The 70,405-nt window shown below is 53.4% G+C and overlaps 1 protein-coding gene across 1 annotated transcript; it reads left to right on the forward strand.

The window, feature by feature from the left end:
• The first annotated feature begins 45,536 nt into the window (after nt 1-45,536).
• TLX1 (T cell leukemia homeobox 1) lies at nt 45,537-52,493 on the forward strand. The gene is made up of 3 exons (XM_042960345.1): nt 45,537-46,391; nt 48,402-48,603; nt 50,836-52,493. Exons 1-3 carry the CDS (start codon nt 45,812-45,814, stop codon nt 51,056-51,058), a joined length of 1,005 nt encoding a protein of 334 aa, XP_042816279.1. The 5' UTR covers nt 45,537-45,811; the 3' UTR covers nt 51,059-52,493.
• Nucleotides 52,494-70,405: the final 17,912 nt, after the last annotated feature.

The following is a 70,405-nucleotide window of genomic DNA, read 5'->3' on the forward strand; positions in this document are numbered from 1 at the left end:
AACAGAGGTTACATAAGACAGGCTTCTTGAGGTGCTTAAATAACTTTTCTTGAGGAATTCCTGGGATGAAGTATGTGGTGAAGAACCAGGGCCAAGCTCTGTCCCTGGGATTAAGAAGGAGAAGGAGCGAGGAGAGAGAGGAGAAGGAGGGAGAGAGGGAGGGATAAAAGGAAGGGCAGGAGGAGGAAAAGGAAGGAGTGTTAAAGAGTAGAGAAACATGTTCAGCAGGGAAGAAAGAGGGATGGGTGGAGGGGCCTGGAAGTTTGGAGATCCTTGGCATAGGTGCTATCCTTGGTCCTGACTGACAAAGGTCCCAGGAATATCCCAGAGTCCCTGTCCTGGATGGTCCTCCCAACTCCCTACAATGTCCTTTGAAAGGGACTGAAGGATTTTTAGAGTAGGAACAAAGCTCTGGAGCTCCTCTGGTGAGAACTGAATGCACAGATCTGACCCCTCCCACTCTTATCCCATCTCCCTCTCCTGCCTTTTTCAAAGCAACCCCCTGTCCAGTCAATGCTCCTTGCAGGGGACAGATAGGTGTGGGCCCAGAGAACCCTGGGTAGAGCTCCTGGTTAAGAGTGCAGGCATCTGAGCCCTGGGGACCCTTGGCCTGAGTGGAGGAAAGTGGGGGTGCCCTAGTGTGGGGAGCGCCGGCCTGGTCAGACTTAAAGCAACTAAACCCTACCAAATTCTGGACAGACATTTTGCTTCTACTTTCCCTCACCTCCTTTGCAAAACCCAGATACCAACATCATTTTTACCCTCCTTCAAAAAATTATATGTAACGAGCTGTTCACAGGCAGTACTTGCACAGATGGGGGTTTAATCAGCTGGAGTCTAAGCACACGGGCATTCCAGCCTAATCCAATTCCCATCCGTTCATTAGGGGAAATATTCATCACCCAGAGATTACAGCAGGGCCAAAGCTCTGAATGGATTCTAAAGAGCTGTCACTGGAGCAGTAACCGCACCCGCCGAGACAGGAGGCCAGATTGTGCAGAGGGGGCCTGGCAGCCCCTGGCCATGCCCCGAGACCCCTGGTCCTATGAGGCTACTTCATAGTTTTTGCTTTTGTTTTTGCTTTGAGAATCACTGTTTACAGGCCTGGGGGCCAGGCACCAAGGGGGAAGATAGGGAAATATCAACTGCCTTTGGGAGTCCCTGTTTAGAGGGGAGACACATCATCCCTTGCTTGTAGGGAACCCCCAGTCTAATGGGGAGAGAAATGGCCCCCACTTTCTAGACTGCTCTCCGAAGAGTGCTAACTTATAAGTGACAGACATCTTTGTCCTAAAATCTCTAGCAAGAAGCAAGAAATTACCTCCTCGTGAAGGCAGAGGTAAGAGCATGACTCCTACCAGTCCCTACAGCAAATCAGCGGCAGAAGTTGGGCACAGAAGGCAAGCTGCAGACTCCAGACTAAGGAACACCATGACTTCCCTTCTACCATGGGGGGAACTGGGCCAGGAGAAGCCAGGGAGAAGGGCAAGGGACATCTCCAAGGTTGGCCTCTCCCGAATAGATGAGACTCTCATTGGTGTCAAGTGACTTTCGCCTTCTGGCATTGAGAATCTTGACTATTTCCCTGTGGTACCTGCCCACATCCCCACTTGAAGTTCGGAAAACCTATTTGTTGATCTCCACTGGCTTCCCTGGTGCCACTCTATGTCGCCATTTTTCTCTTATCCTCCCTGGTAGTGTTGGTGGGTGTGTTGCCTCAGGTGGCACAAACTCATCCCAGAGTGTGTCTGACCCAAGGGCAAGGCATTCAAGGGCTAGACTGTGGCCTCAAAGTCTGTAGCGTTTCCTGCCACCTTCAATCCTAGACAGTCCTATGGGCTGAGGAGAACTGTCACCTGCATCCCCTGTCTCCTCTGCCCTTCTGCTCACCTGGCCCAGGACAAAAGTAGGGGAGAGAGAGAATGGAGCATGTGGCCCACCTTCCCCTAGGGGTGAGGGAGAACTTTCTGGACCAAGCCCACTGAAATGGAGACCTGAAGGGTAAGGGGGAAATGCCCAAGTGTGGGGCAGGATGGGGACTGTCACCCTTATTGGCCCCTTCTGCTCCTCACACCTCTTTTCTCCCAGACTTGTGGGACCGCTTCTTGGCTCAGGGCCCTTCAGTCCAGTCTCCTCAAGAGGTCCTCCTCCACTAGCCACACCCTGCCCAGCATCCAGCTTCCCCAGAGACTTCCCAACTCTGGGATTACACCGGGACACTTTCCCCCAGGGATTCAGTTGAAAGACTGAGGACCCAGAGGAGAAGGATCCAGAGAGGGTGGGATCCGGGTATTCCTCAAAGGGAGTACCTGGTGGCAAGAAGGCACGTGGTGCTGCTGCTCCCAGGGCCACGACCTCAGGTGGGGATCAGAGACCTGGGGCAGAGGGAGCTGACAGAGGGGACGAGATCCAGATAAGAAATGAACAAGCAGGTGAACCACAGGGATACCTGAGCGTTCTGGGCTGTGGGGATCTGTAAATACCCTCTCATTCCAGCACAGATGTAACCTACCTGGGACATGGGACCTGGAGCCACATCCTGCTGCTGAATGGGAAATGGCAATACGGTCAGGGGCCTGGCTTCAAACTCTGTTTTCACCCTTCCTAGCCATGGCATCTTTGGTCAGCCACTGCTGTGTATCTGACTCTTGTTTCTTTATTTGTAAAAGTTAGGCTGAGAACCCAGGACAGAGATTTATTACAAGGAATTGGCTGATGTGATTGTGGGGGTTGGCATTCTGAGTGGCATCCTGGGTTCTTGATGCTCTGACTCCTTCTAAGGGGGTGGGCCTGAGTGGGGCGGAGCATGCGTTATCATAATATATGCATATTTTATATGCAGGAGATCTATTTCAAGGAACTGGTTTCCGCAACTGTGGAGGTTGGCTAGGCAAGTACAAAATCTGTAGGTCATGCAATCAGGAAGGAAAGAGAATAGCTCAGGAACAAGTTGGACCCCGGGGCAATGGTAAGGCCATTGTCCACAGCCCATCAGGAAGAGGAGTCTAGCGAGGGGAGGGCAGCCGGAGTGTCCTTCATCAGGAAGTGTGTCCCTTTCAAGGGCTTGCCTGCTTAGGCCAGGCTCACAGGGGATACTCTCCCTAAAGTTGACTAATTAGGGACTTTAATTACATCCTTCAAATCCCTTTGCAGCAGGCCCTAGATGAGTGTTTGCTTGAATAACAGGGAGAGGGTGTGTGTTTGCTACAAAGTGACGGCCGCCCTCTCTCCCGTTCTCGGAGAGAGTGTAGCCTGGTTGACCCGTCAAAGGAAATCACACGGCAAAAATGATTTTTATGAAGATTAACTATTAGATACTCTTTGGGACAGTTTCCCGACAGCTGGGACTCGCTCGGGAATTTACGCACCAAGGAGCTGAGGCTCTGCTTCTCTTAACAGAGGGGACCTGAAGAGGTTCTGGCCATAGTTGTCTTTGGTCAGAAGCGAGGGTGTCTCTGTGGGGCTCCTGAGGTGTGTGGATGTGGCACATCATGGGGAGGACCTCAAGATCAACCAGTGCTCCGGAGATGCCCTGCCCTGGCAGTTGGGGCCACCGCAGCCAGAGCTGCGGCAGCAGATGACCGTCCCGGCCCTTGGTGACCGGTGGGGCTGCAGCAGGTAATTACCGGGCAGAGGCTAGGAACTGACAGGGTAATTATTAGCTTCTAATTGCAGGGCAAACCCAGGCCGAGATCCTTCTCTCCAAAGCAGAGGGCATTACTATTTGCATAGCAATTAATTACTTTGGGAGCTGCGGAATTTAATTACCCACTCGTCCGCAGGAGCCAATAATTAAATTACTCTCAGAAACAGGGTATTTATTTCCCAGTTAGGCTGAGCAGGTAGCTCCTACCTTGGGGAGTGAGCCTGGGTGGTGACCCCTGAACCAATGGTTGGCCCCCCGGCCTGAGCACTCAGAGTGGCAACCTCAGTGCCGCAGGAGGGAGTGTCTGCCCCGTGACACAGAGGGACGCTCGACACACAAAGATGCAGGCCCTCGTGGAGCACGCTCAGACCCCGGGGGCTGGCTCTCACACACGTGGTCGCCGGTGGAGGCAGGGACGCGCGCGCGCACCCACAGCGTCATGTAAACCATGGACGTAGCAAGAAGGGCAAAAAGACCAAACAGGGCACTTTTGCTCTGTCGTTTGGCCACAGCTGCTTGGCCTAACTTGTGTCATAATGTCAAAATGTATTTTTAGTACCGTGTACTGTGGCCAACAGACTGATTCTGAGTCCATCTAGTCCTTCTAGAATCTCTTTTCATCCCCGATTCCTCTCAGGGCTGTGTCGGGGTTGGGAGGGGCTTAGGGCAGCGTGGGGCTTAGGGAAGGATTGAAGAACATCACTTGGTAATAATTTAAAAAGTCGGAGAGTTTAATGTTCCTGCATCAAAATGTCCGTGTCAAGATGTCATATACTCTTGAGAGATGGGGGCCTCTGGAGTCTTCCAAACAGAGTGGCCCTTGGGAGCAGGGCTGTGTTAGGTTCAGTCCTTACTTCTCCCTCTTCATAGAAGGCAAGGTGGGGCTGGGGTCATGGAGGTAAGAAGGAGCTGAGGGGAGGGGGAAGCCACCAAGGGTGTGTCTGGATCAGCTCACCCGCTGACTGGGACAGCCTGTCCCCCAGGCCTGAGAAAGCCTAGAGGTCGGGTGGCATCATTCCCGTTTCCCCATGGCTGTCCCCCAAGTCCACCTGCCCTGTTCTCCACCTCGCTGCCTGGGCAGTCAGTAGCTGCCAGCTAGTTGAGGCAAGGCTTTTGCAGAGTGTGGGGTGACGTGTCTGGCTCCGGTGCTGGGGATCCCAGCGGTAGGACCGCCTGCTGCTGGTGATGAGACGCCCAGTCCTCTGGGCCAGCGGACCTGGGGTCTTTGTGTGCCACCACCCTCAGAGGAAGGATGGAAGAGATCTGGCTCGCTTCCCTCGCTCTTCGCTCCGGGAAGGGTCTCAGGCGAATCAAGTGGGCGCTGGTTATTCTGGCCTTTTAGATTCCCCCTCCCTTTCCCCCAGGTGACATTATTGAGCCCCTGCTCTGTGCAGGTCCAGAGCCAGGCCACCTCCCTGCCCTGCTGCCTTTGGTTGCATTCCCAACTGACATTGGCGCCCAGCCCTGACCTCTTGCACCCCTCCTCCCAAAGCCTAGAGCTGAGCCCTGCTCCGACCCCTCCAGCTTGGCCTCAGGGCCTCCCGGGGTGGGATCCTATAGGCGCTTCTAATGCAGTTCTCCCTGACTCTGTTCAGGGCACCCACCACCAAGGAAGAGCCAGGGCCGGCCCTCAGCCCAGGCTGCTGACAGCAGCGATTCATCTCCATCACAGTAATGGCGTCCCCATTAATCGGCCATAAACTAATAAAGCAAGCACTTTCCACCCCACACACCCCCCCCCAACTTCATTAAGTCTTTAGTACATTAATATGTCTTACTTAGTGTCAGCTAAGCCTCTTCCTCCGTTTGGGGTGGAGCACGGTGGGATGGGCGCCTTGCCCGGTGGGCGGGTGACCATGACCCCTCCCGTGGCCTGGGCAGAGGGTCTGCTGACTCAGGGCCACCCACCCCCCTCTCCCTCCTCCTCCGCCCACCGCCCGCTGAGCGGCCCTAGAGGCCCAGGGAAGCAGGAGCAGGAGGAACAGGAAGAAGTGGGGAGAAGCCGAGGTGCAGGGAGGAAAGAGAAGGAGGAGGAGGGAGGGACTGAGGAGGAAGGGGGCTGGCAGGAAAGGAGGAGACGGGATGGGGGAGGAGCCGTGCACCTCCAAATTAAATTTGTGATTCAGGCATCAGATGGGCCGACAGCCAGAGATTAATTCGACTGATCGAGTTATAAAGAGCGGGAGGCCTGGGTAATCAATCTTGCAGCTGTCAGGCCGACAGGCAGGAGTATTAACCTGGCGAGACGGCACATACCGAGGACTTCTTCATTTCATTCACCCCAACCACGTCCCTGACCACCTCTGGCCTGTCTCTCCAAATAATAATAATTGTGGCTGTTAACGATGACAGAGACAGGCTCTTCTGCCAGGGCCTTCTCTCCAGGAACTCCCGCCCACTGCTCAGTGTGACCAGAAGGCAGAGCAAGTAACAGCCGGTGGCCCTCCTTGAGAGGTGGGGAAATCGAGGCAGGGACTCCAACAAGACCTTCAGACGGGCCAGAGGTGGGGTTCGGAAGGCACTTGGAGATAAGGACACTGTTCTAGATCCCTCTTGCTCCCCAGGGAAGGAGTTGTCCCCCAACGAGGGGGCACAAACCCGTGGCACTTTCAGCTCTGGCTGAGGAAGCTGGGCTCCAGCTGTCTCCTCCTCTGGCCTCTGCCCACCCCGAGCACAGCTCTGAGTGCTGAGTGGGCTGCTTGGGGGCCCCACCCCGGCCTTGGGCTGGGGCCCTGTTCTTGCTGGCAAGCCACCTTTCCTGCTCCCTCTCCTCGCCCGACAGTGTCACTCCGCACCTGGGGTGGGGTGGGGGTCTCCCTGCAGAGACTTGTGGAAACACCATCCCTTGGGCAGAGAAGGGGTGTGTGGGGGGGTGGATACTGCCTTGAAGTTGACGCCTCTCTCAGTTCCGGCTAATTTTCACATCCTTCAAACTCTGATATCTCTTTCTTCCTTGCTCCGGGGAAAGGAAGGGGGAAGAAGGCACAGTGTGTGTGTGTGTGTGTGTGTGTGTGTGTGTGTAGTTTTGGGGGGCCGTGTATAAAGATGTGATGCGGGCATGTAAAAAGATACCTTTAGGGTATGAGGGAAGTGAGCCAGGACTGAGTCAGCCCTCTGAAATCCTCAGGCCAGGGTGCACTGTAAGTAGTGAAGGCCTTGGACGGTCAAGGTGAGGAGACAGGAGTCCTCTCCTCCTTTCTTAGTAAGAACCAGGCATAGCGTTACTTGAGGGGCCATGGTCCCTCTAGTGCTCTAACAACGTTATCTGTTATTATGTTGTGATTATTATTGCCAATCTAGGGACCACCCCACCCTGCAGACAACAATACAATTCTCATTTATTGTGTTCTAAGTATTTCTAGATTCTTGCTAAGCGTTTTATATATGTTACAACTTTAATGTTCACAAAAAGCTCTACAGAGTAGGTTCAATTTTCAGTCGCATTTTACAGAAGAACACTTGAGGTTCAGAAGGGTTTGGGTACTTGCTTAAGCTGGTGTTGCCAGGAAATGGTAAAGCCAATAGTTGCCCTGCCCAGCGCCTCAGTACAGGCTGACTTTGCCCAAGGCCCCCAAATTCACTTGCACTCCACCGTGGCCCCTCCTCAGCATCCCCTATTGGCTGATTCTGGATATCTCCAGCTGAGGTTCCCTGGGCACCGGATCCCTCTGGGTGTGAGGAGGGTGGGGAGGGTGGTGCTGTTTGTTCAGAGGGTGGGGTGGGGGGGGCTGGGTGTCAGAGAACACTCATCCAGGGCAAAGAGAAGAATAGGGCCCCGCCCGGGGAGGCTACTCAGTGCCCTAGAGTAACCCCAGGGAGTAGGATTGCCCCCTCCCCAGGCCCCATGGCCTTTTGGGAAAGGAGAGGGTGCTGACTTACCCACATCCCCCCCCTCCCCAGGGATGGAACAATTGGAGGGATGCCATGCTGGGTGTGTGTGGCAGGGAGGGATCCTGACTTGGATGGATCTAGAGAGAAAGCTCTCGCTCTCTTGCCTGACCCCAGCTGGGACTGGGTCGGGGTTGGGGTGGGGGAGTGGGTCTGACTGGGGAAGCAGCCAGGCCAGCCCCTCTCCCAGGCTCCCTGGGACCCATTTCAAGTGGCTGCTTCCAGGCTGGGCCAGCCAGAGGGAGGGGGAGCGGGAACAGGGAGACTGCTTCCAAGCAAAGGTTCAAGGGTCTCCCTTCCTGAGCCCCTGCCCCCTTGCTCAGGGCAGCCATTGATTCCACGCTGTCAGTCTCAGCGTCTACTCCTTATTCTTTATCCGGGGCCAAGCGAAGGAGAGTACGTGCCACCCCCAGCCCATCTGGAGGTCGTTCTTGTACTTGGGGTGGGGATGGACGAGGTCCCCTGGCATAGACCCTCAGGGACCAGAATCCCCAAGTCTGAAGGCTTTGATCATGGGGGTAGCTGGGGATTTAACCTGTTGTGGCTACCCTCGCACACTCCTGTCCCCACCCACCTTCTCCTTCATGCCAGATCCTGCATTGAGGCCTGGGCTTTAACAGTTCAGGGGCCTCTTGTGACAGTAGTGTTGGGGGGCAGGGGCAGCGTTCTCTGGTTTCTAGCTTTCTCGCCCCATCAAGGCGGGAGTAGAATGAGACCCATTCTCATTCTCAAGACAGTAGAATGAGCTGTCTTGTCATGAGCACCATGATGACCCCTCGAATCTTCTCTATGCCCTAGCTCCCCATCTAGGTAATAGGGAACTGCCTCCATGATCTCTGCCTCTTCTGCCTTGGGAGGGGGAAAGGTGGGTTGTTGGGGAAGGAGAGAGGAGAGATCTTTTAAGGCAAATCATGTAGAACATCTCTTTCAAAACCTGGCTGTCTCTCAAAGCCTCAGTTTCTTCATCTGTAAAATGGGAGAAATAATGCCTACTTCCGTGGCTTGTGGTGGTGCTCAAGTGAGATGGCAGGGAGGGTCTCGCACTGTGTCTGGCACATTGTGGGTGCTGAATAAATATCAAACCCATCAGCCAGAGCAGGGCAAGAGCTAGGGGTGTGGTAGAGGTGTGGGCTTTAGGGGAGAATGACTCTTTCTCGCCCTCTGCCTTCCTTACCTCCTGGCTCCTGATCCCTTACCCGGTGACAAGCCCAGGCAGAGGCCTTGGACTTGGACGCCCCACTCTGAAGAGCTCTTGAACAAGGCTGGGAGAATGTCTGTGTGCCGGACAGGGATATACTCGAGGACTGGGTGTGATTCCACATCCCTGTTTCAAGAATGGAATTGTTTGGACATCAGCCAGGTGGTATATGTGAGTGTGTGTGTCAGTGCACGTGTGTGTGTGTCAGTGCACGTGTGTGTGTGTGTGTGTGTGTGTCTAGGCTCAATGGCTGGCATCAAAATACTTGCTGATTAATCTCTGTCTTCTCGTACCCAGCCCTGGTCCCCTAGACGCTCCAGGCCTTCACTGGTGTCCAATGGGCCTGAGGGGGCAGAATCAGGCCCAGGAAGATGGATTTCCCCGGTCCCCTCAGCCCCAACCCAGCAGGGGAGGGAGAAGACTGCTTCATTATGTTTAATGGGATTATTGGGGGGGATAGTAGTCATGGGGCATTAGCTGCTAATTGGGTCCATAATAAAGTTAATAAAGCTCTTATGGTCTTTGCCATTAACTGTAATTAAGGGGGTGCTCTGTGGCAGGGTGGGGGGTGTTGGCGGGGAACGGGTACATAGCTCTTGCTGGTAGAAGGAGCCAGAACAGGAGCAGGTGATGGGGAAGCTGGCAGCCATGCCAAGGCCAGGAGCTGCACCCTGGGCTGGGCTCACCAGCAGGTCCTCTGGGAGCTGGAGGGGATGAGGTGGACAGGAAGCGAAGGGCGTCCATGATGTGCTGTACATGAGAGCAGGGGGAAATTATTAACCCCAACCCAGATGTCCATACCCTTGAGGAGGCTCAGAACACAGAAGAAATGGCACCTCCAAGGAGAGATGGTATGGACGAGCTATGAGCTTTGGGGCCTGACTCCAGCTCGGGTGTGCTGTGTGACCTTGGGGAGGTTATATAACCTCTCTCAGTCTCCGTTTCCCCCTCCATAACAGAAGGATAATAATGGCGCTGTTCACGCCAGTTTCAGAAGCTGATGTGGTGGGAGGAAACCAGATGAGTGACTGGCGCTGTCGTTATCTTTGGAGCTTTTATTTATTTGATTTTTTAATTATACAAGAAGTACTTAAAGTCTTATGATAATTTTTTTTAACGTTTATTTATTTTTGAGAGAGAGACAGACAGAAGTGAGCTGGAGGGGCAGAGAGAGAGGGAGACACAGAATCCCAAGCAGGCTCCAGGCTCTGAGCTGTAAGCACAGAGCCCGACATGGGGCCCGAACTCTCGGAACCACAAGATCATGACCTGAGCCGAAGTCGGCCACTTAACTGACCGAGCCACCCAGGTGCCCCTAAAGTCTTGTTATAGATGCAAAAGCATACGTGACATCCTCTTCCCATTTTCCCTCTCCCATCAATTTGGTGTTTATCTTTCTAGAGTTTTGGGGATACATTTATGTCATATATATGTACATAGAGAAATATATAGTTTTCTTCCTTCCTTTCCTTCCCCTCTCCACCTTCCTTCCCTTTCCTTCCTTCCTTCCTTCCTTCCTTCCTTCTTCCTCTTGCTCCTTCTCTTTTTTGACACATGGAATATTTTTGAATTGGCTTGCAATTTCCTTTTTCCTCTTACATTTGTCTTTGTAGTGTTCCCATGCCAGTACATGGAGATCTACCTCATTTTTATATGGCCACTCATATTCTATTGTTCAGATATACCATCATTTATTTAAACAGTTAACCTATTCATAAGCATGTAAGTTGTTTCTAGTGTATGACATTTAACGATTTTTTTAAACATTTATTTAGTTTTTTGAGAGACAGAGACAGAGTGTAAGCAGGGGAGGGGCAGAGAGGGAGGGAGACACAGAATCCGAAGCAGGCTCCGGGCTCTGAGCTGTCAGCACAGAGCCGGACACGGAGCTCGAACCCACAAACCGTGAGATCATGACCTGGGCCAAAATCGTGCACTTAACTGACTGAGCCACCCAGGCGCCCCCAGTGTGTGACATTTAAACAGCAGACCATCCTTGTATTATCTTTGTGTAGTTGTTTATTTCTGTAGGCTAGATTTCTGGAAATTGAATAGTTGGGCCCCAAGAGATATGTATTTTATTTTTGTGTTATAATAAACGTGTTTGTTTTTGAAAGGTAAAGCATATACAAAGTTCAAAAAAAAATCATAAAGTACAAAGGAGTGTAACTCCTGACCTCAGTTCCCTTCCTGGTCCTCAGTGCCACCACTGTTACTTCTTGAAGATTTAAAACTATAGATTTTCAAAAGCTGGTGAATGCTTATGTGCATATTTCCTCTTCTTCCACCCCCTCCCCAAATGGTGGCATATACCATACTCCGCTCTGCATCTTGCCTTCTGTCTGCACCTTGCTACCCTTATATCTTGAAGATCATTGATGATGGGAGTATGTGGCTACTCTTGTGAATGGCTGCAGAGTATTCCATTGTGTGGCTGTGGCTTCATTATCAGCCAGCGTCTGGGTAGACACCTAGAATGCTTCCTGTCTTTAGCTCTTACAACACGACCATAAATACTGACGATATATATTTGCCCGAGCACACACGCGGGACGCGGATAGACAAATTCCTGGATGTAGAATTGCTCAGCCAAATGATACGTTCATTGAAAACGTCTGACAGATATTGCCAGATTGCACATCAAGGTGATCTCCCAAGCCCGCGTGCGTGCTGCCTGCCAGGCCCTCAGCAGCAGCCACATCAGTTGTGCGCCTTTGCTCTCAGGCACACTCACGGGCAACGGTTCTTCCCGCAGCTCCCAGGATCGGGGGAGTCCCAGGGTGGATGCAGCTTTCCCTGGGAGAGGCCCGGCAGGAGGGGAAAGGCTCGAAGGGGAACTGGATAAACACAGTTGTCAGACCGTGGAGGAAGAGTTACGGTTGGGGTCAGGGGTTAATGCAGGTGGAGCTACCGGACACGCCACACAAAAGCAAACAAAACAAGTTGGGGGAGGGAGGGGCTGGCCCTGGGGTGGGGGGTGCACCAGCCAGCCCGGACTTGGCTCTCCCCTGGACGGCTGCCTTCACGAACACAGGCTCTGGGCTGCCGAAACCCTGGGGGCTAGCTGCTGGGCTCTGAGGCCCCGGGGGCGGCTTTCCCCTCCCGTAAGGCCTCCCCAGCCCCGAGCCAGCAGGGTGGGCGCACTGAGCAGCCCTGCCCACTTCCAGGGCCTCTCTGGGGGGTAATCCCCCCGGAGCCCCGTCTGGGAGGCTTTGTGAGGTATTAGAGATGAGCCAGGCGGCGGGCCCTGGAGCCAGGCGCAGCTTTTAGAGCATTCCTGGGCATTAGGCTCCCTGTCCCAGCCCAGCCTTACCCTCACCCCCCTCAGCCCCAGGGCCTTCTCTGCCTCAGCCACTCCTGGCCTAATTACAGGTGTCCATGTCGGGGTCAGCAGTGGGGTTAATTTGGAGCTTGTCCTGGGGCGGCCGGGGCTCATTAATGGAGTCCCAAGGAGTCCAGGGGATGAGCCGGGCAAACAGGGGATTAGGGGCCGAGGAAGACAGTTGTCGGGGAATGGTGGGTCAGATGGGGCCGTGAGCGAGGCCCGGGCCGGGGTCAGCCTCAAGCGTGTGTGTTCATGTGCTCCCCACACGGGCCCTCATACAGCCACAACAGGTGCTCAGAAACACAGGCACACGCGGCCACGGACCCAGACGCTTCCCAGAGACTTCTAGAGGCAGACACACAGAATTTCATACCCACACAGGCTCACACACACAGACATACAGCATTATGACTTAGGACCACTTCCCACGAAGTTGCAGGGTGTGCAAGGGGCGGGGGCTTGGGGGAGACGAGCCACAGGCTCTCTCTCCAGCCAGAAACTCTAGCCTGCCAAAACCAGCCTCCTCTGGTGCCCCGTCCCATCCCCTACCAGGGTGATGATGTTCCCTTTTCCTTTTCCCTCAAGCCTCCTCCCACCCCAGACCTGCAATTCTGAAGCATTGGCCTGTGGATAGAATGACTTACAGAAGTCTCCACGCCAGGCTGGGGGGAGGGAGGGAGCTCTTCCTGCACGTCCGGGTCCTCCAAAGGGTCCCAGTGCTCAGCTGTCAGCCCAGCCCCCAGAAGACTCCCCACCCCCACCCTTCATGACAAGCCTTGGGTTCTAAGGGGAGGCAGGGCCATACTGCACAGAGGTCACTGGAGCGGAGGAGGAGGAAGAGGAGGAAGGAGCTGATAGGAGCCAGGGCTGGGAGGGGGTGGGCAGGGGGAAATCATTTAACCCCAAAGCCGCCACTGTTCTTTGGACCCCCCCCCCACCCGCCCCCCGCCTCCCAGCACTGACAGGGGCCAGCTGGAGCCGGCTGAGCAAGAGAGGCCGAGTGTGGGAATGCAGGGAGGGGGCCTCCCAGGGCTTCCTGGGTCAGCTGGGACGAGGGCACCCGGAGAGTTCTTCCCCGGCCTGCCCCCTGCCGCCATCCGCGTCTAGGATGTGAAATTAGGCCCTGGTTCCCTGGCTCTGTTGCTGACAGGGAGCTTTTCCCAGCATTAACCGCTGACCCCAACCCCAAGCTGACTGGCTGATGTTACTCCATTCCCGACTCAGAAATCCAACATTGGACTCCAGAAGGGTCAGATTTGCCCAAGGATACTTCCTGCCATCTGTGCCCCCTTGCCGGGGCACCCTTTTCACCAGTATTTAGAGGGGATCCCAGGGGCAAAGTGACTCCCATCACAGAAATAGCCACTTCTCTGTCCCACTAACAGCCTTTTCATCGGTAAAGGTGTCCACGGGGCTAGGCTGCCACCTGTTGTCATCTCAACCTCGGTCCTAGGCAACAACTATTCCACCCTTGTTTCCTGGTCTCCCCCATGCCATTCCCAGGACCCCCCACATACTCCAGGCCCATAATTGAATATAAAGGCCCAGAAGCCAGTGCAAACAGCAGCATTAATCACCAGCAACCTGGCAGCCTCCTGCCATAGATCTTTCTCACACGTAAAATAGCTCATGTTAATCATTGCTGCTGATTTATTGTCTTCTCCGCCTTGTACATAAATTATTCACCGTTGCTGGGGCACGTGGAGGAATCCTGTGATGAGGGCTTCCGTCCTTCCGTCTGCATCCGTGAGGTGGATCATCGGACCTCTGGGTCCTCATAGCAGCTCTACAGGACTGTGGGTGTTCACTGGTCTGGCCCAGGCAAGGAGCCCCAGGCAAAGGGATTGAGGGGATAGTAGGGAGAAGTGCCCCATTAGCGAGTGAGTGTCTGCTCCGCCTGAGAACACGCACAGGAACTTCTCAGCTCTAGGAAATGGGGCTGTGGCCTCCGGGACCTTTCTAGTCCTGGCCAGGAGAAACGGGGCAGGATGAGAGGCCTGTGGTTGGCCCCTGGGCTTCCTGAGGCTGTTGTGGGTGGAGCAGAGGGAGACTTTCCTGGGAGGTTCCTGCCCAGCACCTAAGAGCCACCGCTGCCAAAGAAGCCCAACTCTTGGGAGCGCGCCCCGTCCCAGGAAGCAGGATGTGGGCGTGCTCACCGGACGGATGGACGTGGAGTCCTGCCTGCCTCCCCCAGGGCCCTGTCTCTCTGGGGTCGGTGCCGCTCTCTCTGGCCACACCTCTGAGAAGGCCAAAGCCTCAGAAGGTGGTGGCAGTAGTTATGGCAGTGTCCGCCAGAGGGCAGACCTAAAACCCAGGACAGCAGCGCTGGAGGAAATGCCTTTGGAAAAGGTGGGCTGGGCAGGAGACAGACGCGTGGGGGTGGGGGGGGAGGTGGGTAGGTGGAGATGTGAGTCTTGCTGAGGGAAAGAGCCCCGAGCCTCAGTGGGACCAAAAGACAGGACCCATCTCACACATGAGACCACACACGGTGCCGTCCTCCAATGGGATCGGCTCAGAAGAGTCGGGGGTCCCAGAAGGCGTGTGTGAGCAACGGGACCCGAGCCGGGGAGGACGTGGCCAGTCCCAACATCACTGGCTGGGGCCGAGCTCCCCTGAAATGTGGCCAGGCTCTTAAGGCTCTCCTTCCCAGGTCCAAGCCCATCGCTTCCTACTCCCGTCTTGGCTGGGAGACCCTGGAAAGCAGCCAAGATAGGAGCTACTGGTGTAACAGCGTCTGTGGGGGTCCCGCACGGCCCAACCCTCAGCGTCTGGAGAGCTCGCTGGCCCTCAAACGGATCGTTCAGACACACGGGCCTGTGAGCTGCGTGGACCCTTTCCACTCAAGGAACCCTGACCCCCCACACACCCGCTCCCTCCTCCATGTAAGTGGTGAGGTGCCCAGAGACACAAATGAGTCGTAAGATTCAGGAGACTTGGGGCTTCAACAACGGGCTTGCCAGAGGCCCCCAGCCTGACCCTTCTCCAAGCCCCTCAACCCCCACATCCCACGCAAGGGTATGGTCTTCTGGCCTCTCCCGAGGCCGGGCAGGGCTGCGGTATGATGGTGTGCATAGCTCGTGTGGCATTGCATCACCACCTAGCCAACAAGCTGTTTCCCCAGAGACGCAGGGCTCTGGCCCTTTAAATGCCTTGAGCCCCAAGGGTGGAGCTGGCAGAGCAGGACTCTGAAGGACAGCCAGGCCTCCTTTAGCCCCAGCTGCCTCAACTAGAGCCCCAGGAAAACAGCTGGAACCATCCGTCTCCTTGGCAGATCTTGCCTAGCTGTCCTTGCCGTCATCTCCTCCCCCCAGCTCTCTGCAGGTATTAGCTGGGATCCTGGAGTGCCCCTCGTGGCTGTGGGACCTTTGGGTCTGGCTGGGAACTCCCAGCCCCAGGCAGGGCCCATCTCCTGCTCTCAGGTTCCCTGAAGGGAAGGTCAAGACGTCCCCCTCAATAAAGGCCAGTGTTTTTCCAAGCGTGACTCCTGGGCCTGAAGACCCACTGAGCTTCAGGCTGTGGGGACAGGGTCCAGGGAACGGAACTGTTAGCTAGCTTCTAGTCTGCACAGCGGACTTCCTTGGAGGCTGGGGAAACCCTCATTAGGCCCAGAGTTTCCTGAGGATCAGCCACGGACCCAGGCGGGCTGGGGGTGGGGAGGCTTTCGCAGGTGCACCTGGGCCCTGACTTCCCTGCCCTGGATGCATGCAGGCCCATGGCTGTCTCTCCACCTGGGCCCTCTCCCTTCCCCGCCTGGCCTTCCACACCCAGCTTGCCTGGCTTCCTCAGCCCACTGTCTTTATGTCTGTCTTCACGTCGGTTCCAGGGCTGCCCCAGCCTAGCTTGTTTATCCTTCAGGGGGTCCGAGTGGGTGTTTCAGCTCCAATTATGTTCTGACCACAGTCACCACAGATACCAAAACAAATGTCCTGGGCGTCAGAGGTGCGGGAGGCTCAGACAGGCTGGTGCCAGGGGGGCTGATAAAGGGGGACCCGCTTGGGCCTGGAGGTGATGAGAGCTCCTGGTGATGGGGCCCTGGGGAGCAGGGGCTCGTGGGTAATTGGCCTCCTCAGCTGGGCTCCGGCCACAGAGAGGGCAGTACCGGTCTCAGTGCAATACCCCCCCCCCAACCCATCTCGGCTTCCCTTCCGTCTTATTTGGCAGAGGCCTGGGGGTGCCTTGGAAAAGTCTTGCCTCTCCCCAGCTACTGGCTAAATCTGGCCTTACCTCCAGAAGATGTAGATCTTGACCCTTCAGTTCAGGTCGGCCCAGGGGGACCTTTTTATCCCCTCCCAGCCCTGGCGGTCAGTGTCTGGGGGAGGAAGTAAAAGTCAAGGATTCCAGCCCCAGCTTTTTTGAATTCTCCCTGTGGCTGGGATTGGGGTCCTGTGCCTCAATTTCCCACCTCAAGGTCAATTGGCAGAAAATGCTTCCCAGTCTGACTCTCCGTGAAGGAGAAAACTCCTGACCCTCTAAGCCTCCCCGGGGTGCCTGGAGAATGCAGCGAAGCTTCTCAGGGAGCAATGGTAAGCAGGAGGTGGTGCTGGCTCGGGGCACTGGTAGCAGAGATAAAGAGGAGGATACCCACTGCTGATGGGTAGACCCTGGTTTCTATCTAGAGCTTCAGAGGGATGGGATACCAGGCACTGAAGCCTAGGGAAGGGCCCCCAGCTCCCTTCTGCCTCTCTGATAGGGCAGGAAGTGCCCTATGAACCAGGGGACACAGCTGGGTCCATGCTCGACACCCTCTCCGGCTGTACCTGCTCCCGCCCGGAAGGAGCCCCCTCACTGCCCTCTCTAGCTTCTGCCCCACGACCTGTTTTACCCCTACCCTTGCCCTTCTGCTCTGCCCTGGAAGGCCACCTCAGCCCATCTGTCCGTTGGCTGATCTCAACGGGCCATCCACGGGGGCATTTGTAATAATGATATTTGAAGATGATAATAGCAAGGATAGTGAAAAACAGCTTCAATGGATGGAATACTTTCCATGTGTTGTGCCAGACGTCCTTGCAATTTGCTTTTCCTATCAGTGCTGCAAGAAGGCAGAACTCACAGCCCTGCTTTACAGACCAGGAAGCTGAGACTTAGAGACGTGGAAGTGAATTGTTGGAAGCCACACCACTAGGAAGTGGTAAGAACAGGATTCAAACCCCAATTCGGTCTGACTTCTGAGCCCCAGGATTTCGCTCCAGGCTCAGAATGGCCTGAGGGGGCTCTGGTTGATGATGGATTTCTATCCTGATCTCCATTCTGACTTCTTGTACATTCAAGAATGAACTGTGTTTGTGCCCCAACACAGTCAGCCCCTTGACCCAGGGCTGGAGGCACGATTCGTAAGGCGGAGGATGAGAGGTGGGCTGTTGGGGCCAGATATCTGCTTCCCTGCCACTCCTCTGAGGCCCAAACCTACCCCTCAATACACACTTTGAATGAGGTCCAGGTGAAGATTAGAGAGTCAGCCTCTGGGAGAGAGGGAGAGCCGCCAGGGGCTCATGAGAGTGGGTATGGATGCATTTGTGTCCGTGTCCGTGAGTGTGCATGCTGGAGGACTGACGGTGTGCATGTGTGTGACTGTGTGTAGGCGTGTGTCTGCGTAAATGTATGGGTGCTTCTGAGTGTAAATGATTGTGCTTGGGTGTGAGAGCGCAAACGTTGAGTGGGAAGGCAGTCATTGCCTGTGTATCTCAGAGGGAAAATCCCAGAAGACCCAGAGCCCAAGCTCTGCCATTGATCAGCTCTGTGGCTATGGACACGTGACTTCTCTGAGTCTGTTTCTGTACCTGCTCTTGGGGAGAAAACCTCCTTCCGGAGTAATCCTGAGGCTCCAGTGCCGTTTGTGATCCTCGGAAGACAGCGCGCTCTCTCCACCCTCTGCCTCTCTCCCTGCTCTCACCCCAGTCGGTTCCAAGCTGGAGTGGGATGTTATCCCACGGCCACAGCCCATACAGGGAGGCTCTGGGTCCCAGCCAGGCTGCACCCCAGAAGACAATCCCCAATCGGTCATATAGATTTAAAGCTCCCTCATGTGATTCGCATGTGCAGCCAAGATTGAGAACCACCGATAATGATTCCCAAACTTCCCTGACGAAGAGAGTCACTTGAGAGGCTTGTTAAATACACAGCTTCCCAGGCCTCTCCCATGGAAATTCTGATTTGGCTGGGCTAGGGTGGGGCCCAGGGATTTGCATTTTTAATAAACATCCCAGGAGATTCTAATTATCAGAGAATTTAGGACACACGAGCCTAGAGCTGTCTTCTCAGACTTTGATGTGTGTGAGAATCACCTAGGGAGCTGGTTCCAACGCAGATTCTGGTTCAGTGGTCCTGAGGTGAGAGCCCGCGGTCCCATCCAGCCAGAGCATAAATTATGAGATGGTGAATGATAAGCGATGACACCACAGAGGAGAGCAGGGACCTCACCAACCCTGATAAGGACCTTGAACTTGAACCTGGCCTCCAGGGCAATGAGGAATCACTGAAGGGTATTGTTGTTGTTTTTGATTTTATCAGAGGCGTAGTTTGTTCAGATAGACAATTTAGGAAGATTATTCTTGTGGCCACGAGCGGTGGATGGGAGGGTGGGACAGCAGCGAGGAGGCCATTGCCTCTGTCCAGGCGGAAGGTGGTGGCCTGGGCAGGGAAAGCAGGGAGAAGGAAAGGAGACATTAGAAATCCTAGGGAGGGTTTCATGATCAGGTGGATGTGGAGCGAGGGGGAGGGGGAGGAAGCTCGAGAGCGGCCCCTGGACGGGCAGTTGGCGAACGAGAGCGCCCACACCTCAGCTGGGCTAGGCCACTTCCTTCCACACTGGCTGCCCCCACAGTCTGGTAACTGTTTGGCCTTAGGCTCCTGTGGGACAAGAGTTGGGGAGAGGCAACAGGAAGCAGCCTGGAAAATGTTATGGAACTGTCTCAGAGAGCCCCTCTCCTTGACCTTGGATGACTCTGGATGTCCCCTATCAGTCGTTGCCAAGAAGACTTGGAGACTGCTTTGGGTATTCAGCCTTCTGAGTCCCTCGGCCCTCTACTTTATCCCTCTCTGGCTCCTTCTAGACACAAAAGCCCCGAGGAAGGGAAATCCAGACCCACCCTGGCTTGTGGATCCTATCTGGCCGACTCTCACTGTGGATCCTAAGTACCCCTAAAACCTGTCCCCGGCCATCCTCCTGGCATCTTTGCTTGGCATACTGGCCCCGTCCTGCCCTTGACCACGGCCCTCCCCCTCACCCTCCCCCGACAATGAGTTCTGACTGCCTCTCAGACCATCCACTCTAAAGACACGGGGCTTGTTTTCCTGTTTGGGGGTTTATTTCTCCCTGTTGGCAGCTGGAGGCCGGCTCATCCTCTCCCGGCCTCAGGTGCTCCTCCGGAGTTCCCAGGCTGCCGTCACACTTTTCTCTGACGTAGCTCCTTCTATAGTGCAAGTGTGCACTAAACCCGAGATTAAGTCGTGCTTACCTGGGCAGAAGGGCCATCCCACCATAAATGTTTGCCGTCAGCGCCTTCAGCGTATTAGTGAGAGCTAATAAAATGCTGGGGCCCAAACCAAGGCCTTTCTATGTATTATCTCAGTGTATGTTCGCCACGTCCTCAAGCGAGATTCTCATATTATTGCTATTTTATGGATGAAGAAACAGAGGCAAAAATGTTGAGGCATGTGCTCAAGCTCGCTGAGCTAGAGAGCCCTGGTGCATCTGGTGCCAAGGGCTTGCCCTTGTGACTGGGTCACTGCACAGTCTTGCCTCTCGTCGCAGTCTTCATCACCATCCCGAGGCCTCAGTGAGGTCCTTTGCCTGAGCTCAGCCTCAGAACTGGATTCTTCCCAGAGCAAATGTCAGGCCGGGGCTGAGGCTCTTGCCCAGAAAAACCGAGGTGGGAAGAAGATGGTAATCCCAGAAGGAATTTTGCTGCAGCAGGAAGAACTAAGGGTAAAGATGCGAAATGAATGAGGATGAGCCTTGCTCTGCCTCTTGGTATCTGAGCGAGCCTCAGTTTCCTCATCTGTGACATGGGGATAGCAACAGGGGCTACTTTTCAGAGCCATGACGAGAACAAATGAGGACATGTGCAAGGCAAGATCCTATCAACTGCAGAGGGCTGCTGGGAGTGACTGTTAGCACCAATCATCACTCAATATTTGTTTTGAATCGCTGGGACAGAAGGCAGTGCCTGTGGCGACATCCAGGAGCCCCCGGGCCTGGATCTGTCTCTGAGACAACAAATGACGAGTCAAACAGGTGTACCGTCAAATTGCCACCCTCTGCCTTCCATTAACCTTTTGTGATCTTTCTGCAGCTACGGCTAGGGCCCCGGCCATCTCTCTCACCTCTGTAAAATGAGGGGCTCTAGCCAGTCAGTCTGGATAGCTCCCCAATTTTAACATCCCAGGAGTGGAATGGAAGGCGAATCCTTGTGACATCTGCCAAAGCATCATGGCTTCCAGAGAGGATCTCCACTCTTCATTCAATGGATAACTCTTGGTGCCTCCTCGTGTGTGTATGTCGGGTCTCACTGCTGCCTCCTTCATTCAGGAAGTCATTCAAAATACCTTCAGTTAACTTTTTATTTTAAATTTCAGAAGTAAGCCATGGATGCATTCTTTTGTCTATTTATTACTTATTTTTTTAATTAAATAAGGTCTATACCCAACGTGGGGCTCAAACTCAAGACCCCGAGATCAAGAGTTGCACGCTCTAGTGACTGAGCCAGCCAGGCGGCCTGGATGCATTCCTGTTGTAAGAAATAACTATGAAGCACCCTTTCAGATTCCAGAACCCTCCCCAGAGATCACTACTGTGGTCAGTTTACCAGGTATCCTTCTAGACAATTTCCTATGAGTTTACATGTATATGTAAATATTATACATGAGAAAACATATAGATTTTTTTGGGTGTGTTTTTAGCTTTGTGTACACATTATTTTTCTGCAATTTGATTTTCTAGTTAAAAATATGGCTTGGGGAGGGGGGGGCTCCCGGGTGGCTCAGTCAGTTAAATGTCCAACTTTGGCTCAGGTCATGATCTCACCGTTCGTGGGTTCAAACCCATGTCAGACTGTGCTGACAGCTCAGAGCCTGGAGCCTGTGTCTCCCTTTCTCTCTGCCCCTCCCTTGGTCACGCTTCTCTCTCTCTCTCTCCCCCTCTCTCCCTCTCTCCCTCTCTCTCTCTCTCTCTCTCTCTCACACACACACACACACGCACACGCACACATACATAAATAAACACTAAAAATAAGCTAGGTTTCTATTTTTAAAAAAATATGGTTTGGAAAAAAATATGGCACAGAGATGTCCTGACTCAATACCTGTAGATCTGCCTCATTAGTTTTTTTTTTAATTTTTTTTTAACGTTTTATTTATTTTTGAGACAGGGAGAGACAGAGCATGAGCGGGGGAGGGTCAGAGAGAGGAAGGCACAGAATCTGAAACAGGCTCTGAGCGGTCAGCGCAGAGCCCGACGCGGGGCTCGAACTCACGGACCGCGAGATCATGACCTGAGCCGAAGTCGGCCGCTTAGCCGACTGAGCCACCCAGGCGCCCCAGGCCTCATTAGTTCTAACTGCGACACATTACGTATTCCATAGCACAGGTTGCCACTGTTATTTAGTTTAGCCATTGCCCCACCAGTGGACTGGTAGGTTAGTTCCAGCTTTTCATTGTTATTAAAAATGCTCAGTGAACTCCCTGGTATGGGGTTCCGTGGACAGACATGAGTATTTCGTTAGGATAATGGATATCTAGACATAGGGCTGCTGAGACAAAGATGGGCCTTGTGAATTTTAATAGAAACTGCCAAAGCACCTTCCCAAAAGACTGGACTGGAGCAATTTATGGTGCTTCCAGTTGCTGATGAGACAACCCACTTTACATACACTCTCTCCAGTATTGGATAATAGCAGTCTTCTGAATTTTGCTAACCTAATGGATCAAGCAAAAATAAATCTTATCTTTGTTCTAATTTACATTTTCCTAATTATGATTGCATCGCTCTAATGTTGAACATATTTTATTAAGTTTATTGGATATCTTGTATTTCTTGTATAAACTGCCTGTTCATATACTTTGCCCATTTTTCAAGTAGGTTTTTAAAACCTTTTTCTTATTGGTGTATTAGAATTCGTTATTCTGCATATTAGTATTTGTTATGCTTTGGTTGCTTTTCTCTCTATGTCATTTTCAATCTTTTATCAGAAAGCAGTTTTAAATTTAGATGAATATTTTTCAATGCTTTTCTTGATGGCTGTTATAGTTTGTGTCGTATTTTAAATTTTCTTTAATGTTTATTTTTGAGAGAGACAGAGAGAGACAGAGGGCGAGCAAGGGAGGCTGCAGAGAGAGACAGAGACACAGAACCTGAAGCAGGCTCCAGGCTCTCAGCTGTTAGCACAGAGCCCGACATGGGGCTTGAACCCATGAACCGCGAGATCATGACCTGAGCCAAAGTCTGACGCTTAACTGACTGAGCCACCGAGGCGCCCCTGTGTCTTATTTTAAACAGCCTTCTCTAATGTGAAATTATTTCATTTTAGCTCATATTGTCTTCTAACATTTTTAGAATCAGATTTTTATTTCCTCTGGAATCTAGTTTGTAACTGGTGCAAGATAGAAATAATCCTCTTGTAAAGTCAAGTTTAGAGAATTCCCCGGCCAGGTATCCAGACTATGAATCTGATTTGCTATTATCAATGCATGCAGCTAGTGTTTTCACAATTTGAAAGTGAGAGATTTTGTAAGCAATGGCAACGGTCTGGCGTGGTGAAGGAAGGGTGTGGGGGAAATGGATGTGACACGAGGGTCACATCCTCCTAGGGCTTAGCTGACTGAGGTACAGACTTTGGCCTTGGTTCCCCCTTTCCCACCCCTCAGTATGAAAATGGCCCCAGGCAAAGGAATGGCAGGTGATCCCCCCAGGGTCCTGAGAAGTCCACCTATGTGTGCCTGTGTCAAACCACATGAATGGTCTGTTTCATTAGCATGGACCCCCACTGAAATGTCAGCCCCCAGGGGGCAGGGACCTGTCCTCTTCACTTCGATCTCCCTCACACCTAACTCAGAGCCAGCATCCTGGGGTGAATGCGCATATACACCCTCATGCACACATGCACCTGCCCTTTTGTGTGCTCAGTTTGTGCCCGAGGGGTGTGTGGGTGAGCACGTGGCTCCCGCGTGCATGGATACGTGGGCACGATCGGCGGGTCGTGAATGCAGGCTGGCATACTGTGCCTGGGGCACAGGAACATAGGCGTGCTTTCCTCCACTGTCCCCTATCCTGTTTCTCCCCCTCCCTTTCTCGGGTCCTGGAGTGTTTTCTCCACGCAGGTGGGAGTATTTATTGATGGGGCCAAAGTGAGGCCCCGGCAAACGTTACAGTTCCCCCTGGGAAAGCAAGCTTCATCCTTTCCCCTTCTTTCTCTCCCTCTTCTTTGCTTTCTTCTCCCCGCTCTTTCCTATTTCACATCTCTCCCCTGCCCCCCTCCGGGAGGAAGCTCATCTGAGCTCAGCCTTTGCTGACACGGCCATTTGGGCCCATTAGCTGCCTCCTAATGAGTGAGTGCCTTCTTGCCCCCTTCCCCCACCCCAGCTGGGAGGGAGGGATCAATTAGCTGCTACACACACACACACACACACACACACGTATGTGCGAATGCACGCTCGCCTACACATGTACTCATGCTCCGGTGTACATATATGTACGTCACATGCACATTTATAAACACACTGATGGCACACACACATACATTCTTTCCTCATGACCAATAATATCCTTTTAGGGGTCCCCACCTTCCACAGTGCTCCCCAGCTCCCTAGACAGAGATCCTCCTCAATTCGACGAGCAGAACTCCCCCTGCCAACCCCACTCACGCCAGCTCATTCCCGGATTTCCACGATTCCAAACTCGGTCCGGCTCTCACATTTCACAGATGGGCAAACTGAGGCTGAGTGGGGAAGTGACTTGTCCCAGGCACTTAAGTCAGTTAGAAGGCAAGCTGGGAACAGACCCATGTCCTCAGACCCCCAGTCCATCACTGTCACTATCAACAGATAGAAGCGGGCTGTCCCACAAATGTCCACCTGGTACACATCAGAGCTGTGGGACTTCACGAGTAATAAGTCCACGTTAAGGCATGTGGACATGATTCCTGGGGGTAACAGGGACCTGGGGACCTCTGCCATGTGCCGAGGGAGAGGGTCGAGCCCTCGGGCAGGCTTACCTGGTCCCTTGGAGTCAGTCTGGCCCAGAAATTGCAGAGAGATGGGTCCACCTTCAGCTTCTCCTCGGGCTTTCACAAGCCTCGTCGTGACTGCTCTCCCTTCCGAGTACTGGCCTCAGGGATCCCTGATATAAGCTCCGTCTTGGACAGATAGGAAGGAGCACCTCACTGAGGATTCTGTCCCAAAGAGCGTCCCACGAGGACTGGGAAGGGGTAGGTGCCAGCCTGGCCCATCACACTCTCACATAGGGAGTGTGAGAACCGGGACGCAGGCCTGAGGCATGCAGGCCCAGGCAGGGACAGCCCAGGCGGCCAGGGTCAGATGCCCCCTGCACCCAGTCCCTTGGGAGAGTCTGCTCCGAGGCCTCAGCGGCTATGGCTGGACCTTGGCAACTCACATCTCCTAAGGCCCCAACCTGAAGGCTCTGTACAAAAGAGGACTTGAGGACGGGTCTGGGAGTCGTTCTGAAAGCTTACCCAGGGGGCAGGGCCTTCCAGAGCCTCTCCTCACAGCCAGGAGCAACAGTACTGTCTTTACCCCCGCTCGGCCTCTTCCCTCTGGAGGGCTGGAGTTCTCATCTAAATGTCCCTCTCCTCCCTGGGAGCCCCGGACCACTTTCCTCCCCGATCCTGTGTCCCTGTCTGGGAGGTCCTGCAGACGCTGGGGCCTGTAGTTCTCTGTAACCCTCAAGGCCTCAGTGAAACCCAATACGGACCCCAGAGGGCATCCAGGGATGGGCCCCTCCGCGGATGTGGACCCCACGGTCATCTCAGTCAAGTTCCTGGGCCTGCTCCTTGCCCTTCCCATCAGCAAGTTCTCCCCTAGATTGAGTCGTCAGAGGGGGCCACCCTGCCCTAAAAGCACAGAGCAGCAGAGTCCCGGCCTGCCCATGGGAATGAGGGGGCTCTCACCTCAGCTGGCCCATCGCGGTGCCAGCGTGAGATGGAGGAGGCAAGGAACCCTGGGACAGAGGGTGTAGAAGACACAGGTTCCAGGGCGTCTGGGTGCCTCAGTCGGATAAACATCTGACTTTGGCTCAGGTCATGATAGTGTCATTCATGAGATCAAGCCCCACGTTGGGCTGTCTGCTGTCAGCCCAGAGCCTACTTTGGATCCTCTGCCCCCCTCTTTCTCTGCCTTTCTCCTGCATGCACACTCTCTCTTTCTCAAAAATAAATAAACATTAAAAAAAAAAAGAAAAGGAAGGAGGAGGAGGAGAAGGAGAAGAAGAAGAAAGAAGAAGAAAGAAGAAGGAGGAGAAGAAGAAGAAAGAAGAAGGAGGAGGAGGAGGAGGAGGAGGAGAAAAGAAGATGACGATGACGACACCAGACCAGGAACCAGGAACCAGTGACGACACCAGACCTGGACCAGGTTCCAGACCAGGAAAACTTGGATGGGCAGCAAACTTCTCCACTCAACACCTGAGTGACTTTGGAGAGCCACCTGCTTTTAAGTTTCATCTGTAAAAGGAGGAGAATCAGGGCTTCTTCGCAAGTGAGACATTGCAAGGATTTGAAGCCAAATAGAATCTCAATACTATTTACTTACATGTGCACTGACCATTTCCAGAAGGGTTACAAAGAAACTGTCAGCAGCAGTTACCTCTGGAAACGGAAATAACTGGAGGAAAGGGGGGGGGGGGAACTTCTACTTTTCACGTTATTCCCGTTGCCCTGTTTTAATTTTCCTACTGAGCCTATTTTACTTTCATTTAAAAAAAAAGAGGGGCGCCTGGGTGGCTCAGTCGGTTAAGCGTCCAACTTCAGGTCAGGTCACGATCTCGCGGTCCGTGAGTTCGAGCCCCGCGTCGAGCTCTGGGCTGATGGCTCAGAGCCTGGAGCCTGCTTCCGATTCTGTGTCTCCCTCTCTCTCTGCCCCTCCCCCGTTCATGCTCTGTCTCTCTCTGTCCCAAAAATAAATAAACGTTAAAAAAATTTTTTTTTAAAAAAAAGAAAGAAAGAAAGAAAGAGAGGATAAACCGCTTCCAGCCAAATAACCGAGCCAGTTAGTGGTAAGTTGAGTCAGTAAGTGGCAGCCTTAATTGACGTCTGTTAACGGTTAAGAGGGCAACAATCCCTCTTTCAGTGGGCATTGTATCTAGGTGTAAAAGCGATTTGTAAATAAATTGCTGTATAGATGTTAGGTGTGATTAGCGTCTGGGTAATGATATGTTTCTATGCACAATTATGTATGTGAGACGGCCTAAGTATGAGGAGGTGTATATATACTTAAGGGTAATTATGCAAATGTTATAAGGGGATGGTTAACAGCACAGGCTTCGCAGCCCTGTTGCCTGAGTTTGAATCTTAAATCCTCTGTTTACTGGAGATACGATCTTGACCAAGTTATGTGACCTCTCCGTGCCTCAGTCTTCCTATCTTTAAAAGGGGGATAAGAAATGTACCTGCTCTATAGGATTGCTACGAAGGTTAAAATGAGCCGAGTTCTATAAAACTCTTTGAACAGCCCCTGGCACATAGTAAGTGTTCAACAAATTGTTCCTTAAAAGAAGAGCCACCGTCTCAGCCTGTCTTCCATCAAGGAAGGGGAGACGGCTGGGTAGGTCTCCCCTTCCGGTCTGTTTGTACACACCTACTGCAGGGATCTAGGGTGCTTGCTGATCCTGAGATCCAGAGCCCAGGCCTGTCCTCAAGGGGGTCCTGGAGAGGGATGGGATGACTCACATCTAGCTCTCATGCTTTCTGTGCTTCTAGGACATTCCAGGCCAATGCCCCATTTGCCCCCCTGGGTCATTCAGGTTGGATGTTAGCTGAGCCAGGAGGGAGGACCGAGCCCTTGAGGGTGGGCGGTGAAGAGCGGGAAAATTCTGGCCGGCAGGAAAGAGGGACCAGGGACCATGGGGGAGGGGGCGCAGCGAGCTCAGGTCAGAAGGATCGAGGCAATTTCTGGCAGCCTAATTTCCCCAACCCCTTCCGAAGGGGTCAGCCCGCCTTCCCACCTACCCCATTGCTGTTACTCTTGCTGCCTCTCCTGATGACGGTGGGATGCCTGTTCCCCCCCTCCCAGGGGGCACCAGAGGCACCTCTGGGAGCCGCTGGCCTGCCAGGCGGGTTGGGCAGGTTTGGGAGAGGGTGGGAGGAGCTCTGACCTGGGGGAGGGCCCTGGGCCAGGGACGGAGCTGACAGGGCCAGGTTTCTCAGGGTGCCATGCCAGGCGCCAGCTTGGGAGGGAGTGAATAAACCCAACCTGGAGAAAGATGAGAGAGTCGAGCCAGGCTCCCCCTCTTCTCTGGAGCCATAACCCCCTTCCCAGTGTAGACCCTATGTCCGGCTCTGATTTGTATCAGAAGTTCTGAACCCCAAATTGAGACATGTGGCAGGGAAGTGTTTGTGGGAATCACGGGGCAAAGTGATTTGGAATGCGATATGCTTATCCTGCCTCCTGCATGGAACAGGAGCACACTCCCTATGAAATCATACAGGACCCCATCTGGTGACACAGGCACAAGCATACCCACAGTCACACGCCTCACCTGCGGGCACGTGCACACAGTCTTGTACACAAAGAGACACTCAGGCACAGATAATCACAGGGACGGTGCTGGAAACCAGAGCGCTTTCTCTCCCTTTACAGATTAACGAGCCAGATTCTGGGAGCCTAAATAGTGCAGCCAAGGCTCACCTTTGGGGTCTTCAAAGAGAGACCTTCAAGGTTTTTCCTTCATAAAAGGCCGTCCTTAACTAATGCCTTGCGGTCACCCACTCCCTCCCATGTGTCGTTTGTCCTGCAGGAGAGTGGCTGACCTTCCACACTGGTGCGCACGCTGGAGGCCTGTCCAGACCCAGAACGTCAGCTTGGGGTCTCCCGGAGGGTGAAGCCAAATCTTCCGCCACCTTCACTCTGCCTTCAGGGACACTGCCTTCCAAGGGAGTCACTGAGTTCGGGGAGAGACCAAGAGATGAGATGGGAGCGAAAAGGAGGGCTGTGGGGAGAAGCCCAGAGGTGAGCTGGGATCCGAGCAGGCATCTCGGCAACCCAGAGACATAGGCCTATTACACACCCAGACAGTGTGTGTGCCGGTGGGCGGGGGGGGGGGGGGGGGGGGGGGGGGGGGGGTTTGAGGAGGGAAAGCAGGCAGAGGGGCCAGTTGGAGAAGGTGAGCAACGCAGGCATGTGGGAGGGACTCAGGGGGGTGTGCAGGGGACGGTCTTCAGGTTAGATATTCTTGGACCAATGTTTCACTGAATTATAACATATTCAGCCAGTAAAATTATACATGTACTTTATGATTTCTCATTATATATGAGTACAGGGGTCAGTGAATTTCCACAAAGTGGACGCATACATGTATACATGTAAACAGCATCCCGATCAAAAAGTAGAATATTATTGGGGCACCTGGGTGGCTCAATCGGTTAAGCATCCCACTCTTGGTTTCGGCTCAGGTCATGATCTCGTGGTTTCGTGAGCTCGAGCCCAGCGTCGGACTCTGGGCTGATAGCGTGGAGCCAGCTTGGGATTCTCTCTCTCTCTCCCTCTCTCTGCCTCTCCCCCACTCACACTATCTCTGTCTCTCTCAAAAATGAATTTAAAGGGGCACCTGGGTGGCTCAGTCGGTTAAGCATCCGACTTCGGCTCAGGTCATGATCTCGCGGTCCGTGAGTTCGAGCCCCACGTCGGGCTCTGTGCTGACCGCTCAGAGCCTGGAGCCTGTTTCGGATTCTGTGTCTCCCTCTCTCTCTCTGACCCTCCCCCGTTCATGCTCTGTCTCTCTCTGTCTCAAAAATAAATAAACGTTAAAAAAATTTTTTTTAATGAATTTTTAAAAAGTACAATATCATCAGTACCCAGGAATACCCTCGGCCCCCTTTCCAGGCACAATACTCTGTTCTGACTTCTTACGCCAAAGATGGATTTTCCTGTTTTTACACTTTATATGAATGGAATCACAGAGTATGTTACCTTCTTTGTCTGTCTTCTGTTGCCCAACATTATAGTTCTGAGATCTATCCATGTTGTGCAGACACATCCTTAAACGATATTTGCACGTGGAGATGCACACACACTTGTAAGAGCTGGCGCACGGGCCGGCTTATGTGCATAAGGTTCTGCTACGAGTATGCACACGCACAGCACGGACATGCCCGGGCTCTCACGCACATATGCGCATTCCCGTTAGGCTCACCTACGTGACTGTCACACACACGCACACACACACACACGTGTACACAAATACACCCAGAACCTCACGCGTCCACACACTCGTGCAAGTTCTCACACACAAACACACACTCACACCACGCGCTCTCAGACCCGCGCACCGTACCCATTTCGCACACTCATGCCCACTCTCACACGCGGGCCAGCCCCCCAGCCTCTCTGGCACAGGCTCTAAACAGACAGAGGAATGTGATCACGCCGACAGCTGAAAACTGTCGTAAGAGCAAAGCTGTACTTTGCTGAGAAATCCGAGCCCTTATTGGAGGGATACAAGTGTCTGTGTGTCTGGAGGCTGGGGGGAGAAGGGAGGTGGCTGACGGTCTCCCAAGGCGCCTGTGGCCATCGGGCTGTTTCCATTATAACAAAATGATGAAAGCACCCGAGCAGTGAGAGCTTGACCGGGAGTAAATAAAGCTGCCACCTTTGACCCCTGGAGGCCAGGGCTCATCCCAGGACGAATGATCATGGCGGGGGGGGGGGGGGGGGGGGGGGTGCTCAGGCCCAGCCCAAGTCCTCCAGCACCCAAGGCTCAAAGCCAGACTCCAGAGGGGGAGGGAGAGGGGACGTGAGAAACTGTGCGATGCCGGGGGATGTTTAAAGGGGTGTAGAGAGAGGAACCGGGGCTATGGAAGGAGGTGGGGTGGGGGACACTGGGGAGGGTGGGATGGGGAAGAAGGCTCGGACTTCGGGCTCTCCCTCCGTGGACTCTTCTCTCCTGGCACCTCTCCAGGCCTCTTCTGCTCCTGGGCTCTGAAACAAGCACAGGTCCCCTTTCTCATGTTTAAGGCTTTGCCCTGCTTGTTTTTCTAATCACCAGGAACTACAGGCAAACAGGGGTTAGCAAAAACAAAAAACAAACAAAACAAACAAACACAGACAAACTACAGAGTCACTGGAATCCCAGAAAGGTTAAGTGGTTGGTTCTGGCTTTGACAGAAGTAAGGGACTTGCTGGGCCTGCCCCCCAGGCCCCCCAACCCCTTTCCCAAGGGGCCTGCCTAGCTCTCACATAGCAGGCACGGTGCCTGGCTTAGAACAAAGCTCAACGAAGTGGGCTACATGGATAGATAAGTGAATACACGCATGGCTAGATGAAGGCAGGAAGGTTTCTTGGTAGTCAACCTCCCGACTCTGTGTGGGTTCAAAACTCTTTGAGCACATACGTGGGGCTGGTCTCACTGGGGAGTCAGGAAGGATCCTCAGCCCTTTCCAGGCCCCCTCCTTGTTTACTCTTTGCAGTTGACCCTTTGGGCAACCCCCCTTCCCTAGGGCTGACACTCACTTCGTTCTGTAGCCACCTTGGCTACTAAAGGTTCACCTGGTCTAGTCCCTAGAAGAAGAAAGTGTTTTTCAATCTGGCTCTCAAAGATCCCTGCCCTCATGTCTCTCTATCCTGTACAGACCCAGTATTCACTTCCTTTGCTCCTCCTAGGGGCCACTAAGTGGCCACTAAGTCGATCCTGGGAAGTCTTACCTTGGCTAATTACAACAAAAGTGACGATAACAAGAAAATAGAGCAATAAACACGACTTCTTGGCCTTTTGGCTAAGATCAAGTGTAGTCAAACAGAGCAATGAACAAAATGTTCACAAGATGAGGACACTCCCAGGTTTGTGTGTGAGGGACATATAGGGAAAGATGACAGAAAATAGACCCACTCCACCTCCCAGCCCTATCACCCCATCTGGGCCTGACTTAGCAAGACAAATACACAGAGACAGTTCAAGAAAAGCACCCCCATTTTCCTGCAAGCCTGGAAACTTCTGGCGGGAGCTCCAGTCTTCAGTTGGAGAGAGTGATCTCTGGAGGAAGCTGAGCAAAAGGAGGACAGAGCCGGCATGGGGGCCAGTCCTCGGCTGGGGGAGTTGCCTCTGGTCAGCGAGACATCGCCTGCAGCCAAGCGCTCAGAAGCTGGCCCTTCTTTATCCCCTAAGCACAAAGCCCATTTTCCCCAAATCCATGACAGAGACTTGACTTGGTCTTGGTCCCTGGGGGCAGGGCAGGGCTAAACTCCCCGGCTGGGGTAGGGAGGGCACGCAGGCTGGAAGAATCTGAGGCAGCTGAGCCCTGTGTGTCAGCACTGGATTCTTGGTCTGCACCGAGGGCCCCCTCTTGGCTAAGACTCTCTTGCTTCGTCAGCTGAGATGAAGGAGAAAGCCAGGTGCCCTAGGCTTCAAAACCAACCAGAGACCCGGAAGACATAAGCATCAGAGAAATTAAACAGGTTTCTGCCTCCTCCCTTTAGAGTTCCCCCAAACCCAACCCAAAGAATGACCAACTGTTACTGAGATGTTACTCTAGGCCAGACACTGTTCTCTGGGTTTCCATAAGTTCACTGATTAAATCATGGCAATAATTCTCTATATAAGTACTACTCTTATTCCACCTTCCAGATAAGAAAACTGAGATCTAGAGAGGTTAAGCTACTGGTCCAAGATCGCCCAGTTTTTAAGTGGAGAACTGAAATTGGAACCCAGGCAGTCTGGCCTCTAGGGAGCTGGTAGCAGGTGTGTCAGTCTGGTTTGGAGGCAGGGAAGTTCAGCAGGGCCAGGTTCAGGAGTCAGATCGGAAGGTATTCATGGGGCGCCCGGGGGGCTCAGTGGGTTGAGCGTCTGACTTCGACTCAGGTCATGATCTCACGGTTCATGGGTTCGAGCCCCGCATCAGGCTCTGTACCGACAGCTCAGAGTCTGGAGGCTGCTTCGGAGTCTGCGTCTCCCTCTTCTCTCTGCCCCTCCCCCGCTCACGCTCTGTCTCTGTCTCTCAAAAATAAATAAACACTAAAAAATAACAAAAAAAAGAAACATTTGATATGTCCACCTATTTACTCTTTCATGTGAATGTCGGAATCTTTCTTTCTTTTAATATAAGAAAATGTCTGCTTTGATTTTTGATTAGTAGGACATTGAGCCTGTACATTTTCTTAGGGAGTTCTGACGTTTTTACACTGTTTGGCATCTTCCCCTAGGAATACGGCATGTCCCACTCCTTACCTGTGCCCTCGTTAGCAGTTTAATGGCTGTGTGCTATTCCTTTGTGAAGCAGCTTTCTAGCTGGCTTAACCATTACCCTAGTGTTGGGTTGCTTCCAAGGTTGAGCTGTTATGAATGGTGCTCCTATGAACATCTTTGTACAAATTGCTTTTTTTATTTCCCTGGGATATGGTCCCAAAAGTGGGATTATCTGATCAAAGGATATGAACAGTATCATGGTTTTTGTTACATCACTCAAGGAGGACGGGATTAATTTACAGCACCACCAGCAACATATAAAGAAATGTCTACTCTTCCCTTAACAAACCCTCAAGCACCTTGAAAACTTAAAAGGGTAACCTGTTCCTAAAGTAAACAAACCACAGCCACGGGAGGACAAAAACAGGAGTTCGAAATCACGGGGTTCTGAAGATCACTGATCATGCAGCCAAAGAGGCAGGCTGCCTCTGGTGTGTGGCTGCCCCACTGAGTCCCCGGGACCAGGTTCCCCGTCAGCATGTGAGCCTGGTTTGTTTCTATTGACTGAGCATACATTCGTAGGCCATTTATTCTGTGTCAGGTACTATTCTAAGCACTTTACAAATAATAACTCATTTACTTCTCAGATCAAGTTCACAAGATAGGTGTTATTGTTATTGTTGTTATTAAACGTTTATTTATTTGTTTTGAGAGAGAGCAGGCACACACGCATATGTGAACAGAGGGAGGGGCAGAGAGGGAGGGAGAGAGAGAATCCCAAGCAAGGCTTCTCACTGTCAGTGCAGAGCCCCATGTGGGGCTCGATCTCACAAAACTGAGATGTGGCCCGAACAGAAATCGAGAGTCAGACGCTTAACCACCTGAGCCACCCAGGCACCCTGCTAGATCCTGTTATTATTATGATGCTCGTTTTATAAAGAAATCAAGCCATAAAGAAATTTGCTGTAGGTCTTATAGCTAGAAGAACTTGAACTCGGGCCGTCTGGCATTGGATTATTAACCACTGTGCGCTGCTCACTTGACCAGGTACAGGCACTTCAACTTGAAGCCACCCTTCTTTTTCTGGGTCCTGCCTTGGCCCCAGCAGCCCAAATCCCCTTCAGGAAAGGAAGGCCCTAAACCTTCTGGTCCTGCGTTTCAGACTTTCTTACATTGGCCTTCTAATTACTTTCTTCTCACATACAGCCCCCATCCGTTGGATCCTGCCATGTGCCAGCCATTGGGCTGAGCACTTTTAGGTATTTTTATCTCTTTTATTCTTCACCACAATCAAACAAAGTAGGTGGCATATCTTCATTTTATAGAGGAGTAGCCTGAGGATCAGAGAGGCTAAACATGTTGCCCGAAACCACACGGCTAGTGGAGCATGGGGACAATTTGAATCCTGTTCCAACATCAACGTCTTTGGTCTTTCCATTATACTTCCCTCCTCCCCAGCCTCCTGAAGCCCCCACCTTTTACCCTAGTCCATTTTTCTTTGCCACGAGTGGCTTTCTTCACGTACGCTGAGGTGGAAACAAACCCTTTTGGTACAACTCCACTGCTTTTCCTGGCCACGGTGAGGCCTGGCTTCACCAGGGCCTAAGTAGTCACCCCCAAGATAAGTGCTAGCTTTACCTTGTGCTTCTTGGAACTGAGGGCCACTCCCTGAGAGAGGCCCAGATAGCTCCTTCCTTTCCTGTTTCAAAGTCCACGCCCTGTGGAGCCCGCCCACAGGGTTCCTTCCTACTTCCTGCCTCAGGATCGGCACCTAATTTACAGAGTGCACATGATGGACAGGTTCGGATTCCAATGAGTAGACCGCATCCCTCTGTTCAGATGTGTGCTCCTCCTACTTTTTCAGGTCCTCCGGAATGACTCATAGCTCAGGTACCTTGTGGGGAGTGGTTTTTACCAATCCCGCCATACAATTCTACAAGCCCCGGATACCCTTGAGCATCTATTATCCTAAATATACCGAGGTCCCACCCAGGATAAAAGAAGGCACTTCCTGGGCACCTGGGTGGCTCAGTTGGTTAAGCATCCACCTTCGGCTCAGGTCATGATCTCATGGTTTGTGAGTCCGAGCCCCTTATCGGGTGAGGGTGAGCTTGAGTCCCACTTTGGGCTCTGCACTGACACTTGGGAGCCTGCATGGGATTCTTTCTCTCTCCCTCTCTCTCTGCCCCTCGCTCACTCGAGCTCTCTCTCTCTCTCTCTCAAAAATAAACTTAACAAAATAAAAAATGAAATAGATATCAAATCTTCCAGAGTTTGATCCCTGGCAAACTCTGGAAGAGTCAATGGCAGCACCAACTTCAGAAACTGTGCTTGGCATGTTGATTGGTTGAGTATTTGTGTTTGCATGAACATGCTAACCTATGTGGCTATATACTTCTCTGCACGGGAGACAGTGGGAGACGGCATTTCAGTGGGGACAGCGCAGGTGCATGTCTGTCTGCACAGGTGGATCCGGGACTTCATGGGGGAGGGGGGTTAATGTTACGCTCAGGACTTTGTTCGTGTGTTTTTGAGAGTAAAGGTCTGCACGCACCTCTCAGTTTGCATGTGCGTTTGTGCGCACACAACCTACGAGTTGGGTAAAGGGGCTGGTTAGGAAGTTTCCCAGACCAAGAGCACTAAGAAAACACTCAGCAGGGAGACTGGACAGGACAGGTAAGCGAGAAAGGGAAAACAGAAAAAAAAAGAGTCAAGCCTAATGCTTCGTAAATAAGCAAAGGGATGTTGCGGTAAGTCCGAAATGCCCCAGACAGATTCAGACAGGTTTGCAGCACTCAGCAAAGTCATTTGTAGCCCAGGGCAGGAATGGCAGGTTAGAGTTAGTGGTAAGTATGCGCTAGCCCCAGTTCTCAGGGGTGAGGGACTGGAAAGTATGGTAAGGCACTGCCCCACTCCCATCCTCCAGGCCCTGGGCCCCAGCCTTTCCCCACAGGTTGGCCTCTCTAGGTAAAGATAGTTTGTCCTTGGTACAGAGGTGGGGGCAGAGGAGCAAGGCTCCAGGAGGCCTCTTTAGGCCGTGCCGGTACCCTTCATCCCTCTCCCTGCTCCAAAGGCAAAGGAACCTTCTTCTTCCCGAAGCTGCTGAAAGGTTTCGCTGACTTCAGAGAGACAGAGGAGGAGGGAGGAAGGAGGGGGAGGCCTCTGAGGTGGGGAAGGTTTTGCTGAACCTGCAGGCTACCCAGCCCCTCCCTGGTTCCTCATTACTGAGGCCCTTGGGCATGAAATATCTTTTTATTTGAAGGCTAGAAAGAACCCAGGGCTGCATTAATGACCAGCCAGCACCGGGGCCTGAGGCAGGGGACTGGCTCCCTTGACCTTGAAATCCTGCCTACATTTTCCTGCTGCACTGATGTTCTATTTTTCCAGAACTTGTCTCTACTGCTTTAGCCCTATCCTCTCAATGGGACCTTAAAGAGGCCCCAAGAGGAGGAAAACTGAGGAGGCAAGGAGAAGGGTTTCTCCTAGTCCCAGGCGCTCATCGGCTGGTTCGGGTAACTGAGCAGGGCCGACAGCATTGAGTTTCAACAGCTCCCAGACAAGTAGGGCTGACAAACATTTTACACAAATTTTACTACAGTAAGAAAGATGGTAAAGCAGAGCTACAGCCAATGAAATAAGAAGATTCCGACAACAGCTTGCTGAAATAGAAGACAGAGTCCGTTGGGTCCGTTTTAGAAACAAAAAAAGTAAGGGCCAGAGAAGTTAATCGATCTGTTCTGATACACATTTATTTTTGATTTTTATTTTATTTGTTTTTAGAAAGAAAGAGAGAACATGTGCATGTGTATGATTTTGATTTTATTTTTTTAGAAAGAGAGAGAGAGAGAGAGAGAGAGAGAGAGAGAACATGTGCATGTGTAAGCAAGGGAGGGGCAGAGGGAGAGGGAGAGAGAGAATCTTAAGCAGGCTGCACGCCCAGCACAGAACCCAACATATAGTAGGAGTAGGGTGTGTGTGTGTGTGTGTGTGTGTCTGTGGTTGGGATAAGAGAGAAATGGATGTTGCCAGGGCATTGCACTGAGGAGATGGCGGTCAGTGGAAAGGTGTGAGAGAATTTGTCTCAACTGGTACAAAATGGTGAATGGTAGACGGGGATTGGGGGAGGGTACTACCAATGAAGCCGCAAGTTGAAGGCCATGAATGGTGGGATAAAGGGCTTGGATTTTCCTATAGGCAATGGAGAGTGGTTTCTAAGCCAGAGAAGAATGTGCCTTGCATGTCCTTTGTGAGGGTGTGAGGGGGTGGGGGGGGGGGGGATTGGGCCTCTCCAGCAGGGTGAATTCCAAAGAGAGGGGTGAGGTGCCAGCCAGGAAAAAGAAGGGAAGTGGAGGAAGCTGGGGTGGCAGTAAGACTCCGGGCGTGAGGGTGGAGGATAAGTAAGGTTGCCTCCTAAGGAGTGTGGAAGGAACTCCAAGCCAAGAGGCCCAGAGAGGAGGGTGGGAGCCACGGGAGCCCCCACCCCCCCCCCAGCATGGAGTGGCCATGCTGTGACCATGCCGAGCTAGTGCACAGCCCTGGGCAGCCCCAGGCTCTGCTTTCTGAGCCTCGCGCCTCATTGAGAGGTTATTAATAGGGAGTTTGTCTAGTGTCAGAGCGCAGACATAAACTGCATTAGCATTACCCCATAATCTTATTTAGTAAATGCTCATGCCGCTCCGTCTCCTGTAATTGCATTGCAAAGATGCAATATTTATGAAAGGGGAGAGGGGATGTCACTGCTCATCTTGGCGCTGCAGTAAAAGTCCCGGGAAATACAGTAAGGGCCGCGGAGGCCTGGCCCTGGGCCTGAGAGGGTGGGCAGTGCTGGCGCCTAGCGCTCTCAGGGTGACCCACCAGGCTGCCCAGCCCGGCCCAGAGCCCCCACCCCCACCGCCTCTCCAGAGCCTTGAGTATCAGAGCAAAGGGGTGTGGGTGGAGACGCCAGCCACACCGCTGTCCTTGGTGTTACTCCTCCAGAGGGTCCTGGTCCCTGCCAGATGCACTGAGCCCTTCCGGTGGGCTTGAAGCCCCAGCTTTGGCCCGCTCCCACCCTCGTCGGATTTCTAGGGGACCTTGCCTTGACTGCATAACCTGGGTGGCTTGGCAGAGCTCAGTGGGCAGGCGGAGGGCAACATCAGGCAGGAAGCCTGAGGGCCAGAGGTCCTTGCCGGGGCAGGGTCTCAGTATCAGTGCTGACCACTGGGTGGCCAAAGCCTGCTGCAGCCCTCGGTTCCCTGAGGTGCGGGTCCTCTTCCACCCTCCTAGGAATCCATGGCTCGGTCCCTAGGGCACCCCCACCCGACACCCACTTGGGGCCAGTACCATGTGTCCTGCTTCTGGGTGAAGGAGGCAAGGAGGTGAACTTCGCCATGACCTCAGAAGCATGGCCATGTGCCCACGGTCTCCACAGCTCTTGGGCGGAGCTCACCAACAAGGAGGACTCACTGGTACTGAGAGCGCCTGTGGGCATGTATGAGTGTTGGGGGACAAGCTGGGACTCTGGTGCGCCTCCAGGCACTTGCAGTTTAGAGCGGGACAGACATGCAGACGTGCTTCCTACCTCAGGGATTTGAGGGCCATCTTGGGCAGTGGAGTTCTTCCCCAGCCACATGTGGGGAAGCTTTCTGTGGTTAGGGCGCTACGAGCCAGACCTCAAAAGACCCGATCAGCGGAGGTGCGGAGGACGTTGAGTGGGAGAAGAGCTGAACGAAAGGATGCCTGTGTTCGGAAGGCATTATCCAGAAAGGTGGGGGCAGGGAGGTGGAGGCCTCGATCAGGAGCCACCCCATCAGTTGCTGGTGGTGGGGATGGGGCTGGGGTCTCGGGTGAGGCTGCTTCTGGAAATCCATTATGAGAGAAGGCAGGTGCCCAGCTAAGCACTTCCTGGGGACCCCGGGAAGTGCCAGAGGCTCAGCGCAGCTCCCTGGCCTTGGGGCTGGGATGGCCCCCAGAGGCAGGAGCACACCCCTTTCATATCTCACAACCCCACACTCTACACTTCAGCCACATTCATACACCGCCCCCCAGCACCCCATTCAGTGCAGAGGGATTCACAGCTCTCAATGCCCTTACACACCCATGCAGCCGTGCCTGCCCACACCGCCTTGCCTCCCTCACTGACATCCAACTGGTCTAATTTCCGGTGGCCCCGTTGGCCTGCCTCCCGGTTCTGCGCTCACTTCCCCAGACCCCAGACTCCAGTGGGGAAGGGGCCCTCAAACCAGGGAGTGAGAAGGCAGCTGAGAACCAGGGAGACGGGTGGGCTGGGCGGAGGGCTTCGCCCCCCCCCCCCCGCGTCCGCTCCCTCCCCGCTGTCCCATTAATCACAGCGTCGTCGCAGACCAGTTGGGGATCCCTGCCGCCCAGTGCCACGCGCAGCCCGCAGAACAATGGGATTATTTCCGGGGGGAGAGGACGCCTCGGGCAGGGGCTCAGGCGGCGGTGCCTCCTTCCCTCAACCCGTCCCTCGGCACCCAACCAGCGCCTGCGGCGGCCAGGGACGTGTGGCAGAGCGGACGCGGGTGGCGCGCGGGTGGCAGGGCCTGGCCGGTCTAATTCAATTAGCGGGGCCGCTGCAGCCTCGGAGCAACTCTGGGCCCGGGGGGCTCAGCTTAGGGCAGCTGCTCTTTGTGCGCGGAACCCATACATATGGATACAGTCCCTCCCCCTTAGCCACCCCCACCCCAACTCCTGGCACCTGCGGCTCCCCCGCCCCCTCCCTCCCTGCCTTTGGCCTCCCCAGAAAAGTTGGGAAGCTGTGTGGCTGCTTGTGGGCCCGAGGTGGCCGGCAGCGTGCGCGCCCGAAGGGAGGGAGGTGGTTTTTATCTGAGCCTGGGGTCTGGGTGGAAGGCGGTGTTTGTAACATCCGTGTGTACTTGTGTGTGGAGGCGTGAAGGAGGCCTTGCGAGCAGCTGCCAGAATTGCACACAGGAGTGTGTGTGTGTGTGTGCAAGGGTGAGTGTGGACCTGTGAGCGCGAGCCTGAGAGAGAGGGTGCTGGATCTGCTCCAACGCTGAATCTGGAAGGCCTCGGGTGTTGGTTGTGTCTGCCAGGGACCATTCGTGTATATGCGGGGGCCATATGCAGTCGGGACAGAGCGTGGAACACATTTCCTCGACAGCAGCTGGGTCTCCCAGGCGGAATCCGTTCCCCTGCCTCCCGCAGCGGGGTTTTCTGATGGAGGAGGAGCTTGGCCAGTTCATTTCAAACCCCAACTCCAGCTCAACTCATTTACGCGGAGGACACTTGCGGCGCCCACTGGGCGCAGCCGCAGCGCGGAGGTAGAGGTGCCGGCAGAGGTGCGCAGAGGTACCGCGGCCAGGGCTTCTCAGCGGGAACGGCGGTCGCGGTCGTCCCTGGCCAGGTTTTCGGTTCGCAGCACAGTGTGGCTGCGGCTCAGGGAGCACCTGCAGCTTCCGACGTGCCCTGAGCGCCCGCGGAAATGTCCAGACGTGTCCAAGCCAAGGTGGCCCAAGCTCCTATGGGTGACCGCAAGACCCTCCCCGCCGCAGCCCAGGACTGAACCCCTCTAGGGGGCCGGGTTTCCGGAGCTGGGAGGTCTCCACCTGCCCTTCCTCTGCGGCCCAAATGTATGCCCCAGGAGGGCTGAGGACCTGAACTGAGGCCAGAAATCTGGTTAGATCTGACCGCTTACAGGTTCGTGGCCCAGCTGGAAAGCCCCCCTCATTTTCAGCTTGACTGAGTGGCTGGAGCCACAGAACCGCACACCCAGAGGTCTGGCCCACCGATCCTGAAGAGCCTGCCAGACCCCACCCTGTCCCCCCCTGCTCCCTGCCCTGGGGTGCAGAGAGTAGGTTTCTAGGAGGTGGTGGTGGCCCCCCCAGGCCCTCCATTCAGCAAGCTGGCACTCCCCAGCTCCCTCTTCCTCCCCCACACCACATTCAGCACACCCAAGGACTGGCTATGACCCTCTGCCTCCGAAATTCCTCGGATCAGCATGGACCCACTTGTCGGCTGGGCAGGGCCAAGGACGGAGGCCGAGGGTCGGCATGCTGGGGTGTACCTGTGGTCCTGGGTCCCAGGCTGGGGTGCTCTACTGGGTCCAGTGGTGGGAAGCTAAACTTGGTGCCCAGGGAGCCCTTCAGGAGCTGTCAACGGATGGCAGGGTCACAGAGCGCTATTCTGCCCCGAACCTCAGCCCACACCCTGCCCAACCCTTTCCCCATCCTGGCATTCTGAGAGAAGACTGGCATCAAAGATCTGCTCTGCCACGGGCATGGGTCTGGATGGTGGGACCTGAGGGTCTCTGGGCTTCCTTTGGGGGAGAGTTGGTCAGAGAGAGGCCTGAGGTCCTAGCTCCATGCCCAGAGGTGATGGGCCAACAGCTGCCTTTGTATAGAGGCCAAGAAGGGGACCCCTACAGGGCAGGGCCTAGACTTAAGACCCCGTTGTTCAAGCAGGCTTTGGGGTAAGGAGCTGGCTCCTAACCCAGGTGACAGCTGAGGTATGTTTTCTAGCAGGAAAGATCTATCTTTCTCTGTCTTCAACCTGTCTGTGGTTGTGATATCTTGTCTCCTCCGTTCCACACCCACAGGCCCGCATATGGCCATTTCCCAGACAACTACACTAGAAAATAAGACATCTCTCCCACAGATACACACACTCACGAGCATGCATACACACACACACCATTAGCACAGCCTCACTTTCACACAGTAGCTGACGGATGCTCTCACCCCATCATATGTGCCCGGTATACAGGAACAGTTAGGGACACACTCTTATCTGTTACAAAAAACACACTCACTGGCATCGCAGGCAAATACAGTTGTAAAAATGACCTGGACTCCCCTCCTGTCCCCTAGTCCCCTCACACACATGCATTTGGCTTGCAGTCGAATGCCAGCAGCCTAACACGGGTGCATAATAGACGCTCAATGCATATTTGTTGGGTAGATTTTAAAAAGTATTCCTCAGAGACATGCCCAGGCTATCATGCCCCCACTGTCACGCACACTTTCACATCTGGGTTTCCCCTCATGGACACACAGTCCCACAAACACAAAGTAATTAAGTTATCACACACACACCCCTAAGCTAAAGTACAACCCCTGGCCCAGGGGTCTCTCCCAGAGGGGGGAGGGAGCCGTGTGGGATCCAAAGGGGCCGCCCTCTAGGGCTGAGCCCTCCCTTTCCTCCTCCCCCAGCCCCAGCCCCAGCCCCAGCTGCTTCTCTTTTAATTGGAGGCACTTCTTCATTCTGCAGGCAGGGGAGAGGGGAGGCAGGGGAGAGGGGAGGCGGGGGAGAGGGGAGCGGAAGGCGCTTGGGGGGTTGGTTACCAGGTGGCTTTAGGGCCGGAACTCACCTAGACACATGCAAGATACTCCTGCAAAGCGAGGGCCACAGCTACCGAGTTTGGTGTTGAGAAATCAGCTTGTAATGAATGGAGTCAGAAAAACAGCATTTGAGTCCAGTCTGTGTCCCTTCCCAGCTTTCAGTGCCTCGGCCTTCTCATCTGTGAAATGGAGATAACAAGAGCCACATCACAGGGTTATTGGAGGATGACACGAGATAATAACTGTGACTGAAGGTGCCGGGACATCGCTGTGTGCTCCTACTCTCTCTCCCTCTCCTCCTCTTTCCTTGTGTGTGTGTGTGTGTGTGTGTGTGTGTATACAATTTATAGTCAAATTGGTTTCTCTCCTCCTCTTTCCTAACAGGGCCACCACTGGGGCCCTGCACTGAAGCTGCATGTCTCCTCCCCACCCCCTTCCGAAAACTTTCTGACCTCATGTGACACTGCTTCTGGAAGGAGTGGGGGCCAGAACCCAGCAACTCCTGACCCTCTTGTCTCAACTTCCTAGGAAAAGAAGGGACTGAAAGGGTACCCTGGCCCTCAGCAACTACCCTATTGGAAAACAAAGGTGGAAAATACCACCCTATTGGAAAACAAGTTGGACACAGAGAACCCCATCTTGGGGAAGGCCAGCACTCAGAACTGGGTTGGGATAAAAGTTGATTCTGATAGGTGGGAGGGGGGGGGCTGAAGCGGGGTATGGAAAAGATCAGTGAGGCAAACACCTGTAAGGGCCGGGGAAAGTCAAGATGTCCCTGGGTTGCAGGATTTTGATGAGAAGAGCCTCCTGACAGTCTGAAGAGGCCACTAGGCAGCTGTGACCTCTGCCAACCTTCGGCTGGTGAGGTCTCCCGCCAGGGACTCTGGCCAACTGGTGCCAGATCTGAGGAGTCCAAGAGGTGAGTAAGATAGATGTCTAAATGGTGGAATAGGAAAGGTCAGAAAGACATAGGTGTTGGAAAGATTCAGCCAGAGGAGGAAGGAGGGAGGAACGGGGAGAGTGTTAGGAACACTCAGGAGGTTCCTGCATGGGCCAGAGAGGGTGGCAAAGGTAAGTTGTCCTAAAGATAAGAGGGTTTTAATTGCAGCAGACAGAACTGTAGTTAATCATGAAAAGGATCAAGGCACTGCAGTCCAGCCTCAAAGGAAGCAGAAGCACCCCTCTCCATACTTCTCAGCCTCATACGGGGAAAACAATTCAGATTTGGGGAACCAGATCAATCTTCTTCTGTCTGTGGGACTTTGGGCAAGTTTGTTCATCTGACCAAGTCTCGGTTTTTGTTTTTTCTTTTTAAAAATGAATATAACTCATATACTATGATAACCCCTTTAAATCATACAATTGAGTGGTTTTTAATATATTCACATAGTTGTGCAACCATTGCCACTAATTCCAGAATATTTTCATCACTTCAAGTGGAAACTTCGTATCCACTCACAGCCACTTCCAAACTTTCCTCCTCCAACCTCTGGCAACCATTATCTGCTTTCTGCCTTTATGGATTTGCCTATCCTGGATGGTTCGTATGGATGCAGTCTTTTGATAAGTGGCCTTTTGTGCCCGACTTCTTTCACTTAGCATCATGTTTTCTAGGTCCTTCCATGTTGTAGCATGAATAATATTCTGTTGTATGGATACACCACATTTTGTTTGTCCATTCATCAGATGATGAACAGGTGAGTTGCTCCCACTTTTTGGCCATTATAAATAATACTGCAATGAACACTCATTTAATTTTCATACTTACTTAAAACTTGGAGGTGTTTCTATTAACTTCACAGAGTTGCGAGTCTTAAATGACATCGGTGTGGTGAGGTGCCTGGCACATAGTAGCTTCTCAGTAAAACACTTAGGTTTATCTCTGCTCTATTTAGTTCCTCTAAGATAAGAGGCAGGGAGGAGACAAATTTAGGTTCAAACAACTGCTGGGTAAGGTTGTAGAAGCTGGATTGGGTGGGTGAAGAGGAGTGAACTGGCAAGGGAATAGAGCTCTCGCCTGTTTCTGCTCAGTGTTTACAAACCACCACCTATTTCGCACATGGCCTTGCCTTGAGCGGGCCTTTGTCCACCTGCCTGGAGCCCAGACAAGATTTTCTCCAGGTTTCCAGGCTAACCCATAAAAGCAACTCAAATCCAGCTTCTCCATCTTGACCAAGTCACTTAGCCTCTGAAATTTGGCTTTCTTACATCTATAAAATAGTATAATTTCTTACTATATCTATAAAAGAGATAATACTCATCTTGAAGAGTTGGTGGTTCATAGCATTCCCCATAATACTTACCACGATCTGACTTATTGTATTTGCTTCTTTGTTTATTGTCTAACCCCCTCTATGGAACGTAAACTCCATGAGGGCAGGACCTTGGTTTTGTTTACTGCTGTTTTCCCAGTGCCAAGAGCAATGCCTGACACATGGTAGGTATTCAATAAATATTTGTTGAATAAGGAGGTTCATTCATTCATTTTTCACCCAACATGAGTATATCCTGTGGTTTAGGGCTATACTCCACAGGAGGGAAACTGAGATGAGTTCCTTGCTTCCAAGGAGGTCTCTTCAAGTGGAAATAACAGACATGACTGAAGCAAATAGACTGTAATGAGACTTGATCAATAGAATGTGCACCTTCATCTTGCCTGATAGAGACAGTCCCTCCCTGAAGACCTGTTGAATCTGAAATAGACCAGAAATAGATCCAAAGTGATCCAACGTGCACCGGTCCCAGAGCTTGGCTCCTGGCAGGGAGCAAACCTTTCCCTACTGGAGAGGGGAAAGAGAGGAAGCAGAAAAAGGGAGTTTCCTCCTTCTCTCCTGGGCTGTAAGCCAGTCAGCCACAGTCAAAACTTTAAAAGGCCTAAATTTGTCCAGATACACTTCCCTGATCTTGGTCCCACCAACCCTAGCCTCCCCCCCCACCACCACTGCCTTAAGTCCCCAGGCCTCCCTCCCAGGATTCCAAAAGTAAGAAAATAACTCCTTCCCCTCACCACAGTCCAAAGGTTTCTTGCTTGGAATAGCCAGCCCCGTGCTAGTTGCTAGGTGAAAACAATCTGATTGAATTCATTCGCATACTGTGGGTACTGCTTCTTTGGGGCGTGTTTATTTAAAAGGAAAGGGGTATCTTGAGGCATGGGCCCCCTGGAAACAAGCCCCAGGCCACCTCTCTTGACTTTTGCCTTCCTCTCAGGAAGTCTTCCTTTCCTCAGTTTCTCTAAATAGGCTGGGTTGGGGTGGTTGTTGATTTTTTTCAACAACCTACAGCCGGTTGTTCATAGGCCTGTGTTTTTAAAAAGGACAAGCCTGAACTCACCTTCCTGCCTCAGGGGCCTGGGCTCCATACCTGGGAAGTAGACAGTCTTCTACTTTCTAACAAGCCAGACTTGAAGTTTGCAGTAAATCCTCTTGTTGAAGGACAGGTGTTTCCCAGCTGAGCCCTTGGGGAGATTCTCCAGTAGCGCAGGGACACCCTTCCCCAGAGGCCTAGTGGGCTGGACCTCTTTGGCCCCATTCAAAGTGAGGGGAGACTCCTGCCACACCGGGAAGAGGGCTCTATCCTCCACCTCCTTGGGTCCGTCTGTTTATCGGTCTCTGGGAATGGCCGCCTCCTGTTCTTTTTCTCCTTTTAAGTCTCTGAATCTCTTCTCTCTCTTCCTGAACTACTTCTCGGTGCCTCGGTCTCCGTCCCTCTGTCTCTGGCTCCTGCATCCGTCTCGGCTCCCGGCCTCCCTCTCCCCCTCTCCGCCCCTCCCCCGCGCTGTCATTCACCCCGCTCCTCTCCACGCACAGCCAATGGAGAGACCCGGCCGAAACGGCTAGGCTCGCTTGCACCGGGCTTTTTCGCCCGGTGATTGATGTCCCAGAGTCAACATCGAGCTAGCAGACGGAGAGGGGAAGGAGCAGCCTGAGAGGGGAAGAATACGGCGCCCCCTCTCTCTTTCCCCTCCCCCCTACTTTAGCCCTCTGCGCACTTCGCTTCCAAGTCCCCGCGCAGCCGGGAGCGGCTGCCGCCTCCGCGCCCCTGCGCGCTGCCCCCCGAGCTAAACACAGCGATCGCCGCCGCCCAGGCCCCCCCCCCCGCGGGGCCGGGGCCGGGGGCCAGCATGGAGCACCTGGGTCCGCACCATCTCCACCCCGGCCATGCGGAGCCCATCAGCTTCGGCATCGACCAGATCCTCAACAGCCCGGACCAAGGCGGCTGCATGGGGCCCGCCTCGCGCCTCCAGGACGGAGAATACGGCCTTGGCTGTTTGGTTGGAGGAGCCTACGCTTACGGCGGCGGGGGCCCCGCGGCCGGGGCGGGGGCCGGGGGCGCGGGGGCCTATGGTGCCGGCGGCCCCAGCGGCCCTGGTGGCCCTACTAGCGGCGGCGGCGGCGCCTGCAGCATGGGCCCGCTGGCTGGCTCCTACAACGTGAACATGGCCTTGGCGGGCGGCCCCGGTCCGGGAGGCGGCGGCGGCGGGGGCGGCGGCGGCGGCGGCGGGGGGGCGCTGAGCGCTGCAGGGGTGATCCGGGTGCCGGCTCATAGGCCGCTAGCTGGAGCGGTGGCCCACCCCCAGCCTCTGGCTACCGGCTTGCCCACCGTTCCCTCCGTGCCTGCTGTGCCGGGTGTCAACAACCTCACCGGCCTCACCTTCCCCTGGATGGAGAGTAACCGCAGATACACAAAGGACAGGTTCACAGGTGAGTCCGGCCGGCGCGCGCCCCGCCTGGCCGCGGCCCGGGCTCTGCGCTACCTTTCCCCTGCCCGGTGGCTCCCGCAGCCCCCTCTACGCACCAGGTTACCCAGCTCCTCTCGGTGCTTCCCCCGAGTTCAGCCGCCTGCCACCTTTCCACGCTCGCGGAATCGTCATGCTCGAAGAGTTCTCCCGTCCTGGGCCCCTCTCCGTCCCTCCCGCAGGACCCCTACTCTGAAAAGCGCTCCCTGATCCTCTCTCGGAGTCGCTGGGTTCAGTGTGGCCGAGGGAAGGGGGATGTAGCTTCGGGACTACCTTTCACCCCGGCTTTTGGGGCTCAGGAATCTTGGAGAAAGGGGCCCGATGTGAACAAACTGTTTTTTCCGTCCGGGCCAACGTTCTCTGGTTGAGGCGAAGAGCCCCAGAATCAGACGCTAGGAAAGAACAGGTTCCCCACCTCTCGTCCCCCTCCCCACACAAACACACACGCTCTCAAACACACCACACACCCCACTTCACTTCGCGCTCCGAGCTCCAGTGTCGGTTGCGCTTGCCGGGCCGGCAGAGGCCCGAAGCCTGAGTAAAGCAGCAGAGCTGGTGGGCCCTCTTTCCCGGACTGCGGGCTTCGTCCAGGTCGGTGGCAGCGTGAGGCTGAGCCTCCCGGTTCATTTTCGTTCGGTCCCGGCCTGGCGTCCTCCCCTCTGGGCCCAGTCCCGTTCCCTCCAGTGTGAATAATGCACCGGCCTGACCGGCGATCGATCGGCGGCGGCCCAAGGACAACTCCTGGGACGATTACGCACTCCGCGGCGGCCGACTGCCGCCCTCTCCGCTGCCTGCTCCGCGCCTTCCACCGCTCGCTCCGGCTCCCTCCGCTCTCGCTTCCGCTCTCGGCACTCAGCTCTCGCTCACGCGCGGGCCCTTTGCTTCGGCCTCACTTCCAGCTACCCCTTAGCATTCCTGGGATCCGAGGCGAGGATCCTCGATCCTTCCGCCGAGCCCAGCTCCCAAGCCCGCTGAGAAGTAGCCACGAGTTGAGCCTGGGTTCCCGGCTGGGCCTTAGAGGCGGCGGGAGGTACTGGCCGCTGCCGATGGCGATGGCGAGGTGGGACTCCCATGGGGCTCGGGCTCCAGGGCCCAACGGTGGAAAGGAGTTAGGGGGTCAGCAGAGGCAATACAGCCATTCTGCCCTGGGCCTCCAGGAAGGACCCTGTACTCAAGGGACCCCAGGACCCCAACCTAAGTCCTCTCAGGCCTGGGGAGGCAGAGCCTGCTGGCCATTCCACTCCCCCTACCCACCCAGGCCAGTCCAGTCTTGAAGGGCCCTGATGGAACCCTCAGCCTGGAACCCACTGGTCTTAGGTCTCTGGTGAAAGCTGTTCCACACAGGGCCTACCTAGGGGAGCCACCGGCGGCCCTAATCTGGCTTCAGGCCCCAAGAAGGTTCTGAGGGAGTGAATGACTGTCACCTTGTGTTGCCCTGTGTCCTGTATGTGTCTGCTTGTGTGCCTGTCTGTCAGGCCGGGTGTATAGATAGGTAATTTGCCCCTTGGTATGTGATGTGTCTGTGTATGTTGCTGTGTTGGTGGCGGCTCAGGTCAGGACCCAGGGTTCCCCCACCCACCCCCACCCCCACCCCCACCCCCGCCTTGATCAGATGCGGCTTCAAGCTGCTGGGCAGCTTCCTGGAGCAGTGGGGGGCTTCGACCTTTAGCTCGCCTCAGACAAGCCCCTCAAGGAGACTGGCTTGGGCACGAGAGAGCCCGGGGCTAGGGAGGCCTCCGTGGCGGCGGCAGCGGCGTCCGCCTGGCGGGCGGGAGGGGGCCGTTTCCCGCCACGGGCTTGGAGCTGAGGGCTGACGGGAGGATCGCGGCCCCGTTCCTGGGGTCTGGCCTCTGCGCTCGCTGATCGCGGGGAGTCGGGCCTGGGACGCCTCCTGACGCTCTGCCGCTTGCCTCTGCCGTCTGTCTGTCTCCCGCTCCAGTGGCCCTCTCACCCTTCACTGTAACACGCCGTATAGGTCACCCCTATCAGAACCGGACGCCCCCCAAGAAGAAGAAGCCGCGCACGTCCTTCACGCGCCTGCAGATCTGCGAGCTGGAGAAGCGCTTCCACCGGCAGAAGTACCTGGCCTCGGCCGAGCGCGCCGCCCTGGCCAAGGCGCTCAAAATGACCGACGCGCAGGTCAAAACCTGGTTCCAGAACCGGCGGACGAAGTGGAGGTGAGCGCGCGCGGGGCGGGCAGTTCTCAGCCCCGGGGTCTCTCCTGGGGCGCTCACGCCCCCTCCGCTCTCCGGCTTCTGATCGGTTCCCTGCTAGGCTCGCCAGGAACCGGGAGCAGCCGAGGCGGATGCCCGGGGTGGGGCTGGAGAGCCCCCGCTCTGTTTTACCGGAGGCTTCTTGGCTTTCTGACCCTAACGCTCAATGCTGGTGTAGACGCGGCTGGTCACCGCCGCTGCTTGGGGAACCTGCGGGGCTAGAGCACAGTCAGTCCTTGCAGTCCGCGCTTTGGGAATCAGTGAACGCTGAGGGACTTTTTGTTTGCACAAAGTAGCGCTTACAGACATGCCTCCTCCGTCCCGGAGACTGGAGGCCGGATGGCCTGCGCCTCGTTTCTGCCGCCCCAGAGAGGGCTCCTGGCGGAGCTGCCGGGCCCCAAACCGGCAGCCTGGGCCCCTCTGACTCCCTCCTCCCCGGACACTCAGCCAGGCCCTCACGCAGACGGTCTCCCACCCTGGAAGAGGAAAATCAATCCCTACCGGCTGCAGCGGGGTTTTGGAGAGTCCCACTGAAAGGGGGATCAATTAGGAGCAGATGGGTGTGTGTGTTTGTGTGTGTGCGGGCACTCGCCACACACACATTTACCCTTCTCCCGTCACACACCCAGTACACTAAAATCCCCCACCATGCATACATCTCTCTCTCTCTCTCTCTCTCTCTCTCAACGTCCCACACTCCTAGGCAGCCTTACTCACCACCAGCACCGCGCTTTCTCCAGCTGTACCCACTTGCACCCCTCCCGCACATCTGGCCCGCATACTTGGTTCCACAAGTTTGGTTCCAGAAGTTTCTCACTAGCTCAGGCCTCAGGGGGGAGAGCGCAGGAGAGTCTGGGCGACGTGCGCGGGGCCGTGGCCCAGTGGGCCTAGCGCTGGAGGAAGGAATTGGAGTTTCCTCTTTTTCTGAAGGAAGGCGAGGGATCTGCCCGGGATTCCACCGGCGTGGCTTCCACAGGAAGCCACTGCCCCCACGACTCTGCCTCCACCCCATTCCTGTCGTTGGGGAAGAAATGGAGTATATGGCTTCAGACCTCTGGGATCTAGTTAAAGAGGTAGCTAGGGCTGGCAGAGTAGGGGTGTGGGCACTAGTGTTCCCAAGGCCCCACCAGGGCTGCAGCCTAGGCGAGAGGAGGGGGCGAGGCAGGTCCCTGGAAGACAAGGGGCTCTGGGATCACCGAGAGTGTCAGGCGAAGAGAAGGGAAGGGGCAAAGATAAACACCCCACCCCAGGGAGAAAAGGAAAAACCGGGCAGCTTGAAGAAGTCTTAGGGTAATAAAAGAAAGCAATGGATGACTAAACCTTCATTTTCGTTTCAAACAAATTCTCTTAATTCTGAGAGAACAAAGAGGGTGGGGTGAGAGACAACAAGAGAGAAGGACACAAAGCCGAAAAGGAAGAGAAAGGCTCAGGCAGTTTGAAATGCAGGAAAGAAGGGGAAGGCGAGACACAGAAAGACGCGCGGAGCTAAAGGCAAGAAGGGGCGGCGGGCAGGAGGCCGGCGTCCACCGCTGGGAGAGGCCCTTGCCGGCTTCGCGCGGCTTCATCGATCGCCTACAAATTGCTTCTGGAGGCCCCCGGGACTCCCATTAGGTCTGTCCACCTTAGAGACAGACGTTTGATCTCAGTTGACGGGGTGGAGGGGAGGCATTAAATGGAATAAGTGAGTCATCGCCTCCCTGGACCGCCTCGGAGAAAGGCGCTGGTCCGGCGGGAGTCCCGGCAGGGCACAGGGCTCGGCCCAGGAGGTAGGAAGGCTGCGAGAGTTTCGCAGAGAAGAGAGGTCTGGCAAAGCAGCTCGAAGGCAATCCACCGGCTCCCGCCTCTGCCCTGGACTGGTGGGGAGGGTGAGGCGCCTCAGGCTTGGCACCGCAGAGCTGGGGAGAGGCGAGATGCCACCCTACCCCTGGCTGCGCCCTCCGAGGCTAGTGGGACACGGGGAGCTCCAGATGCTTGGGCCTGGCGGATTTCCCCACAGCTCCCCCGGGGTTCCTGCGCTCCATTTACTTGTGGGGTTTCCAGTCTGTGTCGGAGTCAGGACCCTCAAGATTAGGGTGTGTGTTAAAGGGGCCCAAGCTGGAGTTGGGGGCTGTGAAGGAAGCAGTGCTCGTCCAGGCTGTTTCCCGGGAGCGCGCTCGAAGCGTCGGTAACGTCGGTAATGGCTTGTCCCCGGTGCAGGCGGCAGACCGCGGAGGAGCGTGAGGCTGAGAGGCAGCAGGCGAACCGCATTCTCCTGCAGCTGCAGCAAGAGGCCTTCCAGAAGAGTCTGGCGCAGCCCTTGCCCGCCGACCCGCTATGCGTGCACAACTCTTCGCTCTTCGCCCTGCAGAATCTGCAGCCGTGGTCTGACGACTCCACCAAGATCACCAGCGTCACGTCCGTGGCGTCCGCCTGCGAGTGAGCCTGCCCGCTCTGCCCGGAGAGAGCCCGGGTCCAGCCGAGGGGTCGCGGAGGCTGAGAGCCGGGACTCTCTCCCACCCCCTCCTGCTTCAGACTGTGCGCGGGAGGGGAACGCGGTGCCCCCTGCGCTCGGCGGAGCTCCTGCCGACGCTGTTTTCTCTTTGGTGGGGGGAAAAAAAGCGCGGGAGACAGGGACACGCGACCTCGTTCCAGACGCCTAAGTGGTCCCGCGCCCCCCTGGAACTGTTCAGAGTCCTCTCGGTTTACGTCTATTTTATTTTATTCTGATTTTTAACGTGGGACTGAGAGAGGCAGAGGACGTTGGGGAATAAGTTTCTGGGGTCCTCAGAGGACAGCAGGGGCTGTCGTTTGAACTTGCTCTGGGAAGAACTCTGTATTCCACTCCCCATCACACGTGGACGCCCGCAGGCCCACACAGAGGTGATTTCACGGTCTCTGGTGGTGTCACCCAGAGCCAAACACAGAGGACCTACGGCAGAGTGTCATGCACACATAGGGCCATCGCCTTCACACCCTTGACTCTCACTGTCAGGCATAAGCTAGGGGTGACCCAGCTGCATTGTGAACAGCATGGCACTTCTCACAAACACGAGGCTACGGCCACACTGTGACACACTACCCCACACACGACAGCGTCACGGCCCTCCAGGCCCCCATCACACATCCTAGCCGCACCCAGGTACGCACAGGCAGGTTTTCACACAGACTCAGCCTGCTTCTCCAGATCCTGTTCATACGGGGAGCTTAAGTTATGCACTTATAAGGTGTTTTCTGTGTAACCATTTTATAAAGTGCTTGTGTAATTTATGTGAAAAAATAATAAAACCCTCCGGATCCGGAGTCAGGGCTACCTGCTCCTTGCTGAGCCCAGCACCTTGCAGCTACTTGGGTTTGGTGTGAAATGGTGCCACTGGGGCAGCTGCTGCTGTCTGGGCATAAGGGACACCCGGGGGCCAGGACCTGCAGGTCCTGGAGAGAGGGAAGGAGGGGGACAGAGAGAAACAGACCTGAGGAAAGGAAGGAGTGCCAGGCTCTCCTGGGACGCGGATGCTTGAGAAGATACACGGTCTTTGGGTGTGAGGGTTGCGCGCGTGTGCATTGTGTGTTTGTGATGGCATGGACCTTCAGGATGTAACTGATCGTGAATGTAACAGTGTTTAAGCGTGTCATTGTGTTGGCAACTATTGTTAAGTGCTTGTCTCTGCTTAAGTCGCAAATCGAAACCAGCATCATACATACGAACTTGCAGTGGTCTGTGTGACCATGTGCGAATGTGATTGTGTCTTCCGGGGTACCGGTGACCACCCACCCAAATCTGTGACTGTGTGTGACTCCCGTGTCAATGTGTGTGAGAGTACATGTGAGTTTCTCCTCGTGAATCCATTTTTGTGTTAAATGTGCGAACGTTTGTAATCGTGAATCACCCGTAATGGTGTGAATACACTTGGGTGTGATATGTAATCATGTGTGACATGTAATCATATATGAGATGTGTATTTTACTATATATACTTGTGTGTGACAGTATATAATGGGGAAATGAAGTAGAGAGTGTGGATCGTCGTGGGTGACTGTCCCTGTCGGTGAGTGCGTGTGATTGGTTGTGATTGAGTGGGTGTAGTTGCGCACTGCTGGTGTGTGGGGGTCTAAGGTAGGGTGTGTGATGCACGGGGGGGGGTACTAACATCTGCTAGGAGTTCCAGGGTTCTAGGCCCTTCCTCAGTAAGCCCCACAGGTTGGAGCACAGTGAGTCAGTAATTGGGCCAGGATCCTGTAGTGCTCTTAGTAGGATTTCCTGGCTCCCAGCACTAGTCTGGCCTAGTAGAGATCCGAGTAAGTGACTTCCTAGGGACCTTCAGGGGGCCCCACACCCACTCCAGCCAGGACAGCAGCCATGGGACACAACACTCCCTGTAACATCCAGTCCTTCTGCCTATGAGACCAATCTCAGGTGCACAAAACTGACTTGTTTTTTCTGAAAGAAGCTAGGTGGTGGAGGCTCTGAGGACATGCCATCCTGGGGGAATTAAGTGGGGGGGGGGGAGATAGGCTCTTTCTTTGGGATGGGAGTGTGACAGAACTTGGTGGCTAGAAACTAGAAGGGAGTGGGTGTGGGACTTGTTCAGGTATACAGAGCTATGTGTGTGTGTGGGGGGGGAGGGTTCAGAGTCACAGAAACCATCGGAGACACTCTCCTTCACCCCTGCCAGGCCGCCATCCTGGACCTGCCATGCCATGGGGGTGGGGGAAAAAGCCCAGCAGCCTCCCAGCCTAGTAGGCCCAAAGGGAAATTTGACTGGGTGGGGCCGTGCTTATCCATTCCTCATCCGTGGCCCCCTTGGAGCCTGATCTCCTCAGGAGAAGAGGATTCTGGGTCCGAAGGACTAAGGCTGGCCCTCCCGCCCCGCCCCCCAGACCCTTTGGGTGACCAGGCAGGGCCCTGACATGCAGTTTGCCTTGGGGAGAAGGTTCTGGCCACAACACGGGGTCTGCAGCCCGCCTCCCGCCTGCACCGTCTGAAACACCCAGGACCTGGCCAGGAGAAATCCGGAAATGGCCTCCCGGAACCACCAAATTCATTTCCTTCTGCCTGGGCAGGTCTAGCTGATCCCTCCTGTCCTGCAGGGACTGGAGCTGCCAGGCCGGTACCTTCTCCGTTTGGCAAGGTATCTTCTCCATTTATGTCTGTAAGACGCACCTTCAGTGCACCCCACCCCCCACCGCCCCCGTCAGATTCCAGAGTCTGTGAACTTCAGCGGAGACTGGGGCCTTCCTCCCACCTCCCAATCCTGGAGACCCCCTCGAGAGGCTGCTGGCCCAGAGGCTACTGGATATTTTCTGGCCACAGACTGTCCAGCTGAGTCAGGAGTGGGGAGCCTCTGCCCAGAACAAACACAACCTCCCCAGCAGGCTCCAATCCAGGTTCTTCCCCAGAACCCTTCGCCCCCTTTTACAAAACAAACTGCAAAATTAGGCATTATACACCCCTCCCCGAAATACCTTCTACCTCCCTGATCTTCACAAACAGCTAGCGTTCACACTCATAACCACGCGGGCGTATGCCCCCTCCGCCATACCGTTCTCCGACCCGGTCCAGCTTGTCCGGGACTCGGGTGGAAGTGGGCATCCCGCATGCCGGGCTCCCGGCCCTGGAGGTCACCCGGCTCCGCGCGCGCCGGCTCCCGGGGTACGCGCTGGCTCTCGGCGCTCGCTGGCCGCGGGAGGCCAGGGTCGCGCTCTCTCCAGGGGCCCCTCCCACGCGCCCAGGCCCTCGGGGGAGACGTCCCTGGGGTGCCAGACTCCCAGGGGCACCGAGGCTCTTGGAGCCCAGGGGCCGCGCAAGACTCCCCCGTCTCCACCGGGAATTCGTTGGGACCGAATCTCCGGCGAATCCCGCATCGGCCGAGGCCGCCGCAGCGGGGAAAGGCCAGGATGGCTCGGGGCCCGCCGGGGGCAGCTGAACCCGCACATCCCGGCCCCTGGTGGGGGGGGGGGGCGGAGGCTGGTGGAGAGGGGGCTGCGAGGGTCACAGTCAGGGCCAAAAACCCGCAGCAGAAAGCTCACAACTCCCGGCTGGCCACCGCGCCTGCCGGAAATGGTCGTCTCTGTTCAGAAATAGGAATGGAACTCAGTGTCCGAATAACTGTGAAGAGAGGTGCGGAAAGAGAAGAGGAATTAACGAACCTGACTGGGCAGAAAGATCGGCTTCCTTCCTTGGCTTGAGTGAGCTCACTGCCCGGACCAAATTGCACGGCGAGTGAGCCCTGAGCTCGGGCTCAGACCAGGCGCAGCCCAGCGGGGTGGCTGAGTGGGTGGTGGCCCGTGGGGCCCAGAAACCCAGGCAGGGCTGGGGTCCTAGAGGCCTGTGTTGTGCCGCCGGTGGTACACAGAGAATCTGGCTCAACCTGTTAACTATAATAGCGGCTTTGTGCCGATCTGTGCTTGGGGGCTGTGTGGGCACGGCCTGAGCACTGCCTTGTGACGTCCCTACTGTGGTGGCAGGTGTGGGGTTTGCCCTGGGCCCAGGACCCAGATGGGCATCCTGTTTATGGTGTGCTTGCAGGCGGGCAAGGTGTTTCCAGGTGTATGAGACTACTACTAAGAGGGACCTCCCTCCCGGCTGGGCAGTTGGGAATCGGAGGCAATGCCGCGGGAGGTGCGGAGCTGGGGCCCCGGGGCTGCCTTGAGGGCCCCTCAGACCAGATGCGGGAGGAGACCCCTTCTCTCAAGCTCCCCCCCCTCGTGCCCATCTTCACACGCTTCTCACTCCCACGCAGTCCTTGGAGACTTGCTCCCTAATCAGCTCAGAGTTTGGAGCCTCACGGCCAGGCCGCTGCCCTGGCAACTAACGCGAGTCACTTCCGCTTTTCCCGCATGGCTCGAATTCTTTGCCCAGTGCCAGCCCAGGGAGGCCCCTGGCACCTCTCCCCTGCACCCACGCCTGGACTCCTTATCCTGGGGAGCCCGATGACACAAGCTGAGCGAGGGCTAGATCCGGTTCGGATTTTCCAAAGAAATCAGAGCAGAATCTGAAGATAGTGTGTTCGATGGAGAGGGTGGTGGTGGGTGAGTGAGTGGAGGAGGCGGTGGGGTGCTCATGTTGTGTTGGGAGGGGTGCCTACGAACTCATCTCCTCGGTCACAGCCTGCATCGCTGTGGACAACCTCACATACCTCCACCCTCTGCGCGACCCCTGGGGTGTGCGATGTGGCACCAGGGCAGGGAGCTACAGGTGTGCGGGTGCTGGGCACACACACGCACACTCTCTAGTACTGGCATTCTTAGTTCCCTCAAACTCGCGGCGGTCCCGACCCCAAGAAGCTCCTACCCGCGGTTACCACCACCCCACCCCACCCCACCTCGTCGAGGGCACTCCCTTTCCCCACACCCCCTCCCCCTGCCCGGAGTGAGGAGGGCCTAACTTGACTGCCGGCGGCTTGGGGGTGGGGATTTCCTAGGCCCGCGCTTCCGCCGCCCGCCCCCCCGGCCTCCAGCGAGCGCTGAGGCTGGGCTTGGGGCCCGCGGGCCGCCCGGGATTCCAGCCGAGGACCCTAGCCAGACTCAGAAGGTCCAGCGGTCGCCGCTGCCTCCCTGAAGCCTATGGAAATCCGGCCTCCCTTTGTGTGCAAGAAGGCTGTTAAGGGCTGGGGGACAAAAGGGGCGCAGCCCCCCCCCACTGCTGCGTGTCACCCTAAGGAGGGCTTTGGTGGAAGCTGCTCCTTCCCCTTCAGGTTTTCAGCCCTTTAGTCCCAGAGCCCACGTATCTTCCGTTCCTTCGGGAGGAGTCGCAAGACCCGAAAGCTGGAGGCGGCGGCGACTTAACAACCACCCAGAAGTGGGAGCCGGACCAGAGGCTCCAACACGGAAACACAGGACAAGTGAGTTCCGGGCGCCCTCTAGGGGCCGCGCGGGGAGAGGCGCTTTGAGCCAGGGCCCTGGAAGCCAGCCCGTGGCCTGAGGGACCCTTGGGAGTGCTGGGGCGGCTGCCCCCGCCGTTATAATAGTGTAACGATAATAATATTAATCAGCAACAATGTGGAGTGCTTGCTCTGTTCAAGGCACTGAACTAGTTTTTAAAAGTACTAATACAGCCCTAACAACTACCCTATGAGTTACGTGGTATATCATCCCACTTTATAGGCAAGGACAATGAAGGTCCAGAGAGGTTAAGCAACTTGCCCGAGAGCTCGAAGTTGCTAAATGGGGCCGGTATCCCAACCCAGGGTCTAACCCGAGCCAGGGTCTCGGGGAAGGATGGCTGAGTCCAGGGGAGAGGTGGATTTGAGGAGAACTGGAGATGAGACCCCCCACGAGGCTTCTCAAGGGATTTCTCGTATTGTGGAGGGAGCTCTTCGCCCAGAGATCCACTGGGACATTGCCTTCTAGGGCTCTGGAAAAATCACCTCCAATCCACTCCGGTCCGCTGGGCCTCCTCCATCTCTGACTGTCCCCTCCACCCCTCTAGGACCCACCCTGGAGCACTGTCAGACCTGTGAGACCTTCTCCTCCTTCTTCCCCATACTTAGCGGGCATCCACCCTCTGGGCCTTCCCAGCCTGGGCTTGCCACCTTCCAGGAGCCCTCCGGGATTGGAAGGAGGTTCTTGGCACTTCTATCCCCCTCCTTTCGTCTGAGCCAGTGGGGGCGGGAGAATTCAAACAGGTAAAAAATTAAAAATAGAAGCAAATGAATCACCCTTTATTAGACAAAGGAATGGAGAACCAGGAAGGAAAATCCCTCCTCTCCTTTTACATCTGCTCTGTGCAAAGCCTATAGTTCTGGGTTGGAGGGTGGGGGAACAGGCTGGGGTGGGTAGGAGGGTGCAGCCTGAAGTTCAGAGAGGGGGTTATTTTCACCATTTAGACATTCAGACAGAATATGAAAAGAGAACACAACCTTCCCTTCTTCTCTGCCTCCTCCAGAGTTGTGGAGTGGGGAGGAGTGTGGGGGAGTGTCCCAGGGGATGCTCTTTTATATACATTATAAGGTGTATTCATTTAAAGTAAGTTCCACGCTCAACATTGGGGCTTGAACCCATGACCCTGAGATCAAGAGTTGCATGCTCTACTATTGAGACATCCAGGGCCCACCGTTTGTTTCTTTCTTTCTTTCTTTCTTTCTTTCTTTCTTTCTTTCTTCTCTTTTTTAATTTTTTTATATTTTATATATGAAAATATAAATTTATTTATTTACTTACTTACTTATACACAAAGGTATATTCCTTTGTATATAAATAGCTCCTGCCAATGTCTTAAATTTGAACATGTTGGAATCACCTGGGGATCTTGTTAAAACGCAGATTCTCATTTATTACATCTGGGGTGGGTCTGGATCCCGAATTTAGAACAAACTTCATATGCTGCTGATGTTGCTTAGAGGATCAAAATCCTAAACTACACCCTTTGTCTGAGATCTAATCCTGGGTTCTCAAACTTGCCTGTGACATATGGCCTGCAGCCTTATTTTATTGCCCGAGAGCATTTTTCCACTTTAATTAAAGAAATGAAATCTGTAGACACAGTTGATGCCCCTTCTGATATGTTTTAAAATACACTCTCCCCTATACCACAGGCCTAACCCATCCCTGTTATCCTGTGTCCTGCTCCTTCCCTGTCACTGACTAGGGCCCCTCGGAGCCCCCATTTCCTCTCCATCTGCACCTGTCCCTCTTTCTAAAATCCTCTTTCACACCTAGGCGGCTGCTGAAGCGACTTTGGACATCAGCCTAGGTTTTGAGATTGACTTCTCTGCTTTCTAACCTCAGGCAAGTTAAATTTTAGGAGCCTACCGTTTCCTAGCCCAAATTATAGGGCTAACCCTTTCCCTGATTACCAAAGGGATTAAGGAGATAACGCAGATAAAAACGCCTGTCTCTTGGGAGGTACTCCTGGAAAGGCGCAGGGCACCCCAGAGTGGCTTGACCTGATTTTTCTACCCACCCGGTAGGGTGCAGGCGGTAGGAGGCGGGTCCTACAAACTGCGGGCCCCGCCCTCCCCACCTCATTCCCAGACCCTTGATTTGCTGGAGAAAGTAGAGTGGCGGCCCTCCTGGGCGCTGGGAAGGGAGGCTATTGTGTATTAGGTGCTTTACCCGCCCCTCCTTCCAGCAAGGAGCAAATGAGCGAGTTCTGGCTTTCACTGGACCCAACTGTTGGGGGGGGGGGGGCAGGCGGGTGGGGAGAAAGCCGGTACTGACCCTGCCAGGCTGGGTGGAGACCTTAGGGAGGGAACCTCAGTGAAGACCCACCCAACCCTGGAGCCCTCCCCGCCCCCAGGCGCCCGGCAGAGGTGGGGTCGTTGCAGAGCAGGGCTTACCGACCCCCTCACACACCCCTCCGAAAGTGTGCACAGGCGCACCGTTTCACTCTGTCGGTGTCAGGCTGAAACCGTGTGTCCGCACAGGGCGACAGTCCTGTTGCGTGTCTAGACATTTACCTCCTTGTTCCCACAGATGTCTTGGTTACACACGGGCTGCAGTCCCAGATCTCACCCTCACATTTGCCTCCAGTCCAGGGAGATGCAGAGTGGCATGCATTCACCCATCTCTTTCCAGGTGGCCCATCAGGGGTGGGTGCCACAAGTTTATAGGAGAACGCTTAAGAGGTCCTCGCAGGGTCTTTCACCAGTTCACTTGTCATCGGGGAAAGCCAGCTCCAGCACGCTGGCACGCTTGTTCAGGAGCCTGGGCCTGCGAGCTCACGCTCAGTCATACACTTTTTAATTTTTTTGAGAGAGAGATGGGGGGGATGGGAAGGGGAGAGAGAGAGACAGAGACACACACACACACACACACAGAGAGAGAGAGAGAGAGAGAGAGAGAGAGAGAGAGAGAGAGAGAGAGAGAGAATCCCAAGCAGCCTCCACTCTCAGCACGGCGCTGATGCGGGTCTCGATCCCACGACCCTGAGATTATGACCTGAGCCAAAACCAAAAGTCAAATCGACTGAGCCATCCAGGCGCCCTATCAGCCGTGTACTCTTGAACCCATTTTGTATCCACAAGCTTTGACTTCTTTCCCTTTCTTACCGCAGGCCAGAAATTGGGCTCTTTCAGGTCAGCAAAGGAGCGGCATCGTTACTGAACTGGGGCGGATTCAGCGGAGGGGTGGGCAGGAGGAGGGGGAGAAGACAGTTTATTAACGCCAAAGAAGTCCCAAGTCAACTCTGCGTTTTTATCTACTGCCCTTCGCTAGAGTGAGGTGCCGTCCCGCCGCTGCACGCAGGGCCCTGGCCCGCGCAGGCGCCCCACGGGCGATTTACAGCGCTGGTGACAGAACCAGCCTAGACCCGGCGGGAGAGCCTTCTCGGTTAGAGAAAATGAGGGGTGGCGGTGTGTGAGAGATGCGATGTTTCTCCATCGGGGGTCGGCTGAAACAGATCCTTGGGAGGCCTGGGCCCTTTGGCTGCACAAACCGAGCAGCACCTTCAGTTCGAAGGAGGCGCCCTGGAGTGGGTTCCACTGCCCCCCCCCCCCCCGGCAGTCTGGCCCCCTCACTTGTGCGGGGCGTCACTCCCAGCTCCCAGCCGTCCACAAGGCCGCAGAGAGCCGCCACCTGCGCGGAGCTGGCCCGCGGTGCGCTCGCGACAGCCGGGGGGCGTGGGGAAAGCTCTACTTCCGGCGTGCGGGCGGCCTCAGACTTGCCCCGGCCCCAAAGCTCCGCGGAAGGCTCGGTGGGGAAGGGTAGTCAAACGATTCAGAAGCACCCGGACTGTGGGGGCCCGGAAGGCAAAGGACACTCAGGCAGGGGGTGCCGGGGTTGGAATGTACCAGAAATGCAAAAAGGAGGAGAAACGGGACTCTCCTTTGGAAGCGGGGCCGGCCATCCGGGAAGAAAACGCAGCCTGCGTCCACCTGCTTGGTCCCGACCACTCCGCAGACTCGAGCCTCCGCCCAGCCGGGGCCTGGGGCCTGGGGCCTGGAGCCTGGCCCGGAGAGGTGCAGGCCTCCCCGCCCGGTCGCCAAAGCGGCTGGAGAATTCCGCAAACCGTTTCCTCCGCAGCGTGTCCCTGTCCCTCAGCTCCACCGCGTGACCCTGAGAGCGACAGGCTGCGTGAGAATCCCGCCACCCCGCGCTGTCCTGGGCTGCGGAGGGTGCCGTGGGAGGTGGCGCCCTGGGCCCTGGCCGAGAAAGGCTTGTTTTTTATTCCTGCGCCCCAGGGACGCATGTCCGAGGCCGCGCCGCCCTCTCGAGACCCACCATCGGATTCTCCTGTGGGCTTCCTCCCTTCCTGGGACCGAAGATCCGGGCCCGGGGAAGAAAGTGCGCTGTTCCCTCACTTTTTCTGCCGGCTACCGGATCCCCCCCGACCCCCCTCCAGAAATTATGGGAAAGGGGCGCCGGGCCCTGCCCTGTCGCGCCCCACGCAAGGACCGCCCGGGGCCGCGGATTCGCTCCCGCGAGTTTGCGGCAGAAACTCGAGAGCAGCGCTCCACCCGCCGCGACCTGGCACCGCGCCACCGCTCCGGGACCCCGCCCGCCCAGCAGCAGAAAGGTAAGCGCTTGGAAACCTGTGGGAGGAGCACGGCGGCCCTTTGGGTTAGGATTCATGCTGTGGCCACGAGAAGGGCGCAGGGCTCCAGGGCGAGAACCTGGAAGGAGAGAGGCACACTTTGCCTTGGCTCTCAGTGGCAAATGAGTCCCCCTTCTCTCCAGTCCTACCTGCGTTCTGCTCCTCTCAGGGCAAGGCTGAGAGACAAGTTCAGGTTCTGTGTGTGTGTGTGTGTGTGTGTGTGTGTGTGTGTGTGTGTAGGAGAAAGCACACCTGTGCCTGAGTGACTGGGGAGCTGCCCTGCGGCTGTGCTGTGAGGTTCAAAGGGCAGGAGTCCTGGGAGAAAAGAAGAGCCAACCCTGCCCTGACTGCTCCTCTGCAGACAGCTGGACCCTCCCTACATCTCCGCCTTCATGGCCCTTTGGTGCAGGAGTAGAGGGTAGGAGTGCTGAGTACTTTGGATCTCTGGGCTACAGGCCTGGCAACTGTCAATATCCACACCAGTTATCCGGATAAATGGGTCTTCTTAGTGACAAAAGGGACTTGTAGGAAACATCATCCCTCTCCAGCTGGTACAGGACAGAAGCCCTTTTCACCTACATGCTGTTCAGAGAATATTTTTCAATCCTAGACTACAGATAATACTCCCCTTCCTCGAATCCTTGAGTTTCTCAATGCCCATCAGTGTGTAAGTCTAGGTTCAGCTAACTCAAGAGAAAGATTAATTTATTGCAGGGATACTAAGTAGTTTACAGGATTGGTAGGAAGGCCAAAGAATTAAGGAAAATCCAATTTAGGAAATACCACAAGATCAAATGGCAGGAAAGCCTGGTTAGGGTATAGCTGCTGGCATCCCTGTCTTTAGGCTCTTGACAAGAGCATCACTACGTGTAATTTCTTAAGTGTCCTCCCATCATTACTAACTTTAATCCCCCAAGATTCAAAGCTCATGTGGGACCATTTGATTGGCTAAATCTAAGACACCTGTCCAGGCACCAGCTGTCAGAGATGGGGAGAGAATAAACAGAGTCCCTTAGGTTTCTCTATGAAAAGCAAAAACTCCTCTGCCAATATTTACTTTATTTGGAGAAATCTCCAAATCAAGGAAGAGTATTCAGATGATAGGTTGTTTTTTTTTTTTTTAAGAGAAAATGATAAATGCCACTACAGTCCACCCCTTGGCAGCTCAACATCCACATGTGCCTTTCTTTCTAAATTTAGAGTCCTTTCCCCCCTAAAATGCTCCCATCCAATTTATGCTGCTGTCACTCATACAGATTGTATTCAACTTGCCCCCAAGGGAGAGAGTCCAAACCCTTGTAACTCTAGGTTCAGGATCCTTGTTCTATTCCTCTTCTAGTTATGTTGGAATCTTGTCTCAGTATTCCGTAACCTGTGGACTAGACCAGATTATAAGGTTAATCATCATCATACATGATAATACAATGGCAAGAGAACAGAAAACTGGGAAAAAGGCAAATAAGTTAAAATATATAAGCATCTACCATGCCAAAGGTTAGGAGGTGAAAGCCACTATCTGTCTTTCTGCAATATGAGATTCTATTTTGTACTTATGACATCCCTCCTCCTTTTTTCCATGCCATGTTTCTTTTGCCTTCAACCAGCACCTGAGCTGGTTTGTGTTCTCCACCCAGGGAAGAAGCGAGCCTTTGTTCCTGAGGGATATGAACCCTTGAGGGTCCTGCCTATGAAGGTTGTTGTGGCCTTCCATTAACTTTTACCACTGGACATAAAAGCACCAGGAGGCACCCCAAGGGAGCCCCTCGGTTCCATGAATACTTCTTGTTGCCTACTGTGTACAATAAAAATGCTACTTGGCCTTGATAGTCAGAATTCATCACGTTGGCCAATCCCATTATCCTCCTTTAACCTGTCCATCCACTGGCAAGAGCAACCAGAAGTGACCAGGCAGAAATTTCTGCTTCCAATTCAGTAAAAATATTGTTGCTTCTCCTGGTTGGAACTTTCTTCCCTTCAGGACTCTCTAACCTTAATCCAGCAGAAACAAGAGTCACAGGAAGTGAGGGGGCCTTTGGGTACTTGTAGAAAGTACCACCCCTCTTTCTGGACCCATACAATTGGGCTATGGGAGAAATGGCATCCTAACATTAATCACTAGCTCAAAGCATATACTTCATCCTTGAAGTATTGTACCACACCACCACAAAATTCTAAGTGGTTCTAGCAAAGAGTCCGAAAACACAATGGCTCAGGCAAGATAAAAGTTCATTTTTGTCTTACAACTATGGAAGAAAGATATCTCTGCTCTGTGAACCCAGTATAGACCTAAGCTAACAAGGAAGCTCTGCCAGCCTCAACAGGTGCCTTCAGAAGTTGTCAGTCCTGGCCAGCAGGAAGGGAAGGGTGCAGAAACTCCAAGGCAAGCTCTTTAAGAAAATGACTTGAAAGCTGTACTCTCAATTCCACTCACATTCCATGGTGGAGAACTAGCTCCAGGGGAGCCTGGGAAATAGAGACCCTGGGTTGACAACCGTATGCTCAGGAGAAAGGCAGAATGGGTGTGAGGGGATGTATAGTCTTTACTACACCATTCCATTGATCTATAAAGTCAGCTGCTTCCGCATTATGGGATACATAAGTGAGATCAATGAATCTCATGGACAATAGCTTGGGTTTTTTTTAACTGAAAAATGAATTCTTGTTAAGAAGCAATGCTGTGTGGGAAATCAGACCGTCATAAGGCATAGAGTAAGTCCATGGACGATAGTATTGGCAGAAGCTTGATGCTCAGTGAAGGCATATCCAAATCTCCCACTAGACACCTCACTGGTCTCCCTAGGATTATAGAATAGTATGGGGGACTTGGGGTTGATTGCTGCTATTGGAAGATTGGTCATTTTGCATTGATGGTAATCAGGTTAGCTTCGGTGAGATGTTGAGTTCATATGGAGCTTCATCTAGGTCTTCGGGCCATCTGTTCCAAAGCAGGCCCTGGACTTCCCTGGGAAAGGACACTGAGATCTGGAGGGAGTTATCTTGTCCACCTGGTTATTAAGAACCCTTTATTTTTTTTAAATTTTTTCAAAAATTTAAAATGTAATTTTAGAGAGAATGCAGGCAAGGGGCGTTGGGGGGGGGGTGGTTGGAGAGAATCCTAAGCAGGCTCCACGCTCAGCATGGAGCCCAATTCGAGGCTCAGTCCCATAACCCTGAGATCGTGACCTGAGCTGAAATAAAAAGTCAGATGCTCAACTGACTGAGCCACCCAGGTGCCCCAAGAATCCTTTCCATAGTGGGAGGCTCTTAGTGACCAATTTCATAAAACACAAATATTTTCACTCTCTATATCCATCCCCAAAGATTCTTTTTTTATGTTTTTTCCTTTTCTCTTCCTCACCCCAAATCTTTTATCTCATGTCTTTCAAGTCCTTGCTATCTGTCTAAACCATTCACCACTTCCTGTATACTCATTGCAAATCCTTAACATCAGTCCATCTCTCCCTACAGACAGAACGAGCCACAAAATATACCATTCAATGTTCTGCCCACTGGGAAGGTTTTCTTCTGTCATTTTTCAGAGCCACCCCTGAATAGGACTATACAGCATTGGGACACTTCTGGCCAGGGTTGGTGTATTGCACTATAAACTAGACTTGAAGCCTTTCTTTCTCTTTCATCTGGTGTTAGGGTATTCCCCATGGGATCCTAGATGTGGGATGAGGGATGGCTCCTCGTGGTATGTGGTAGGGTGGGGCAAGTTGGCTGCCTGTGGTGAAACCTGTAAGGAGGCCCTCACTGTCAGGGCAATGCAGACAGTCAGCAGCTGAGTGAGTGTCTCCGTAAGTTTACACATTAGGCATGTTGCCTACTGCACCCCAGTCCAGGCCCTGGTGAGTGGCCTGCTCAGGATGCTTGCTTATGCCTTCAGGACCTACTTGGACCTGATCCCACAGATTCCATTTCTACTTGATGATGCACTCTAAAGGACACAGCCAGCGTGTCTCTAGGTAGACCAGATAGCGGCCAGCTCAGTATATCTTGGTGTCACATGTATATCTAGTGACTTATAGCAAATCCAGGCCCCCTTCTCGAAGTATGCTATGTGGGTTTTTTTGTATTTTTTGTTTTTTTTAAGTAGGCTCCATGCCCCGTGTGAGGCTTGAGCTCATGACCCTAGGAAGATCGGGAGTCATATGCTCTAGTGACTGAGCCAGCCAGGTGCCCTGTAGCTATTTTCTTTTGAGGGGGAAAAAAAGGCTCTTGGTTCTTTATTGGGCTATGAAAGTTGCCTCCACTGTAACATGCCACAGGCTCCCTATAGCACCCTGTTGTGCCACAGAAAATGTGAACTTTCTCCAAGCCTCATCCACATTGTACTCTCTCTTGATAATTAAATGGAGATGTGATAGGAATCATCACCCTTCACTTTTAATGTCTTTTATGGTGTAATTTTTGCATTTCCTCCAGGATGTAGCTTTTGATGTACTATTTCAGTAAGAAGTAAGAGTTCCAGGGGCTTCTGTTTTGCCTTCCCAACTACGGGATTCCCAATGTGTATTTTTTTTGGCTGAGGATGGAAAGGAAGAAAGCCATGAAAGGGGTTTGCAATCCCACTGGGCCCACTGCAAGGCAGATTGAGTCCAAAATTATCTCATGATCTCCATAAGCCTCCACTCTGACTGATGGATCACAGGGGCATTTGTGTTGGCAGAAAGCTAGTGACTGATAACCTCTCAAAAGGGTGAATTTTTCTGTCTCTAGGGCTCAATTCCCCTGGGAATAGTTGAGGCTTCCTTGAAGGAAGGTCAAGAGGAGAATTCAACATAGTTCTGTGGTCAAGAGCACAGGTCTGGAGCTGGACTGTCTGGGTTTGAAACCTCTCTGTGTCTTAGTTTCTTAAACTGTGGAATGCAAGTAGCAGTACCTACTTTATTGGGTAGTTTTCTCCCTTATAGTCAGGGTTGAGAGATAATTTGCATACAGTAAAGTTGGCCCTTTTTATGGGCAGTTCTATGAGTTTTGACAAATGCACTCATTTGTGTAACCATTGTGGAGACTCACAAATTATAACAGTATAGTGTGGTGAATGCCACTGTCAGTGAGCCAGTAGGAGGTATTCCCAAACTAGCCTGAGAGGGGTAACCAGGAAAGACTTCTTAGAGGAGGCCATCTTTCAGCTGGGTGCTCAAGGGTAAGGAGGAGTTTGCACAATCAAGATATATAACATTTTCATTCCCCGCCCACCAAATTCCCTCATACCCCTTTGTACTCAACCTCTCCCTCACCCCCAGCTCCTGGTAACATCTAATCTGTCTTGTGTCCTATTGTTTGCCTTTTCCAGAATGTCATGTAAATGGGATCGTACTGTATGTAGCCTTTGAATCTAGCTTTTTTCACTTAGCATGATGCCTTTAAGGTTCACTCATGGTGTTGCATGTAGCAGTAATTCATTACTTTTCATTGCTGAGTAGTATTCCATTGTGTGGATGTACCACAGTTTGTGTATCCATTCATCAGTTGAAGGACATTAGGGTTGTTCCCAGTTTTTGGCAATTATGAATAAAGTCAATATAAGCATTCATGTTTAGGGTTTTGTGGGAACATAAGTTTTTTTTCCCCCCTTGGGAAATACTCAGAAGGGAGGAGGAATCGCTGGGTCAAACAGTAAGTATGTATGTATGTATACCTTTATAAGAAACTGCCGTGCTGTTTTCCAAAATGCCTGTCCCATTTGGCAATTCCATCAGCAATGTATGAGAGTTCTAGATATTCTATATCCTGGTCTACACTTGGTATGATCAGTTTTTTAAATTTTAACCATTTTAAGGTAATGGTATCTTATTGTGGCTTTAATTTATATTACCCTAATTATCACTGATAATTAGGATAATCATCCTTCCATGTATCTATCTGGTAAAATGTCTCTTCAAATAATTTGCCCTTTAAAAAAAAATGGATTGCTTACTTTCTTTTTATTGAGTTTTGAGAGCTCTTTATATATTCTGGATACAAATCCTTAGCCAGATATGTGTTTTATAAATATTTTCCTCCAGTCTGTGGTTTGTCTTACAAAGTCCGATTTATCCATGTTTTCTTTTATGGATAGTGCTTTTGGTGTCATATGTAAGAAATCTTTGGCTAACCCAAAGTCATAAAGATTTTCTTCTATATTTCTTCTAAATGTTTTATAGTTTTAAATTCTACATTTAGATCTATCATCCATTTTGAATTAATTTTTGTATCTGCTGTAAGGTATTGATCAACTTTTTTTTAATACATGGATTATACAGAAGTTTTGAGGATTAAATGAGTTAATACATGTAAAACACTTGGAATAGTGCTTGGTACATAATTACATTTAATAAATGATAGCTGCAATTATTTTTTTTTAGAGAGAGAGTGTGCACGCACACACAAGAGTGGGGAAGGGGCAGAGGGAGAGGGAGAAAGAGAATCTTTTTTTTTTTTTTTAACGTTTATTTATTTTTGGGACAGAGAGAGACAGAGCATGAACAGGGGAGGGGCAGAGAGAGAGGGAGACACAGAATCTGAAACAGGCTCCAGGCTCTGAGCCGTCAGCCCAGAGCCCGACGCGGGGCTCGAACTCACAGACTGCGAGATCGTGACCTGAGCTGAAGACGGACGCTTAACCGACTGAGCCACCCAGGCGCCCCAAGAGAATCTTAAATAGGTTCCATGCCCAGCACAGAGCCCAACGCAGGGCTCAATCTCATGACAGTGAGATCATGACCTGAGCCGAAATCAAGAGTTAGACGCTTAACCAACTGAACCACCTAGGCACCCCAGAGCTATAATTATTAAAGAACATTATTGAGCTGTTTTTACAGAACTCCTCATTATAAATGCTTAATTTCTCTTTTATTTAAGGGGCTTTGGGTCCGTGAAATGATTCAGGTCTGGGAATCAAAAGAGATGCCTACATTCTTTATCATTGGGGGCTATCTATAGTCATTACTTAGTTACTCACTTACTCTTTAAGTAAAAGAAACCTAAAATGACAGAGACTTAAACGAGATACAAGTTTATTTCTCTCTCCTGTGACAGCCCAGATATAGACTGTCCAGGGTGGTAGGGTGTCTCTGTTTCACAAGGCCATCAAGGGACCTAGCCTCCTTTTTGGCTTGTTTTCTCACCATCACTAGAATATTGCCCTGGTCTGCATTCCAAAATGTCTATAACCGCTTCTATATTCTGAGCAGCAAGATGGAGAGAGAGGAGGAAAAAGGGTATAACCCCTACCTTAAAGACATAACCTGGAAATTATACATATCACTTTCACTCCCATCCTCTTTGTTGGAGCTTAGTCACATGGCCATACCTAGCTACAAGAGAGGCTGGGAAACATAGTCTTTGTTCTTGGTAGCTGTGAGTTCTGCTAAAAATCAGAGGTCCTTTTTCTATGAGAGAAAAGGGGGAAATAGATATTGGGAAACAATCTGTAGTCTGCCTCAAGAACTCAAGTCAAGCTTCTACTCACCATTTTTTACCATTGAAAAAAATACCAATCTGGGGCCCCTGGGTGGCTCAGTTGGTTGAGTAGCTGACTTCGGCTCAGGTCATGATCTCACAGTTCTTGGGTTTGAGCCCCATGTCGGGCTCTGTGCTGACAGCTTAGAGCCTAGAGCCTGCTTCAGATTCTGCGTCTCCCTCTCTCTCTGCTGCTCCCCAGCTTGTGCTCTGTCTCTCTCTCTCAAAAATAAATAAACATTAAAAAAAATTTTTAATGATCAAGTGGCACCTTAGTGGGCTATTTTAGTTCCAGGCACTTAATTAGAAGAAGCAAAAATAATTATGATGACCAGTGATCTTTGTCAATGGGGTACATGTTGGCTCTGCTACTTACCTTTGCCTCTGCTACTTAAGTGTTGCTGTTTAAAGCACACAGAGTTCATTTTCTTTGAAACAGAGAGCCACTCGTCATCTTTCAGTAGCATCTCTAACCCGTAGAAAACATCTTACTAAAGTGCTTTTAGGTGCCTTTTTTTTTTTTTTTTTTTTTTTTTTTTGGTATTTCTGTTATTTCCTTCACGAAAGTATTTTTCAAGTTCTTTGTGAATGAAACATCTGGGACCCTTTCCAGGGATATAATGTGTGGGTGGTCAAGTTGCACAGGATAAATCTTCTTTAATATTCCTGTCTTCATAAATCTTCAGGTTCCTTTCTCTCTCTCTTTTTTTTTAATGTTTTATTTATTTATTTTTGGGAGAGAGAGAGAGAGCAGTTGGGGAAGGGGTACAGAGAGAGAGGGAAACAGAGAATCCAAAGCAGGCTGCAGGCTTTGAGCTGTCAGTGCAGAGTCCCATGTGGGGCTCCAAATGACGAACCATGAGATCACGACCTGAGCCAAAGTCAGGCCCTTAACCGACCGAGCCACCCAGGCGCCCCCAGATTCCTTTCTTTTTAAAAGTTTATTTATTCATTTTGAAAGAGAGAGTGAGGGCAGGGAGGGACAGAGGTGGGGGGAGAGAGAGAATCCCAAGCAGGCTCTGCACTGGCAGCCCGGAGCCTGATGTGGGGCTCCTGCTCATGAACCATAAGATCATGGCCTGAGCTGAAACCAAGAGTCAGATGCTTAACCCACAGAACCCAGGCACCCCTCTTGAGATTCTTTTGAGGTTATACTGCTTGTGACATTGTAACCTTAGATCAATCTGAATTTAGTGATGTATGCATACTTATCAAAGATCCTGAAGTTGGTGTTCTAGTCTGGGTGGCCAGGAATCAACTATGTGCTCCTTCAAAAAGAACCACCCCCACCAAATTAGCATGCTGAGATTTGACATATCTAGAGAAAATATTGGGTAGGAGGGGTAGAACATGAGGGCAAGTGGTGTCGTCTTGCAAGGTAACTCCAGAAGAAGTCACCTCATGAGTCAAGGGGAAGGGCACTGCAGACAATGGGGAGGAACTGCTTCAGCTGGTAAGGGATGCCCAGTGCTAGTTGGGGGTTTCCTCTAAATGTCCCTGCTGTAACCCTATTCCAGTTCCTGGGATTCTCTTTTTTCATAATCGAATGTCCAATTTTTATAAGACTATGATTCATCTAACGTTATAGTTTAAGAACCATTAGGATCAAATTCTGAGATTGGCTTTCATTTATGTCAGCCCTGTTGCTACAAGAAGTAAGGTATATTTTCCCGCAACAATAGAAAGTCCATGGGTTGAAGTCAGTACTTTAAGCTGTGAATTTAGGGCTTGGACTTGTTATCCAATTTCTATAAGCTGTCCTGTGGTTTTAGAAACAGGTGCTCCTTTCCCTGTGGTCTCCTACAGCCTGTCCTCAGTGGACACTTCATTCTAGGTGAGCACAAGCAATAATTTAATTAGAGGGTTTGTG

Source organism: Panthera tigris, chromosome D2, assembly GCF_018350195.1.
Source record: "Panthera tigris isolate Pti1 chromosome D2, P.tigris_Pti1_mat1.1, whole genome shotgun sequence".
NCBI lineage: Eukaryota > Metazoa > Chordata > Mammalia > Carnivora > Felidae > Panthera > Panthera tigris.

Excerpts from the sequence above, each read along its gene's own strand:
- TLX1 (XM_042960345.1), top strand. The coding sequence starts at position 45,812 with ATGGAGCACCTGGGTCCGCACCATCTCCACCCCGGCCATGCGGAGCCC. Across the intron at positions 46,392-48,401 it reads CACAAAGGACAGGTTCACAG|GTCACCCCTATCAGAACCGG; the intron begins GTGAGTCCGGCC and ends CACGCCGTATAG. Across the intron at positions 48,604-50,835 it reads AACCGGCGGACGAAGTGGAG|GCGGCAGACCGCGGAGGAGC; the intron begins GTGAGCGCGCGC and ends TCCCCGGTGCAG.